A 72089-nucleotide genomic window follows, 5' to 3' on the forward strand; every position below is an offset into this window, starting at 1 on the left:
GTAGGAAGGAAAACAGAATGAGCCTAGTGTTAAGACACTCTCTCAACTTTCCACCGAGTTCTGGGGGTATTGCGGATTCGGTGGCGGAATTCGATTCTGTGCTTTTTAGTCTCGTCATCAGAGCGAACATTTGTAAATATCAAATATTTCATTTCTTCAAATGGGAATCGATCGCACTACCTGTCACGTTTGCAATTTACGTTTGTGTCCAACTTACCTCGAATTGGGTAAATATATACACTTAATGTTAATTTCAGTTTAATACCTACAGCCAGAAATCAAAGTTATCTCATAAGAGTACTTTCCCCCAATTTTAGGGATTAAGGATCCGCCTTAAAAATATCGAATCTGCTTCCATCAGAAAATAAGAAACCCCCTCTTACTTCACATTGTAAAGGCATACCGTGTTAAATAGGCTTAGCCTCGTATTGTCTTATGAGATTAGGGTATTGTCTGTATTTTTAGGAACAATAGCCACTATTAAAATAATCGGACAAAATTCTATTGTAATTTATGTACTTTGTATGTCTTTGATATATTTGGATTAAGTTAGTTAGTAGTTGGTATTGGGTTCATTCTCAATGAAGTTCTATATGTTTTTTTAAGCTTTACTGTATAGATATTTTGTGGGAAGTAGGGAACGGAGTGCGTTGACACTAGTTTTCTATGCTTACTCTTCCATATGAAGCAAATAAAAAGAAAATAGGTACAGGTTTCTCTGAGATAAATCTAATACATAATTACGATGAGCTGCTCGTTGAATATAGGTTTGAACTATAATGTTATCTTCCCCTCTCCTTAGCCTACATGCGGGATAGAGCGTGAATTTGAAAAAAAATGCTCTTGTGAACGTTTACTTTAATTTATTCTGATAAATCGATCAATAAATTTTATTTAAAAAAATCAATATCAGTTGCCCGCTGTATCCTGCACACAGCAGGATAGGCAATAATACTATATTATATTATAAGATCATATTGCGCAAAGGAAATTTGTGTTTAATATATTTTTGAAAATAAGTAACAATCTATTGAATATGACTCTCATATTTAATACGTTAGGCAGAGGCAACCTAGTTCTAAAGCACTTCGTTCTCCACTTTTCGTCCAAATTTTAAGACACTGCGTGTTGAGAGGCGGAACCCAACGCCGTGCTATATGTATGTAGATATCTAAAGAAAATACAATTCTTATTAGAATACACAACATTTTTAATCACTGAGTTATATTACACGGCGAATTACAGTATAAAAAGATATATTACCATTTTTGTTTGTGTGAAAGTTTTAGTTGCTACTTAATTATTAACTTTATATAAGAGTGACTTTACATTACATAGATGTGTGTTCTGCACTTTCTTTAGCTGTCATAATTCATAATATGAATAAGTTATGAAATAACTTAATTTTAAATTTTGAGGCTGTTTTGAAGCAAAGAAAGAGATTCTAGATGCAGTGGTATTTTCATCACTCAAGGGGTAATGTCTTAAATATAGGCGGTGTGAGGACAACGAAATTACCTGATTTTGAAGTCTAGTCAAACCACATGAAGTTTTGCTGAGCCTATGGCTTAGACGAACACGAATCATAAATAAATAACAAATTAATTTAAACTAAATATATTTCTTTCTAACAGAATATTTTTATCAGCTTCACGGTGTATCCCGCATTTAGCAGGATACTCAGAGCAAAACTAGTAATAATACATTCGTTTCCTATTCCCAGTCAACCCCGCGTTACTAGAACGAGCAAATATTTTTTTTTAATATTTCATTACCCCGAGTGAGAATAGAATTTACAACCGTAGTAAAACAGAAAGAAACGTCTATAATTTTCTCTCCTTACGTCACAAGAAACAAATGTTTTTTTTTTAATAAACCCAAAAAAATGATTACGATATCATTAGCAAGATAAACTAGTACTAATTTTTTTTCTCATTAATGACACTTGATCTCGTTCTCTTACAAGTAATATTGACCGTATTATGAAAGTAAATAGAGTTATATACGTTTAGACAGATGCTTTAAGTCTCTTATTGCAATTAAAATTGTAAATTAATTTTTAATTGTGATTATTTAATTGTAGTGTTATGAATAATTTAGAAAGGATAACTTGTTCTAGTATTATATTAATTTTTTTTCAAATTCACGCTGTATTTCCTATACATAGTAGGGTAGGCAGAGACGACTTAGAAACGTAGAATTAAGATACTCTGTTCCCATTACGACACTTCCATTCTTCTTACGCAAAACACAATTGAACAAAATAACAATAATAAATATATGGCCGCGTTGTCTCGTAACTAGACTAGGGAAATAAAAATATTAAGTATTTCACTTCCGTAAAATTTGACAGGTTGTGGTTTCGATCTCCACTCGATAAAATGAAATATTTATTTAAATCTATATTTTCATTTCTTCGTTGAGTTCTGCCACTCAACACGCAATGTCTCCAGAGTTCAGTGAAAATTGGGGTACAGAGTGTTTTAACACTAGGTTCCCTCTGTCCTGCAGTGTGCGGGATACAGCGTGAAGCTGATTACTGTATATCGACGTCATGTCTATAGTTTCTTGGCTCTGTATCTCACGCGTTCCACTTGCTCAGTGATCGGGTGCATCTCGTTACTTGTTACCTCACCCGCATTTGCCAGCATCTCATGCTGACTGCGTAAACTATGGAGTTAGGTAGAGTTTTGAAATTAATATATTGATAATTTTAACTTTTACAAAATAGTGAAAACAATTAGTGTTTATTAATGCAATTCATTTTAATGTACAATTAAATTTTTAAAAGTCTTTTGTCTTTATTTATGAGGCCAGTCGTGGCGCATTTGCACAAAGTGTGACCGCAAAAAGACTACTTGTGGCTTCGATCCCCATTCGAGCAAATTAAATATTTATTTAAATGTACATTTTCTTTGTTATGGTGTCGAGGCAAAGCGCGGCGTTACGTTCCCAATACGTAATGCCTCTAAAATTCGTCGGAAATTATATTTAAAACATTTACTATATTTCTATTTTGTAAAACAAAGTTCTTTAACTTTATTAAGGAACAAAGAAATGTAGTTAAAAAAATGATTTAATTTTTTTTGCTTCACTTTGTATCCCGCATACAGAAGGCATCCGGTATACTGCGTTCCATATTTTCCGCCCAATTTTCGAGACATTCCGTGTTGAACAACGAAACTCAATTCCACACTGCTCTCGTAGCCAGAGCGAGTTTCTAAATAATTGTTTTTATCGGGTATAAACTCCATAATTACCCATTTGAATACATCTAATATGTTATAATTTAACCTAAGTCCACACTGTACAAACAAAAACAGCTAATAACAAAACAAGTGTGACTTAATAAGAACGTGCGTATATAGAAACTTTTTTGTATAAAAACAGGCGGTGAAATTTTTTTTACTCATTCGTGACTCAAACATTTTGCGAATTACATACATACATACAAAATGAAACTGGTACGTTTATATTTATATATAAAAGCTCTAATTAGTTTACTTTCATTTTTAATTATGAATAATGTTTTTTTAATAATAATAATTGATTTAATAATATACCTAATTTTAAACATGAATATTGTATTACAATATGAATATTATTTTCCCGCTCGACTAGATCCAGAATAAAAGAAAATTCATAATAAAATTCTACATTTTTTTTAATTTGAAAGTATCTATATATTATTTATTTATATTTTATTTAAACTTCCAGTTCACATCCTTCACCGCCATCATAGCCGCAGCATCAGCTGGCCAGATCTTCAGCCAACCCCAAGCAGACCATTACGCTAATGCCGCTGATGTCTACCAATCAGCAGTGGAACACCAAGGAGTGTACGCCGGCCAGCCCCATTCCTTCCCTGGAAATGCATATTCCGGACAACTAGTCAAGGAACAGAGACCTTCAGCTGAGAAATCAGCCAAAATTTTGGCTTATCATTCGGAGAGCAACGATCATGGTTATAATTATGCTTATGAAACTGATAACGGTGAGTGTTTTTTTTTTATACTAAATGAATTTTCGTAGAAAAACTAGAACATACAAGTATTTATGATTTACAAGTAAAACATACAATACAAAAATCTTCCAGGTATCAAGGCCCAAGAAGTTGGTCAAGTAATCAAAGGCACTCAGGCCGAAGGTGCGTTCTCCTACAAGGGTGATGATGGACTTACATATACAGTGACATACACTGCTGACGAGCATGGTTTCAGACCCCAGGGAGCTCATCTCCCAACTCCACCCCCAATCCCTGAAGCTATTCTGAAGTCTCTGGAAGAGAATGCAAAGGCTGAAGCCAGTGGGGTTTATGATGATGGTATGTTTAAGCACAAAGTCATATTATATCATTAAAAATAAGTAGTAATTTTTCTATATTAACATATCATAACATATTTCTTTGGTCTGATTGTCATAATGAGTCGTTATGTTCCTCTAGAAAAAATTATAATATTTTGTTATTTTAATTAAACCACGGTCTTTTTTCTATTAGGTCATTACCATGCAGAGCAACAATCAGCTCAAAGCTACCACGCTGAACAACAACCAGCTCAGGTCTACCAGTACGAAGGCTACAAGCAAGAATTTGTTCCAGCTCCAGCATCCAATCCTGGATATCATCATTGAGTTACAAATCTACATAATTTGTTAAATATTTTGTTTTTTTTATTACTTTTGTGTATTTGTTAGTATTTTTTTAAGATGCTTTGCGTTTTGAAGCCTAGTCCAAATGTTAGTTGTTACCGAAATTGTGTTTGTTGTTGTTGCTATGAATAAATGAAATAAGTTGCTATGTATAATGATTTTGGTTCTTTTTCCCTATTATATTAATTTACCTATTATTTCTGCAGAGTACATACGTAAAGTAAAAAAAAACTTGTATAGATCTTTAAAATATGATATTTGATTAAATAAGTAAAAATGATAGTTATGGATTCCCATTCCAGGCGGGGAACTAATTATTTAATTTCTTCGGCCTTGTAGACAAAACAAAGCAATCTAAGTTGAACGAAGTTTAAAAAATAAAAAAGATGGATAACGGAGTGTCTTAACACTAGGTTTTCTCTGCCTATGCTAGAACCTAACATATAACAATTGTATATTATATTAAACCAATAAACCAATTGACATAGAAGGGCCACCACAAAAAGGTAATATAGACATCAATGTCACATTTTAGTTATATCTTAATTTATTTTGTCTTAAATAATTTAAGCTAGCTACCGCCAACCGCCTTCGTATCAAATGTTTACATCCAGACAGTATTGTAATTTAATAATATAAAGGTGTAATATTAGCATCTTCGAAAGAATTTATTTCACTTTGAACTTTCTGTTTTACGACAAATTGGATATTTAATTGTTTTTTATATTGATACTAGTGGGCGCGCGCAGCTTCGCCTGCTTATTTGGACCCTCAGGGGTGAATTCTAATAAACCATGAAACACGTGTTCAATGAAATATTTTTAAGAGTCTCAATTTCAAATTTTATGAAAATCGGTGGCGATTTAAAGATTTTTCCATATAAACTTTCAATCCCTTATTTGCACCCTTAGGGGGATAATTCTAGAAAACCATGAAACATATATTCAATTAAATACTTTTAAGAGTCTAAGTTTCAAATTTTATAAAAATCAGTGGCCATTTAAAGATTTTTCCATACAAATTTTCAACCCCTTATTTGCACCCTTAGGAGAAGAATTCTAGAAAACGATGAAACACGTATTCAATTAAATATTTTTAAAAATCTAAATTTCAAATTTTATAAAAATTGGTGCCGATTTAGATTTTTTCCATACAAACTTTCAACCCCCATTCTACCCCTTCAGGGTTGGAATTTCTCAAAATACCTTCTTAGTGGATGTCCAGATTATAAAAGTAAACATCTGTCCAAATTTCATGTTTCTATCATCAGCGGTTACGGCTGTGCGCGCGTCTTACCTCAGTCAGTGAGGACAAGTTCTTTTATATATATAGATTAGTTTTTCATGCAGATAAAAAAATTAAGCCAGTCGTGATGTAGCGAGTAGGTGTGCGACTGAGTACACGCAATAAGTTATGAGATCAACTGCCACGTGAAAAAATATAACATTTAATATTTTTATTTCCTCGTTCTGGTAACAAGGCAGAGCGCGGCGTTAAGATCTGCCTTTCAACACGCAATGATTCCAGTCAGAAAATGTGCAATGAAACTATCATAATGAAATTTCCAGGTTCCTTCTGCCTACCTTGAGAAAAAGAAAGAAGTGAGAATATAATTTGAGGCTATCGTGATCCATGGACACACCGTCTGACTGTGAACGCGGTGGTTTGCAGGTCCGGATCCCAATTATTTACATTTCCTCGCTTTGTTAACGAGATATGGCATGATGCAGAAAATTGGGATTGGAGTGTCTTAACACTAGGCTCCTCCCTTTTATATGTGGGATGCAAATCTAAAACAAAAAAACAAATACACAAATAACAATTACAAAAGCGCAAGTAGAACATTACTATTAGATCGATTGTATCATACATCACGCCCTTCAAGGACTTTTACTATTCGGCGAAGACTCTAGCCCACATTAGCATGAGAAACATCCGATTAGTCATTGTACAGCTATTTGAACTTCACTAACCTTTCCTTTTGTTCTTTTCGTTTTGTCTTATATGAATAAATCGATTAAAAATCTCTGCTTCACGCTGTATCCCGCACAGAGCAGGGTAGGCAGAGGGAACCTAGTGTATCACTCTGTTCCTCACTTTCTGTCGAATTCAGGAGGCATTGCTTGTTGAGTAGCAGAACTCAACGCCGCGCTTCGATACCAGAGCGAAGAAATGGAAATATAAATTTGATCAGATGTCACTATAGTCCAAATTGTAATAACTACAATCTCTTAAGTATTTTAGTGCAAGGAATGTAAAAATATATGAAGTGAAGTCAATTGTAACAAGTAGGTTAAACATTCACATATTGGCGCCGTATCTCGTGCGAAGGTCACATGTTCGATTCTCACGTAGATCGTATGTTTTTTTACTTTCAATTTGATTATATGAGAGGCACATTGTGCTGCAGTTGAGACATATTTGTGTGCAAGAGATAGTTCTGAGGTTTTTCTCTCTCTACAAACTTTTGTCATCGATGCCATTTATTTTTTTGAGACATTGAGTGTTTATTTGCGGAATTTAACGCCGCATTCTATCTCTCCGGACTCAAATCCTGGAATCGAATGCACTAGCATCGCCTTTATATTCTGAATATTTTTTGTTTAGTATATTAATAATGGGCAAAGCTCCAATGGATAAATGGGTTGGATGAATTCCTCCAGGAGTCGGTTTTACTTTCTGAATGGAGAGCTACCAAGGATTATTCCAATTCGCGCTTATATATTTATATGAAAAAAAAAATAGTTGAAGTTTATAATGATTGTCTTCTGGAAGAACAATAAATCAAACTTTAAACTAGCGAACTTTTGACTTTGACCTAAATATTAGTATAGGAATGTTATTCATCACAATTGATTTTGAACTTTCACGATTTTCTGGCAAATATTCCATCTTTGTTCTAAGTATGATACGTTATCGCTTACGGCTGTATTTGAGCATAATAACAAAAATTTCCGCTTAGGTAAATAAATTATTTTCATTTCCTAATATTTTTAAGACAATATGCGGTGTTTAGTTCCGCAGGATAACGCACAAGATCTCAAAATAGAGGATCTCTCTGCCTTCCTGCCTTCCCAAAAACGGAGTGTTTTAAACTAAAAAAAGACTTCCTAACTGAAAGGAAGCTTTTGAGTAACGACACGAAAAAATAATGTTTTTTTTTTAATCTACATACTTTTTATATGGGATTCGACTACCCTGCGTTCAAATCAACATTAACAAAATAAAAACAAATTAAAAATCACTTAGAGAATACAAATTTAACCTTACAACATACACCTGCCCTGCGGTATCTTATTATATGTATTACATAAAATATTATAAAGTTCAAATGGACTTCTTGAATGCCATCTTTAATTGAATTGAGTGGTTATATTCAATATTGTAAGAACATAAATAAATCTACATATTCCTGGTGTCATAAATAGTGGCCTAATGGGATAGTGTGGGTTCGATCCACACTCGGGGGAATTAATTATTTTTAATATCCCTCGAGTTTTTGCGAGTATTATTTATAATTTAATTAGCTAAATATCTATTATCGATTATAAAATATAAACGCGACAGGCACCACTCAACACGTCAGGAACGGCACTTCCGTTTCTCACGTGTTGTGTCCTATTGGGAACGGAGTGTCTTTACACTAGATTTCCAGATTCCCTCTACCTACCCTGCTATTTGCAGGATACATCGTAAAACAGAAATTAAAGTGAGAAAAAGAAAGAGAAACATATTAAGAAGAATTCTAATACGCTTTTCCACTTTTATTTACAATTCAACCAAACTCTTTCTCTACCTAAACGGAATATAAAGTCACAAGCATAGTGCCCAATAAAATTATCTTTAATTGCGTCACAATAGATTCTTAGAGATCTTTAGTGTTAACCTTCATAAATATATGTATATACAAAAGTATTACTAAACAAACTGACAAAATATCACCTAAGCCGAGCCTAATATGGTGATTAATGATTATTATATGTATATATATGGATTTAAATAATATTTTATTTCTATAATTTCGCAAGTATTTCACTAACTTGCAACAAATTATAATTTTAAGTTCAAGCTTAACTTTTATATCAAAATAGGAATTTAAGTGGAACAGTTGAGAGGTTTCGGGCTCGGCGTTAAGTTCCGCCGTATATGTGGGATATAGCGTGAAGATAAACAAAAATATGAAGCAAAAATAAAAAGATTATTTGTATTTGTTTATGCGAAATTTGGATCTGAACCCATAACCTGAGATTGCATTAAGTATAAAACATATGGCTGAGTGTGTATGAAAAAGAAAAACTCTGCCATGCAGATATTACAGGGTTTTTTTTATTTGCTTACATTTTACTTTTTAATTCTAACTTCATTATTTTCAGTACCTCTAGCTTATATTGGACAAAACCCTACAGTATGTGGATTTGTAGGTAGATATTCAAATGAGCACACTGTACAAATAGTATATATAAATCAAAAATATAATAATTTACCAGATTAGGAAAACTTTATTTTCTAAATCATAATAGTTTTCTCTAGCTCGAACTCAACACTTCCCTCTACTACGAGAGCGAGGAAAGCCAAATGGTTAATTGCACCCCGAATAGGAATCGAACCCTTAACCGCCTCTATTACAATCAAAGCTATCCTCAAAACAATCATTTCTACATACAGAACCACCACTCTCTCAAACAACGATGCAATCGCACCATGACCCCTTACATCTGGTACTAGGTACACTAATAGTAATAAACTATTAAATTATCTTTAACATTTAACTATCATTATATTAAATCATATTAAAACACTTGCTGGACCTGCAACTCTTAGATATATTAGAATTGGAAATGATAATCTTGCTAATCCATTTGAGGTGGAACAGCGTCCGACTATAAAGGCGGTTGTTATAGGTTCAATCACGATTGGAGGGATTGAATATTTATATTAGGTAACTACTTAATTTTTTTTTATTGTTTTGTCAGACATTTCGAGAGGCTGTCATATATTGCACAATGCTATGACATTGTGATTGTCAGTAAAGTTAACGGTTTTGGGTTCGAATTCCATAAGAGGAATTAATACTTTCATTTTCTCGTTCTAGTGTGGCGTTTACTTCGGCATAAAAAAAAAATTCTCAAGAGACAGAAAGTGGAGTACGGAGTGTCTTAACACTAGATTCCCTCTGCCTTCCCTGCTTAATGGGGCATGAGGCGTAAGGTAAAAAAAAAGATTTATGACATTTTGGCTAAAGAAATATAAAGCAAAGCAAAGAATTGATTTCTTTCAGAGAAGAAAGAAATTAAAATAATTTTATATTCTAATCCACATCATTTTTTTTGTTAAGATTACATATTATAGAAATACTAATTTATTCTTCTGATATTGCAAAACAACCAATACGCTAATTACGACAAAATAATAAACTACCTTCTATTTTTGACTTCAGATTGCAATCCACTATCGAAGAAACTGGAATCTAAGCTTATAAAATTTTAAAATCAAGATTTTTGAATAATAATTAGTTTCTTAATGGGGACCTAATTATTTTGAAAAATAATTAATTATTTTCAAAAACAATTAATTATTTCGAAAAATAATTAAATATTTCGAAAAAATTTCATGTAAACATGTTAGACAGTGTTGCGGTCATAGCCTGAAGAGACAATGTGATGAATGTGAAATGCCTTCAAATGCAATAGTCTAATTGACCAATTCAATTAAAAGAAAAAAAATATATTTATGATTTATATATATTTATAATTAAAATATATTTATTATACTTTAATATGAGGCTGTCGTGGCGTAGAGGCACAACCGTGCTATTTTAAATACGGTGGTTGGGGGTTCGATTCCTGGTTTGGTGGTTTTTAATTAAAATATGAATCTACGACCTCTGTCATTATAAACTAAGCAACTAAAATTTCACAAAGCCATAATTATTTAAAGTTAACTAAGGGGTCAGTCTACAATCTACATATAATTGCAATGCTAGTGATGTGTTGCGTGTATGACACGCCTATTGATCTTATTAGCGAATATAAAGTTACATCACTAGTTGTGCAACGTTAACATTATCTAGTTTTGGATGGGTGTTCCAATTTTAATAGCAAATTAATTATAGATTTGAAGTAGAACGATCGGCTTTGACTTAACATATGTCCAAAATTATAATAGAATTATATTTAAATAGTCTAAGCTATAAAAAGCCAAACTAGAAATATTTTTTCAGTTTCTTCCCTTCCATATACTGCATTATTTTCGAGACTTAATTTAGTTTTTTAGTTACTTGTTTATCTATACATTATTATTCTTAGTACATAAATAATTAAAATCTGCTTTTCTGGAGATTCAATGGTAGGTCGGTCTGGATAAATTAAAATTTTCCAGAATTTAACGTTTCCCAGATTTAAGAAATTGTATGTAAAGGCGCTACGTTACACCATCGTTACTTAATGCCACTGAAATGGGCTGAAAGTCGAGTACCATGTTGATGGTAGTAGTAAGTAATTCCTGAGATTAGCTCTATCAACCAAACAAACTCTTTACCTCTTTAATATTAACTCAACAGACGGATCAAATCTACAACCAATGAATCTACAGAAAAGCAGTTTTTAACTATGTAACGATGGCGTCTATCTATAGCACTGTGCAATAGTAACAATTACTATTAAGATATTTAGTCAGAGGTAAATTTAAATAAATGTTTTATTTAAAAACAAACGGCCATTTAAAATCAATTAATGTATCATCCAAATTAGTCATGGAAGTCTTATACTACAGTTACTTTAAAGTAACCTTCAATTTTATAATCTTAGAAACAATTATAAACCATAGGTACAGCTTTTGCTTTATTAGAACCATTTTGTTAGCTAAATGAAAGAACATAATATTTTCAGGGTTAATTCAGGACTAAGGTGTAAAAATGTGGGGGTGGGGGGTGGTCCGGGTTCACCCAAGAATAGCCAAGCCAAGAATGGCCACTCCAGAAATATTACAAGCAATAAATTTCCCTGAAAACTTGAAGAAAAGCTCATCCAAATTATCTGTCCAAAGCCAAAGCGTGGGCTTTAGCTTTGAAGAAATGTGTTCCAAACCCTAGCCAGACCTTTCCCAGAAAATATTTCTAGATATACCCATGGATTAAATACTTAATTTTCCACTTATTTATTGTTTATTTTTGTATAATGCAAATAAATGTATGATCAATACAGTATGCGGATCATCCACTCCTATATTAATCACGCACCAACTTAAATGTTAGTTACCTATTAGTTCTGATTTATACACGTAAAGGGCTCTGGTCAAGGCCAAGATGTCCAGTCGTAATGTGGAACATCCTGTAGAAATAAATTAATTCAAGGTAATATATACTGTGTATTTCCTAGAAGTGTAGTTTAAAAATGTGGATGATACCTAAATTATGTTCGTTTAAAACCGATATCAAAAGTGTATTAAGAACATAAGTTTAAATTTCTATAGTTCATCTCTAGGATACAATCTGTACTAAAAAAACAAGTAGAATTTGAAACCCGCATGTAGCAGGGTAGGCAGAGGGAGCCTAGTGTTAACCCTCTCTTCCTCACTTTCCGACGAATTCTAAGCAAACGCAATGCTGCGTTTTGCCTCGACACTAGAGCAAAAAAGTGAAAATTTTTAAATATTTAATTTCCTCGAGTAGGAATCGAACCCACAACCTGCCGCTTATGCCCATGCGTCACACCTGGCCTTAATGTATTTTGAAAAATTATAATTTGAAATAATGATCAATAATTCATTGTATTCTAAAACAATCAATTAAATTGATAAAATAACCTTTAAAGACTCTAGATGGTCACGTATAGTAATTGAAAATCAATTAATAATAAATACTTTATCTAAAAAAATACGCTACTGTATTTTTTTACTGTAGTTTTTTAGCTTTACGCTGTGTCTAGCACGCAGCACGATAGATAGATGGAACCTAGTGTTGAGACACTCCGTTTCTCTTTTTCTGCTAAATCTCTTGGTCAAGATATTCCGTGTTGAGTGGCGGAACTCAACGCCGCACTTTGCCTTGTTATCTCTGCGTATAATGATGTATGCGGGATTCAGCGTGAAGCTGAAAATAAAAGTTTATAATCAATTTACGTACAATTTGATTACTTAGTTAAAGTACATAAATAAGTTAACTAGGATGACCTTCAATCGCTTAAACGGAAGTGTTATGTAAGTTACCCTAGGACGGGCGGTGCCGATGGACTGAATAGAACGAGAAAGTAAGTAGGCCGTTACGATTCATTGAACTTATACAAACATTTGGTTAATTTTTCTACCTTTAATTCATATAAAGGCTTTAATATAACAATTGCATCTTTCGCTTTTCTATTTCTTCTGTTTTTTCTTTCTTTCCTTCCTGTGTTCTTCGTGTTTTTCATACTATCTGACATTGTTAAAAGATTGCTTATATATACAACCTGACATTTGTAAAAGATTGCTTATATGGCACTTCTGGAACGACATAATCACAAAGAACAGAACACAACATCTTACAGAACTATGTAGTTCTTGTATTTTGTTATCTAGAAACGCGTCTTTCTCCACCTCAAAAACTGGTAACACACCTGTAGCTCCTCTGGTGTTACATGGGTTCGTGGGCGGCGGTGATCACTTACCATCAAGTAACCCGTACGCTCATTTGCCTTATCTTTTTCATAAAAGAAGGGTAACTCCGACCGCAAGTACAGCGGGTTTCATCAAAACGGGCACCGCATTGTAATATATTTTGGTTTTGACATTCAAAACGAAGAAATGAAAATATTAAATATCATCAACTTGGAATGAAACCCAGAACATGTCGCGTTTACAGTCACACTTTGTGCCCCTGCACACTGGCCTCAATAATAACTAGCCTTTATAATCTATATATATAAAAGGACTTGTCCTCACTGACTGAGGTAAGACGCACGCACAGCCGTAACCGCTGTGCGTAGAAACATAGAATTTGGACAGATGTTTTCTTTCGTAATCTGGACATCCACTAAGAAGGGATTTTGAAAAATTTTAACCCTAAAGGGGTGAAATAGGGGTTCAAAGTTTGTATGGAAAAAAATTTAAATAGGCACCGATTTTTATAAAATTTGAAATTTAGATTTTTAAAAGTATTTAATTGAATACGTGTTTCATCGTTTTCTAGAATTCTCCCCCTAAGGGTGCAAATAAGGGGTTGAAACTTTGTATAGATTTTTTTTAAAAACGGCACCAATATTTATAAAATTCGAAATTCAGACTCTTAAAAGTATTTAATTGAACACATGTTTCATGGTTTTCTAGAATTCTTCCCCTAAGGGTGCAAATAAGGGGTTGAAAGTTTGTATGGAAAAATTCTTAAATCGCCACTGATTTTTATAAAATTTGAAATTTAGACTCTTAAAAATATTTAATTGAATATGTGTTTCATGGTTTTCTAGAATTCACCCCCTAAAGATGCAAATAGGGGGTTGAAAGTTTGTATGGAAAAATCTTCAAATCGCCACCGATTTTTATAAAATTTGAAATTTAGACTCTTAAAAATATTTCATTGAACACATGTTTCATGGTTTATTAGAATTCACCCCTAAATACGCAAGCGAAGCTGCGCGCGTCCGCTAGTATGAATATAAATATAGATTTGTATAGAGGTATCCTCTAAGCAGATGCTTATACTTAGTATGATGAGACCTCTAGACATCTAGTGAAAGTCACGATGCCGATTTTAAACTACGCAGGATCTGTATTACTATCGTTAATACACCAACCAAGTAACCGATAATTATACATTTTATATATTTATCACATATTTATACATATATTTAAGTTTCAGCTATATAAAAGTCCATTATTGCTTAGTAGAATTATTGTAAATAAGATGGATGCGAGTTCGTTCCCCACTCGGAATTAATTACGTTAATTTCCTTGCTCTAAGAGGATGAAGTGTGGTGTAGAGACCCACCGTATGTCGAATTCAGGCCAATAGGAGTAACAGCTTTAATCTCAAACTCCTCAAGAAAAAACATATACAAGAATAGCGTGAAGCGGAAGAAAATAATTTCTTAAATAAAAAAATATTGGTGAACAAGGTCAGCTCTCACCATCAGGTCACTCGTCATCATCATCACCACTTCAGTGCTTTCAGCTCTTTTAATATTTTTTTTAATAATCTAGTGTCAAATAAAACTTTGTTAGATTGCTCTCCTATCAAATCCAACACTATGGTTCAATTAATTATAATAATAGTAAAATATTTTATAACGGCAAAGTAATTGAAGTATGCCATAGTCCATAGATGATCATCATTATCTCATAACGAATTGTAAGGAGTCAAGGAATTTTATAATTATATATAATGTGGCTTAATGATGCATATTCTTGTATTTTTCGCTTATTAGATGTGAAATAAGATTATAATTTGCTTAATGTGGTTCTCATCTATATTTGGTTGGCATGCATGGTCATATCTTAACCTTTCACTCTTCAGACTACAACCTGAAAATAGATATTTCTCAGAGACAAATGGACAATGTAGCGCAAGAAAATAAAAATAAGTAATAATTAATTTCTCCGAGTGGGATTCAAACTTAAAACTTTCATGAAGATGTGGGCACTGATGTGGGCACTGCGGCACGACGATCTTAAAATAATTATAAGGCAGCGAATAAAACTCTATAATCTTCTATATGAAAGACAAAACCCCTAGGATGTCCTCTGCCCATCCAGCCCTCCCAAAAAAAAAATACAAGAAGATAAAAATATCAAGAAATCAAGCAGGCTCATTAAGGACTACGTTGAACTCCCGAAAGTAAACTGTATATTTGCGGTGGAAGCTGGGCTCAAAGAAAGGAGTGACGATTCACTAAGTTCTTTTAGACTGAATCGCTAAAATACGTGACCCGTATTGTAAAAGTGTAGACTCGTATTTTTTAGTTGTACACTGTATCCCACATATAGCAGAGATTATAGATAGATAATCGAATAATAAGTTCATCGAGTCCATTAGGAGATAAATTATATTAGAATATCCATCGAGCAATCTTGAACTGTGATTCAAGACTCTTGACCTCCTACAAATATAAATCTAAAATTATCTAGAATTAGAATAATTACATTATTTTTTTTTGTCTTGATTTAGCTTCACACTGTGTTGATTGTGAGTGATTTTTCTTATTTCCTCATTCTAATTTTTTCCAGGGCAAAACATGTCGTTAAAGTCCGCCTTTTAATACACAATATTTTCAAATAATTGAGCAGTACATGAGATCGATCTCAGACTTGAAATCGGTTTACAAAACCTCCATACAAAAAATTGACATAAGAAGATTCCATACAAATCCTTATAGAGAAAGGAAATGGTTCATCCAAAGGTCTATAACATAAAATCTAATGCACTATAATAAAAATTCATATAAGATGGTTAAAAGGAATGTAACCTTTTCTATTTGCCTCGAGTTAGTCATCAGTTATGTTTAAATGTATTGTTTTGTGAAGGTTGAGACAATTTAATGTTTCATAAAGTATTTATGGTGTTAGGGTTATGTTAGAGTTAAATGTATTTGAACTAGAGTTGTGGATTCAATTCTTGTTTGTAAATAAGAAAAGTTATTAAAAAATAATAATTAACTTTGAGTCTCTAGCGGTAAATAGTTGAGATCTACCAGGGTAAAATTCGGCAATATTAAAATATTATTTTATTTGATTAAGCTTCAGTCTTATACAAAATTGCTTGAATGAAAGCACTTTTGAAAAATCAACCTACAAAAAATACCAGGTAGTATTATTTCGAGAGGCGTAACATGGGGGGGGGGGGGAGCGGTGACTGTAACGCAATGGTTGTGGGTTCGATCCCCACTCGAGGAAATGAAATATTTACTTAAATTTATATTTCCGTTTCTTCGCTCTGTTATCGAGGCTCACTCAACACGCAATACCTTCGGAATTTGGCAGAAAGTGGGGAACGGGGTGTGTTAACACTATGACACACACATCCCACAGACAGACAAAGCACAAACGAAAATACTACACTAACAAAGCTGTAACGTAGATTAGGGAACATAGGGAAGTATTGATTGGGATTTTTTATAATTTAGGGAAAAAACAATATTTTCCATATCACACCTTAAAATTCCCTTATCGAGCTATCATCAACAGCAGCAAAATTTTTAGCTTCTTTCCAATCCAAGGCTAACTATAATCTAACATTTAACATACAAATGTTCCTAGGCGTGTGATCATTTCTCAACAGCATGACCTCTCGCGGTCGATATCGATTTGTACGACAGGAAATTTGAACCTGATTTATAAAATAATTAACTAATTTAACTTTTACTAGTTAATTTAATATTCAGTTTTAGTTAGTTAATTAAAAAAATATATATGAGTAATGTCTTCCTATATAAATAAGATTAGTGTGAATGTTGCTTCAGAACGCAGTGGTTGTGGGTTCGATTCCCACCCAGGAAAAGTTATTATTATTAATTAATATTTTGTTTATATAATCTATATATATAAAAGGACTTGTCCTCACTGACTGAGGTAAGACGCACGCACAGCCGTAACCGCTGTGCGTAGAAACGTGGAATTTGGACAGATGTTTACTTTTCTAATCTGGACATCCACTAAGAAGGGATTTTGAAAAATTTTAACCCTAAAGGGGTGAGATAGGGGTTGAAAGTTTGTATGGAAAAAAATTTAAATCGGTACCGATTTTTATAAAATTTGAAATTTAGATTTTTAAAAGTATTTAATTGAATACGTGTTTCATCGTTTTCTAGAATTCTCCCCCTAAGGGTGCAAATAAGGGGTTGAAAGTTTGTATGGAAAAATCTTTAAATCGCCACCGATTTTTATAAAATTTGAAATTTAGACTCTTAAAAATATTTCATTGAACATATGTTTCGTGGTTTTTTATAATTCCCCCTAAATACGCAAGCGAAGCTGCGCGCGTCCGCTAGTATATAATATTACTAAGACAAAAGCGCAGCGTTGAGTTCCAATATTCGACACAATGCCTCGAAAACTCCACTTAATACGGGGAAAATAGGACGTCCTAACACTAGATTTCGTTTACCTACAATCATAATATTGAACATCATCAAAAGTCAGATGATAACAAAACAAACCATGGCGTTCATCTCCGACAACTCTCTCAAGGCATGTACTCAACATGCCTTGAGAATTTGGCGGAGAGTGGGAAACGGAAACGTCTTTAAAGAGAACAGAGTATCTTAACACTAGGTTCTCAGATTTCTCTGCCTATCCTGCTATGTGCGGGCTGAAAAAAAAGAAAAGTGTTTTTTTTTAACTAACAACTACCGTCTGGACCAACTGTTTTAATCTACTACTAGTAGTCTATTCTAGTATAATACATTTTGACTCCATATTAGGTAACCAAAGGACTATCAATTATTATTCGGTAAATTATAGATAGTAAACTTTAACCTATCTTACAATAATTATTATAATGACTAGGATTTATCTATAGCGTCTCTTTAAAATAATTTTTTGTTGGTCTATATAATACATGGTACAGCGCGGCGTTGAGTTCCGCCATTCAACACGCGGCTATATGGCGGATATAATATTCTTGCCTACCCTGATGTATTAAATAAGAAATAAAGCAGGGAAATAAAGAAAAAAAACCTTAATGATTCTAACTGCTAGGCGAAAGATGTGGATTCGATTCGAAGTCCCTTGGTCAATTTATTTATATAACTAATTTAAGTGATAATACATATTATACAAAGAGTAACGCGATCGACTGTAATATGAATTTAAATAAATGTTTAATTTCCTCGAGTGGGGATCGAACCCACAACCGGTCGCGTTCACTGTCACACTTTGAGCCCTTCCGCCACGACAAGCCTTTTTTACGTGGACGAGAAACGGTCTAATTCACGTCATTGATGACGTGAATGTTAAATTAGGCCCTTTCTCGTTCGCACAGGGATTTTATAAAAACCTTGTTTTCATCAATCCTGCTCTCCTAACTTCTCTAGAACTAATGCATCCTCAAACCTGTTTTAGGAATAATAGAAATTTAATTTTTTAGAAACATGTGTACGAGTAAAATTATAACGCCTTGTCGTTGCCTTAAACAACCTAATACATTCTCTAGGGTCCGTGTGACTGTAAAGGACTCAGATTGTGGATTCAATTCTACTCGAGGAAATGAAATCCATAATATTTTCATTTCTTCGTTTTAGTAATAAGGCAAAGAGCGGCTTTAAGTTCCGCCTCTCAACACACAGTGCCTCCAGAATTCAGCCAAAGTTGGGGAATGCAAGTATCTTTATGGGAATGTTAACACTACGGTCTCAAGTTCCTTCTACCTACCTATGTGTGGATATATTCCTTATATTGAAGCTAAAAAAATACACATTTTTTTTAAATACATTCATAATTCCCATATTATAATTTATAAAAAATATATATATTCTAAGCGTGTGTATTTATGTGCAGACACATTAAATATCATTATAATATAAGCTAACCTTTTAAAGGCTATTAGAGTAATTGCTTCTTCCGTTTTTTTTTGTTGCTGAAATATTCAAACTAACTGACTAACAGACAACGCGCAGACAAAATCAACTAAGAAAGTCGAAATATTGTATTATACTTCTTTACTTTTATAAGGGGAGGAATAGGAGAAGTTTTCATGGAAGTCTTACATGAACGGGAAAAAAATGTTTTTTTCTAAAAGGAGGATTTCTTGCAATAACTACGAAAACCTCCCTCTTTTCATCTTAGCGACCATACAGACAAATTTGTAGGTGACAACTAGTATACTATATTATACATCCTCTCCAAGTCCAAAATTAGTACAAACAACAAAAAAATAATACTAGTTATGCCTTCGGAAATAAAAAAATTATATAAAATATTTTTTTCCAATTTGTCTTACTTAATACGCAATGCTTCCAGAATACGGAGGGGAGTAGGAAGGAAGTGTTTTGACACTAGGTTCCCAGGTTTCCAGTCAGGCTACATCGTGAAGCTAATAAAATACTTTTCTCAAAACTAGAAAAACAATTTTAAAATATCTTTCATTTATATATCCTTGAAGTCTGTAAAAACCTAAAACTTCATCACTTCCTATCGAATAATCAAAGCACAGACAAAACCCAGGTATAAATCTAGATTCTCACACTTTACAAGAAAAAAAAATCTAATCAAAATCTAAATTTTAGTCCCATCTTCTAAAAAACTTACGCAAAAAAGTTTCTAAAGTTCAATTTATTTATTAGGAAAAGTTACATTATAATGTTGAATGAATTTTGTAATCGTCGAACGTATATAAAAGTGACTAGTTTGTAAGGTCCTAACACTTGTGATCTTACCTCCGACCTGAACTAACATATAGAAAACATGCAACTGGTGAGTTAGATTTAATATTATAATATAAAATAATAATAGATGAACCGATTTTGATAAAACTTTTTCAAAAGTTCATATTATATTTTGAAAATTGTGAGAAGTTTTTTTTAAATAATTTCACTCAGGCAGTATATTGATCATATTATTATGTGGTATTTTTTAAATTTATTATAATAATAGATGAATCGATTTTAATAAAACTTTTATTACTTGTACTAGAATTAAAATTAACTGTGAAGGTTGATATACAATCTAGTTACGGGAGTTGTTTTTCTATAGACTGTATTTAACACAATGTGTTATATTAATATTGTTTTACAATAATTAATGGACCATTTCGATATTAAATTATGGACCAGCCTTAAAAAAATATTAATATTTTAATAATAATTGTCGTAGGAATTTTGTAGACTTGTCGCATAAAACTTATGATTTTGTAAAAGGCGTTATATTTAAAAAAAGTGAAAAAAAAAATTCAAAGATTTATTTATTTCATATTAAGAAGTAAGCTCGATTAAAATATCTGTTTTTTTCTAAAACTATTCCAGTATTCCATTAGACTTTATAGTATTTTTATTTATTTTAAGAGTTGTCAGAATACAAAATTGAAATAACCGATATTTATTAATTTCTTTCTTTATGAAAAAATATTTATGTGAAATAAACATAAGTGATTTATTACTTATTTTTGTAGTATATACAATAATCTAAAAAGATTATACTGATATTACATACACAAAAAATCCTCTGGGAAAAAAATAATAATTTGCATATGTCAGTGTCGTATTTCCTAAGTATAATCAAATAGTATTAAATATGGTTTATATATTAATTTCAAATTCAACTTAATACCATAGTAGTTAACGTCAAAAATCGTTCGTTGAAGTCTTTTATATGAGTTTTCAGGGTTGAAATTAACAATGAATATTGCACTCGAGATAAAGCGAGATGTTGATAAATTGTGGGAACGGTAGCAGGTTTTTTCATTAATTATGCTTTTTTTATACCATTACGGCTCAGTTGTGATGTAGCCGATTGCGATTGCGAGGGGTTCAAATTTAAAATTTCAAATAATTTTTAATTTAATTTTCTCAAGTGGGAATCGAACTCACATTATGCCGAAATTATTATTTTTATCTATTATTAAGTAAACTTCGTCTGTTAATTGACTTAGTTACACAGTTAATTTTGAAACGTAACGTAAAGTTTAAGAAACTTCGAAAGATAATCACATTCTCACACATAAACATAATATAAATTGTTATTTATGTTTGTTTCTCAAATACAATTTTAGAATTTGAAATATTTATCACTTCAACTAAATCAAAGTTGGCAATGGTGGACTAATGTAATATGGGTGTACGTATAATTGCGCTATTTTAATTAATTGCATACATATAAGGATAGACAGTAGAAAGCTGTCCTTAAAACAATCCGTTGCCGATTCTCCGTCCAATTTTAAAGACATTGATTGGCGGAGCTCAACGCCGTGTTTTTTTTAAGAAAAGCAATTAAATTTGTTGACCCAAATATAAAAATATATATAAAAAACATAGTATAAAGAACAACGAGTACCTTAACGCTTAAAACGAGACATATCTGAAATTAATTTTTAAAAACCTGATGTTTTACCTGAATTCCAATATAATTTTCCAGTTCATCGTAGCCACCGCTCTCTTCGGCCTCGCCGCCGCCGCCTTCTCTCCCTACCCGGAACAGTCGAATCGTCCCCAAGCGGCCTACGAGAGGAACGCGCGTATCCTGGCATACGACTCTGATGTGAAAGAAGATTCCTACAGATTTAACTATGAAACTGAAAATGGTATCAAAGCTCAAGAAGAAGGACGCGAGGTAAGCTTTTTGGTAGAGATATAAAATAAGTTTTTTTTTTTTTTAATTCCGTCATAATGAATCAATTATTAAGGTATTTATATTTGTTTTTTATTATTCATTCACTCTGTATCACGCATATAGCAGAATAAGCAGGCACTTAGTGTTAAGACACTCCTTTCACTTCTTTTCTATCAATTTTCGAAGAATTGCGTGCGTGCTATGTGCAGGATGCAGCGTGAAAGTATAATAAAACCAAATTGCTACAGCCAAGTTCAAATTTTCAAATTAAACATTCATTTTCACAATTTTACATTAATTATTTCTCAGTACATGACAAAGTAGGAGAAATGCCAAAAAATATGATAAAATAAAATATACACATAGACTTATGTATGTTTGTATGAGGTGTACGTTCACCTAAAGGGCATCGGTCATTTCAAAGGTTGATGTAAATATTTTTAGATAAAGCTCCATCCCAGTGTTGCTTCATATACCACACTGTCTCGTTTGATAAATTGATGGGTTGATTGATGTATAGGAAATTAAATGTTAAATACATTATTAAGATTTACAAATTTAGTTTGTTATTTTTTATTTATATAAATATGTAATTCGCTCTGGTAACGAGGCAAAGCGCAGGGGAGAGTTCCGTCATTCAACACGTAACGCCTTCAGAATTTGGCGGATAGTGGGGAAACAAAGTGTTTTAACACTTGGTTCCCAGGTTCCCGTTCAGGATACAACATGAAGCAACACACTCCATTTCTCACGCTTCGGTCAATTTTCAGGCTCTTGACTATTGAGCAACGGATCTTAACGCCGTATTTCTAAATCTAAAAAAAACAAACTCAGACAGCTTTTCTTATTTAAGATTCTTAATTATAAATTACTAAATTAAATATTCATTTATATTAAAGATCATCTATCCATCTAATCTTAAAATATTTCGAATTAATATTTACATAAAAATGCAGGTCAAATACATCAATATATCGCAACTTGTTTGACACGTGTGGCTAATTATAGTGAAGATGTAAACTAAATTACTTATTATATGTTAAATATCATTATAAAGGCCAGTAGTGGCACAGGGGTCTAAGGGTGAGGCTGTAGACGTAAGGTTTTGGATTCGATTCCCACTCGAGGAAATGAAATATTTACCTACTATTTTAATTTTATCGCTCTGGTGATCAAGCAGAGGCTTTTAATACAATATATATTATCTCAGGAAGTACTAGTTTTATTTTGTTTAATTGAAGAAATATTTTTATTTTGGACAGTTCATCAGGTAGCCTACCAGGAACCTTTTATAGGGTCTAAAAAAATAAAAACATAATATAAACGATAATGCCAAATTTAGTACTAAATCATATATAAAGTATTACTCAAAATACTAATATATAGTAAAATACTAATATACAGTAAAAAAACATATTTAACATATTTTGTAATATGTGTCTTCTGTGTGTGATTCAAATGAATCATTTCACCACTTCTTTTTATATGGAAGTTTTATAGGCAATAAATTATTACTTTATAATAATTTATGATGACAGTAATTCCTTAGAGTGACTGTTAGAGATGTGTTTTATTGTGAAATTAACTCTTCACAATTTCATTTCTTCGTACTTTGACACCACGGTTGGAGGTTCGATTCCCACTCGAGGGCATAAACTATTTTCATTTCTAAACTCTGATAACAAGATATAGAGCGGTGATGAGTTCCCCACCACTCAATAGGCAACATTTCGAAAATTAAACGGAAAGTAAGGAACGGCCTACCCTCTGCCTATCCTGCTAAATACGGGATACAGCGTGAAGCTAAGAAAGTTATTACTGTACAAAATAATAATATACCATTTTTCACCAAAATTTGTATGAAACTAGTCTTACAAAGATCCTTTATATTGAATTCCAGGTTGACGGTATAGAAGCTCAAGGCGGTTTCCAATACACCGGTGACGATGGTCAGATCTACTCAGTCAGCTACACTGCCGGCCAGGCTGGAGTCCAGGCCCAGGGTGCTCACTTCCCAACCCCACCACCAACTCCTGAAGCTATCCTGAAGGCTTTGGAACAGAACGCACGTGATGAAGCTGCTGGTATCATTGATGACGGTAAGTTTTTGTTGTGAAAATTAACTTATTAATTAAATTGTCAATCAAATCTAATTGAAGGTTGTGAATTCGATTTCCACTGGAGGAAATGAATGATTTTCCTTTTATTGTACTAGTAATAAATACGCAGTATCTCGCTAAAAAAAAATACCAGGAATTTGATCGTTCAGTCAAGACCATGGTTCTCGAAAGTAGGGAGCGGCTTTAGGTTGAGATTAATGAAGATAAGCAAACATTACAACGAGAGGTCGTGGGTTCGATTCCCACTTGGGTAAATGAAACTTTTAGCTTTGCCTATCCCATCCATCCATCCATCCCATAAATTACGAAACATTCAAAAAGGAATACACAAACAAATCTATCTATCAAATTGGTAGTTGGTTTACAAAAAAAAAATATAAAATACCTTAAAAGCCTTTCGCAGAAATCAATTTAGAGACTAACATTTAGGCGAAGATTACAAACCAAAACTACACGTTGACCTTAATACTTGATAGATGATTCTAAAACACCTGTTAGCAAGATTGCACCATATAACTCCTATGGCCGCACCTAGAAAGGTTAATTAAGGTTTAATTTAGTTTAATATTATTTATTTAATGTTGTAATTTTATTTGGTGTAGGTTCGATTCTCATTCAGAAAATGAAATTAAAATATATTCATAGTTTTTTAGTTTGATAAAATGAGTGGAAATTTTGAATTAGAAATTTTCTGATAGGGAATCGAATCCACAACTCTTGCGTTTACAGTCACACGCACCACAACGGCCACGAAAATATGATTTCATGTAAATTTTCATTACTTTAATTACAATTAAGAGTTAATTGATGTTTTTGAGTGCCGTTTAGAGACTTTTAAATTCAGATTTTGTTCAGTAATCGTTTGTTTCTTGCGTAATATTTTCATACATGTGAATTTAGCTTTGAGTCTTTGATCGAAGATTGCGCAATATTTGACCTCACGTGAATCATTCAATTTACTATGAAATGCACTTCTATTATCTCGGTGATTACAGGTTCAATTACCTGTTCTTGCATATAATTGCACAAAAACATACGTTTTTATTAAATTGTTAGGACATATTTGTTTATATTCTACTTTATTTGTTTATTTTCTTAATTTTTTTAGTTTCCAGTGAAGAATTTAAAATTTTCGGGACTCACTAAAAGGTCTAAAAATAAAAGTATTTGAATTTAAAATATTTCATATTTTTATAGCAAAAACTCAGTTCCCTGCATATACATAGTATAATATTTATTTCCCCCGAATGGGAATCGAACCGACAATCGTTGTTTGTAGTCTTACAGACTTCTTACAGACAAAAAAAAACATGTTTAAATTTAAGCTTCTTGCATCTTCAACATAAAAAGCTGACAACATTAATAAATCAATGTCAAACGTCAAATATTATCAAATATAATATATTGCTAATATATCTCAGAGAAATGAATACTTTAGGTTGAATACCAAGCTAGATAGCTGTACGGCGTAACATATGACCTTTCCTGTTTTACACAAGCGCTAGAGTCTGGGAAAGGTTTAGTTTAGACGATTTCGTTTACTATACATACATACATTAATGTATATGCATGAGAAAGTTTGTTCGTACATAATAGAGACATTTTAGTTTCACATTGTATCCGTAGTGTTAACACACTTAGTTCTCCGTTTTTTGTCCAATTTTAAAGATCTGGAGGTCGTTATGGCGCAGTGCCACAATTGCACCACGATGTACGCAATGGTTTTGGATTCGATTCCCACTCTAGAAAATGAACTGCTTATTATGTTCATATTCTCGTTTTGCAATAAGGCAAAACGCAGCGTTTAACTTCGTCAGTCAACATGCAATGTTTAGATTGAATGTGGAAAATGGGGAATAGAAGTTTCTTACCACAGTTTCTTACCAAGTTCCTTCTTCGTACCATGAGATGATCTCAATTTAGATGCCTACTTAAAAAATATTCCAACCTACAGACAAGCTATTAGCTCATTTGTATGTAAATAATAATCTATGAATAAAAAAGAACGTGTGAATAAAACACAGCGAATGAATGACTAAATAATGGATAAAGTAAAAAAGTTTTTACAGCTTTTTGTAAATTGCAATCGCTGGTAGCGTGAGATATTTTTTTGCTTAACCTTTTTCACTGTTTCCTTTACATTTCTTTATTTAGACGTTATTATAGGTATTTTATGCTCAATCGTGGTGCAGGGGCACTGTAAATAAAATAGGTCGTAGATTCGTTTCGCATTAAAGAAAATGAAATATTTAATATTTTCATTTCCTCTCTCACACGAAATGCCTCCATAGTACGGTGGAAACTAAGGAACGGAAGTGTCTTAATGGGAACAGAGTAGCTTAGCATTAGGTTCTCAAGTTCCCTCTGCCTGTCTTGCTATGTGCAAAGAATAAAAACAAGTTTTTATTGTGTGTGTGCTATTTATAATGCACTCGGATCTATGAATTATATGATCCTTAGCTTAGCCTTAAAGTGCTGGATTAGGAACCACTGAAAAATTCCTCTATTCAGGTCCTGGCTCCCATCATCAGAAAGAATAATAACACTATTCTTTACTTTTATTTCCAGGTTCATACAACCCAGGCAAGTACGGTGGCGGCGCTGCATTCGTACCACAACCAAACTTCGCGCGTCCCCAAGCTGGATTCCGTCCTTACAAATTCTAAAAAGCATATCTGATGACTTGTTTACACGTGAAAAACTATCTTTTATCTTATCTTATCTTTAATAAGAGGCTAATCTTTTTATATTGGTTTATAAGTGTTTTTACTTAGGCTAAATTAGGCTTTCTATCTATTTTCTAGGAATATCTTGATGTGAACAAGTGTTTAGATACTAGCTTACTCTTATGTTCAACAAAATGTAAATGTGATAATAATCCGTACTTAGTTTTACGATTCCAGTGAATGGATATATTATTTATTCTATGAATAAAAAATGAATTTTTATATGTAATTTGATGTTTTATATTTTTTTTTATTAAATCCTTTTGTGTATTGCCTAAAGAGCTTAAAAAGCTGTCTTAAAATATTGGAAACAAAAATATTGAAACGCTATACCAATTATACATTTAGTTTTAAAGTATCTATGAATTATGAAAAAGTTTGAGAGTCCATTGCAAGAAAGAAAAATATTATAGACGTAGATATAAAGATGAGAAATATTACACAAAATATAGAATTTCGATTAATTCGATTTTAGATAGTTTGTTTTTATTTTATGGAAAGTTGTTTAGTACATTTTGAGAAAATCAACAAAAATCAATATGTTTACTTTTAGATTTGTTCTTCAGTTAATATTGATTCGGTGGCAAAAAATGACCGAAAATTTAAAATCATTCACATTCACTTAAATTGCAAGAAAATGAAATTGATATTGAAATTTTTCAAAGAATTAAAATTCTTAATAACGTAGAATCGCCACGAGATGTCAAAATTAAGTGTAAATAAGATTAGGAGAAAGGGAAGATTAGGATATTTATATGCAGAAATTAAAACAAAAAATTGGCACAAGAATTTTATTAGTAAGAATACAGAATATTAATGAAGATTTACACTAAAAAGATTTTTATAGATTACATAATTATGGCACGATGACTATAATTAATAAGAATATCCGGAGCTAGGATTGTAGCTGCCTGAACCGAAACCTCCAGATCCTGGTTTTCCTTGACTTCCCAAGCTTCCTGAGCTTCCTTGGCTGCCTTGGTTGTCATTTTCTGGGTGGTATTTACCTATTTGTATTGAGACATACAATATTATATTTGATTTTATTATTATTTTTCGTTTGTTTGAATTTGTTACTAATTTTTTTTTTCATTATGGACTTTCAGTTTGGAAAATTGAAAAATAGACGAAACTTACCATCATCGAATATACCAGCGGCTTCATCACGTTCATTTTGCTTCAAAGCCAAGAGGATTTCCTCAGGAGTTGGAGGTGGCACGGGAAGGTGATCACCTTGAGGTCTGTATCCATCTTCTCCTGCGGTAAAGGTGATGGAGTAGATCTTGCCGTCATCACCCTTGTAGGCAAATCCACCACGAGTTTGGCTCACGTCCCCAGATTCTTCACCTTGGATGCCGTTTGATGTCTCATATGAGTAATGGAAGCCTGGAATATTTGTCAATATTTTGAATGATGTAAAGTTAAATTAAGTAGGCCATCGTTGCGCAAAAGCACAAAAGTACGGTGTTAAGTTTCGCTATTTACCATGCAATTTCCCGAATATTAGGCGGAGAAAGGAGTATCTTTAAATTTGATATTTTAAAATACAACGTATAAAATATCAATCTACATAATTTAAAATATATTTTTATTAGAGAGGAAAGTTTTAAATGTACTATAAAATATTTTAAAAGTAGTATTGATGTTATAGGAAAAACAAAAAAATATATTATATATATAACTTTAAAATAAAATAATTATCTTAAAATAGATAAGTCATACAAATTGTATAATCATTTTTATTTAGCTAAAGAGAAAATTCATTAAGTATTTCTTAAATTATCAATATCAGCTATCGAAGTAACTCACCATTATCTTGTATGTCCTGATCTAATTTCAGAATTTCTGCGTGCTTCTCCACTTCTTGCTGTTGTCTCGTGTTGCCTGACCCACCTAGGGCTCCACCGGCACTAGCGCCTCCAGCTCCAAGACTTCCACCTCCAAAGCCACCAGATCCAGACCCTGAGCTGCCTTGGGGAAGATATGTAGCAGAAGGAAGTTGAGCTGCTGATGATACAGCAAGGATTGTGGATGCGATTATCTAGAATTAAGTATTGTAATATTAGGAATAATATTAGAATCCGACGTGGTGCAGTCTGTCACAATGTCTAAATACGGTTGTGGGTTCTATTCCTACTTGGAATTATTTTTTTAATATTCCCATTTGCTCGCTCTGTTATCAAAATAAAGTGCGATGTTGAGTTCTACCGTCCAACACGCAATGTCCTGAAAATACGACAGAAAGTGGGAAAACCGAGAGACTCAACACTAGCTTCCTTCTGCCTACCGTGCTATATAAGAAATACAACGAGAACCTAATAAAATGAAAACACTATTATATAAAAAAAAATAAAAATATGAACTCTCTACTGGGATCGGTCTATTATTACTGACAGGTATATTGTTGCCAATAGACCTGATATAGTATTAGTAGACCGAGTGGCGCGCCGCGCAGTGATTGTTGACGTTACTATCCCACATGATGACAATCTCGTGAAGGCCGAAAAAGAAAAACAATCTAAATATTTGGACCTAGCCCATGAGATTACCGCCATGTGGGATGTCAATGCGACTATCATTGTGCCGATAGTGGTTTCGGTTAACGGTCTAATAGCGAAAAGCCTCGACCAACACCTTAAGAGGCTATCGCTTAGCTGTTGGATCAAGAACCGGATACAGAAGGCAGTGTTACTTGAGACGGCACGTATTGTGCGGAGGTTCCTCTCTCTGGAGCCCTAGCCACCGATGGCTTGGACCCTTGTCCCGCCCTCGGAAGAGTGGTTTTTTATATTTTTAAATGTATCTTTTTTATAATAATTTATATTTAAAAATGTAAAATTTATTCACATATTTAATAAAAGTATATTCAGTGAACTATGTAAGTACTAACTACTATTGCCTATTATTGGCTAGATTTAATTTTAGACCCTAGCTGATTTAAATAAAAAATATCTAAAAAGATATACTAGAAATACTCACCAATAAATGCATTTTGATTAAACTTTTCTCACTGTTCACTGATTTCAATGAATGCAATCGAACTGTACGTAATTTGGAATTCGTATACGTTTTTATATGAAACACAAATATGTAATAGTATAATTAAGAGACGGTTAACACCGATGTCACTGGATCCTTGAGCTTGAAGGTGCGAATGCTTTCTATAAAAATGTTAATATGTAGATTTCATTTTCATAAGGTAAATCTAAATAATATAGAAATAAGTTTTATTAGGGCTTTGTTATTTTTATTTTTTTCAAAGGAAAGATATGAAACTTTTGTACGTTTAACATAGCGCCATCTATTGAATCCTTACCTATTTCCATACAGCCATTAGATATCGCCATCTGTTTAGAATCGTTTGAAGATAACAGATAATCCAAAGTAACTTATAATAAACAAATAATTTGTAATATAATAATATTATAGTAATTATTATAAATTGGGATTTAAGCTATATTATCTTTCAAGTTGGGTCAACTGCACGTAGTGTGCAAATTTGATTAAAATCGGTTCAGTGGTTTAGGAGTCCATCGAGGACAAACAACGTGACGCGTAACTTATATATAATAGTAATCTATCATCATCAGCTCGAGTGAAAGCTTTTTTATATATAAAATTTCCCACGAATGGGATTTGAACCTGGCAAATATTAGTTTTCCCAAAGACGCCTAAACTACAACTCAGTGAAATATTGAAAATATTTTTCATTATAATTTTCACAGGATTGGAAATACTTATAAGGCAAAACGCGGAGTTCAGTTCTGCCAAACAACATTCAATCTTGACACTAAGTTGTCACTGCTGAGAAATAAGAAATAATAAAAACTAATACAGACATCGTCACAAGTCAAAACAAGTGTATACAAATTATTAAGAAATGTCTCTACATAAGATGCTCACGTACGTAATGATATCAAGGTGATGTTAAGGTCATAGAACGTGCGATGCCACTGCTGGTGCTTGTTTCGTGTGACCGAGGAAATTCGACAATTATAATATGTATATTCTTACATCATTTTGAAATTTTTGGCGTTCTAGAACTAGTTGTTTTTAACTTTACGCTTTAGTGACCCCTTTCTCTCCTCCTGGTTTAAAGGTGTAGTATATAAGTAGTGCAAACCTTTGCATAAAGAGATAAGAAGAGATGAGAAAACTAGAAAACATAGTGTTTTGAAAAATAGATACTCTGCTGCTAAAGCTTTTTTTTATGTAAGGAAAATGTTTAATATAAATTAAATAAATTTTAACCATATTATCTATATATATAAAAGGACTTGTCCTCACTGACTGAGGTAAGACGCACGCACAGCCAAAACCGCTGATGGTAGAAACGTGAAATTCGGACAGATATTTACTTTCGTAATCTGGACATCCACTAAGAAGGGATCGAAAAATTTTAACCCTAAAGGAATAAAATAGGGGTTGAAAGTTTGTATGGAAAAATTTTTAAATCGGCACCGATTTTAATAAAATTTGAAATTTAGATTTTTAAAAGTATTTAATTGAATACGTGTTTTATGGTTTTCTAGAATTCTTCCCCCAAGGGTGCAAATAAGGGGTTGAAAGTTTGTATGGAAAAATCTTTAAATCGCCACCGATTTTTATAAAATTTGAAATTCAGACTCTTAAAAATATTTCATTGAACACATGTTTCATGGTTTTCTAGAATTCACCCCCATAAGGGTGCAAACAAGGGGTTGAAAGTTTGTATGGAAAAATCTTTAAATCGCCACCGATTTTTATAAAATTTGAAATTTAGACTCTTAAAAATATATCATTGAACATGTATTTCATGGTTTTCTAGAATTCACCCCCCTAAGAGTGCAAATAAGGGGTTGAAAGTTTGTATGGAAAAATCTATAAATCGCCACCGATTTTTATAAAATTTTAAATTTAGACTCTTAAAAATATTTAATTGAACACATGTTTCATGGTTTATTAGAATTCACCCCTAAATACGCAAGCGAAGCTGCGCGCGTCCGCTAGTTACTTATAATAATAAAATTAAATTAACACATTTATTTTGTTTTACATAAAATATGTTAACGACTTCAACATGACACACATTCACTCGACCGTACTTCCGCTGGAACCCTCGCACAAAGCTCCCCTAGCAAAAAACCCAAGCTGCACCCCCATAGAGCGAACGAACTCCTTTGTTTTTATGCATACCTGGTACTTTTACACCATAAGGGTAGATATTCTATTGTTAGGGCTTTGTCGGTTGGTGCGCGTGCTCACGTTACTAATTTTTCTATGAAATAGGTAGGTATATTGATTTTTTTTACGTCTCATAAAAGTTTTTATGAATGTTTTTGTTAAAATTTGAATAATTTTTTATGGTATTATTATTTGTTTGATTTAAAAAAAACTTTATGTTTTTTAACATAGTATATATTTAAAATATCAATTTTTCTATATAAGAAAAGGTCAGAATTGAATCTTTGCCGACTAAAATTTTTATATAAATTGTACAGTAAAGAAGTAAATAATTTAATTATAACTGTAACCGTAGCGGTCCAAACGAACCTATGGTTCCCACAAGGGGGAATGTGCTATTTTCATTTCCTCGCTCTCATAAGAGACAAAACCCAGCGTTGAGTTCCGTCACTTAACATGCTATATCTGGAAAATTGAGCCTAGAGTGGAGAACAGAGTATATTAATACTACTCTACAGTATGCGGGATCAAGCGTGAAACTAAAAAAATATATAAATATAAAAAATATGAAATTTAGGTAACCTGCATAATAATAATTAATAAATGTTTCTAGCTCCCGGAATACCGAAATTGGGAACCCTTATTCACATGTAGAATTACATACTGGAGTGCTGGGTGGCTGGTTTGTCCTCGATAGATTCCTAAACTACCATATTGATATCCCATATATATAAATCAATTGACCCCGTCGTCCCACAGCGGCACAAGGGTGTGACTGTAACACGACGGTAGTGGGTTCGATCCTCACTCCAGGAAGTGATATATTTATTTACGTTTATATTTTCATTTTTTCGCTCCGGCGTCGACGCAAAGCGCGGCGTTGAGTTCTGCCTCTCAACACACAATGCATCTAGAATTTGGCAGAATAGTGGATAACGGAGTGTCTCATCACTAGGTTTCCTCTGCCTACTTGTTTAATATTACAATGACGTATTCAATCAACTCATTTTTTTTGCCCAATCAACAAAAGAAGCTTTAATTAGTAATAACTATCACAAAAAAGCTTTATAAAAATTAAAAAAAAACGTAACAGGTGCCTTGTCTTCCTCAATTCGAAACCAGTTTGAACAATGAACTGGAACAAAATTATAATTGCCGCCGCCAATTGTGATGAGAGCGTGATGGGAAACATCGTTATCGTTTCTATTTATATTACTTGTTTTGTAAAAAAACTATGTTAACATTTTTGAAATGAAGTCATTTTTATTTCTTGCTAGTTGGTTGATAATGTAGGGTTTCATGTAGTTCGTGGGTAGATTGAAGGTGTGAGTTCATAATTCTTATGAGAAAATCTTATAAATTTTTATAAAAGTAACGGAGTAATTAAATGGCAATAATTTAAATGGAGAATCGGATTATAAAAGCGATGGTTGTTTGTTCGAGTATCATTCGTGGGGATGAATAATTCTCTTCTCTCTGCTTTAATGAGATAGTATGTCATTCAGTAATACCATTCAACACGCATCGTCTCGATTTCGATTTGAATAGTGTTTGACTTTAGTTATCTTTGCCTCCTCTTTAGTATGTGGCGTGAACCTAAAAAAATAATCCTATATTTTAGAACATTGTAAAAAATACAATATTTTTCATAACTATAGATAAAATACGATGACACCTCTCCTTTGAGGTTAATCTTTAATTAATTTAGATTTAATGGTAATATGTTGCATATGAATTTTAAAAGTTAAATTTAAAAAACCTATTTTTATATGAGCAGCATTGGGTTCTACCACTCAACAGTATTGTTTTGGCAAAATTCGTCGAAAAAAATAGAAGGTTCTCTATCTTTATAAACTAGGGAAACTGTGTAATAAATAATTTTATACGTATTTTGTAACAAAAAATACAAGCAATTCACACTCAATTCGTTTTTGCTCATATATTGAATGCAGGCAAATATAATATCGTACAGGTTTTGCCATGCTACAGCAGTACAGTGTCTGACTGTAATCTCGATGGTTGCGGGTTCGGTTCCCACTTTGGGTAATTAATTATTTTCATTTCCGTCCTCGATCGATGTGTTGAGTGCTGGATCTCAAGCTTATAATTATTCTTCTTGCCTTATATTTATTCTATTTATATTCTTTTTGTATTTTTATTGTTTGAATCTAATGAAGTTGAATATTGATTAAGAAAAACACTTGTTAAAGATCACCTTGAATAATTGTTAATTGTAGTTAAAATACTTCCTGGTGAAGAATATCACAATTTGAGCAAAAAAAAATTTAGTAGATTTTAATAGTATTTTAATTACTTTTAAAGCAATAGTAAGTAATATTAAATTAATTATATTGGAATTTCCAGCATAGTTAATATAGTGTAAAAAGTAACAGTGGTACAGTTTATAATTGAAATTGATACAAAAGTTCTGATATAAATGAGCTTTAAACTAAAAATAGCTTAAAGCTCATTTACCATTTATCATCATTAGCTTGTATTGATCCACTGCTGGTTTGATTATAGCACTCAGCACTATTTTATTTCTTTTTTTTAGGGTTTAGGTCAGGTCATTCAGGCCTGTAGGGGCGCATATGCGTGTGACTGTAAACGCAACAGGTTATAGGTTCGATTCCCACTCGAGGAAATATTAAATATTTCCATTTCTTTGCTCAGGTGTCGAGGCAAAGCGCGGCATTGAGTTCCGGCACTCAACATAACTATTCGTAGATATTAAAGTGAAACAAAATATTAGATTAAAATCTTTTATTTGTTATTTTATATATGAACACATTTACAAATTGAGTAAAATTGTTGGCTTATTAATAATGGTAGCCAGTTTGCTCATCAAAAGGTTGTTGAGGGATGTTTTGGGAAGATGAGGACTTGGGGGCCAAGTATTGACGGCTGGCAGCTCCTTGAGGTTGGCCGAAAGACCCTTGGTGACCAAGAGACGCTTGTTGGCCAAGAGAAGCTTGCTGGCCAAAGGCTGGAGAACCGAAAGATGATCCACTGGAGGCTCCAGGGGACAATGGACCAGCGGGAACACCGTAGTTGCTGCTGGGTACAGAGTATTGAGAACCCTGGCTGTATTGTTGACTAGCTCCAACTGTAAAAGGGATTAAGTTTAATTAATATCAGTTTGTTTTTTTTTTGTAATATTTCATTCTATTTTTTTATATACCTTATTTTATTTCAAAAAGTAAGTTTATGCGAAGGAAATATAGTGTTACAACAAGTATATATTGTAAGCTAGACTAAATATATTTAAAAATGATTTTTAGTGGAGCTTATTAAAATTCTAATCATTAACAATGAAATATTAGTTATTTAACTTACATTGGCTAGAAGATCCAGGGAATCCACTAGAGGCACCAGCAGAAGATCTTTGGAAAGGAGGCAGATATTGGTTGGAGAGAGAACCAGAGCTACTCAAGCCATTTGAGCCTTGAGAAGAGCCGATAGAATTGTGACCATTGGCACCGTTTCCATTGGAACCAAATCCGTTAGAGCTATGCCCGCTTGAGCCAAATCCATTGGAACTAAGATCGTTAGATCCAAGTCCGTTGGAACTGTGTCCACTGGAACCAAATCCATTGGAACTGCCTCCATTTGATCCAAATCCATTGGAACTATGCCCGTTAGCACCGAATCCATTTGATCCCAGGCCACTGGACCCAAAAGAGCTTTGGCCGTTTAATCCAGAGCTTCCAGAGTTAAGACCTCCATTGGCACCAAAGCTCTTAGAAGCAGCTCCATTAAAACCACCATGGGCGCTGTTGTCAGGAGGAAGATAAGATCGCTCAAGATGTTCAAGACGACCAGCAGACGCAGCAGCGATTAAAGCAGCAACAACAAACTGAAACACATATTCGTTTTCATTAAATAAGATAATAATTTCTGAAAGAACACTATATATTACTGAGTAAATTAAAAAAGGAGCTTAAACGATAAATCTCTATTAAAAAGAATTCACAGAAATCAAATTACTGTACTAGACTAAAACAAATGGTACCAAATATATTACCAATTTCATTTTTAGGTCGGTGGAGGTACTTCCAAATGTGAAGCTCAAGTTGAACTGTGCTTAGAGGAGGCAGACTGACCTAATATATACAAGACCAGATCGTAATCCTGAACATCGTTCGTGACGTAATAAAAAGATAATAAACCTCAAGATATGATAGGACGAATAATTAGCCGGCGCTTTTTTTTAACCGACCTCGTCTGTCAAGCATCATTCAAGGATGTTTAATTAATTTCAGTAAGTAATTGAAAATGATATAATGAAAGCTCTATTAGGCCTTAGTTGTGGATCGTGATTATAATTGTGAATTCGTGATTAGAGAAGCATTATGAATTAACTTAATTTCATTTTGCAATCGTATGGTATTTTTTTTGGAGTATGCGATGCGGGTTTTGGAGTCACGTATCTAGTGTTTTGCTCTTTGCTAATGCTGAATTTCGTTGGATTTATTTAGGTTTGTTTAATTGTATGATGTAAGTGAAGGTAGAGTGAAATATCAATGGATATCCTCTTAACATTTCACGAAAGATAATTAATAATTTAGATATGTATAAGATTGTCGGTCTTAAAATTGTGGCAGCGATATATGTGACTGTTAACGCGTATTTCGATTCCCACTGGGATAATTAATGGGAGATTATTTTCATTTATTACTAATTAGGTCAAATAAAAATTATTGAATCTATCCTACCCTATTACCTATAATGTAGTAATATCCTGTGAATATATAATAAAATAAAATTGTAGAAAAATAATATTTTTTTAACGTTAACCTTTGTTACACAAAATGACTAACACTTTGAATACTTTTTTTGCATAGAATATAAAATTTGAGGATCCAGATCAGGTTGAAGAAAATATATAAATATATAAATAATTAAATATTGCACGAGCTTTAAAGTTAACTGATAAACTAACATTAGCATTATTTTTCCCTCATAGCCGGGCAGGCCGAGGTAATGTAGAGTACCTACCGCCCAACTATCGAGGCACTTCGTGTTGAATAGTGAAACTCAACACTACACTTTATCTATCTAAAATAAAATGAAAATAGCTTTATCTCTAATTTTTATTTATTTATAATGGACATAATTTTAGGTATACGACAAAGGTACACATGTGTGACAGGTTGTGAGCTCTATTCCTACTCGAAGAAATTAAATATTTAATATTTTCAGCGTGGCGTTAAGTTCTGCCTTCTCCAGAATTCGGCATAAAGTGTAGAGCGGAGTGCCTTAACACTAGTCTTCCTCTCCCAACCCTACTTTCGGGAAACCCTACAGCGTGAAGCTGAAAAAAAAAATTCATTCCCCCGAGTGGAAATGTAACCCACGGCCTTTATGTTTACTGTCAGTCGCTGATCCACTGTGCCATGGTAACCTTAACTGAAAATAATTTTAAATTATCTTTTTTTATTTCTTTTATTGATATATTTTTTTATAAAACGTACTAAATTTAAAAATCTAAAGGTAAATCGATTAAGTAAAATGTATTATTAAAGTAAACGGATATTCTGTATGTTATTGTTATAATCCACTCAACATTGACTTATAAGAATTAGCCATATGACATTTGTTGAACCAAATTTGATGCAATTCTAAGAAAAATATATATTTATTTTTTATGTTTACGGATTTCTTGTATTTTTAGAATGTAGTGACATATTTTATATAAAATAACGGAACCGGTAGGTTTATTAAGGTAGGCGGTGATACCGCCACTCAACACGCAATGCCACTATAATTTAGGCAAAAGTGGGAAACGGAAGTGTCTTAATGGGAACGAAGTGTCTTAACACTAGGTTCCCAGGTTCCCTCTGCGTATTCTTCTATGTGCGTGTACAGCGTGAAGCTAAACAATACAGTGGCTTTGATGGACGAACAAAGAAAACCTATAAAGTAAATAATATCTGTCTGTAAAGTTTCAGTTTTTTTTTTCGCTTTTCTACGGAACCTATTAAAATATAGTATTATAGTTATATTCTTTAATTACTTTTAAATGTGTTGTATATATAGAATAAAAACGATAATTAAATAACGCGTTTTATTTTAAATATTTAAAAAATGCCGTAGCAACAAAGCTTTTAAGTTTTTATGATAAGTACAATAGACTAAAAGGTTACTTTAATGTAATAAAAAATCTGAAATTAAATCATCTTCACGCTGTATTCTGCACACCTACCCTACAGGTAGAGGGAATCTAGTCTTAAGAATTATCTGAGGCATTGCGTGTAGAGTGGCGGAACTAAACGCCGGGTTTTTGCCTTGGTGCCAGAGAGAAGTGGAAATATAAATTTAAATAAATATTCAGCGGAAAGTGGGAGCGGAGTGTCTAGGTTCACTCTGCCTACTGATATATTTTTAACAATTTTATTAAGAAAGTACATTAAACTTTTTCATCGGTTGCTTTTCATTTTTGCTTTAATTTTTTTTTTTGAATTCAATTTTCACTTCCATTCAATTATCTTTTGACAATATCGTACTTCGATAATCGCGGCGAAACGTAATTCAACCAATCGATAAAATATACGTGCGGTTTCAATAAAAAAAATTTGTATGTCCCGGACCTGATTTCGGAACACCGGGGTACAGAGGCAAAAAAGGAGACAGTCTCACGTTATGTATACCTAAAATTAAAAAAAGTTACTTTTGAATTGTATACTAAAACGCTTATTTCCGAACGGCAAAGTTGTCGAAGTAGACGCTCTGTGTCTCAATTTTTGCATAATTTATTTTGAGGATATTACGAGATTAGTGGCGGAACTCTACGTCGCACTTTGTCTACCAAAGCGGGCAACAATAAAAGATAATAATCATTATTAAAGTTGTATGCGGCCATCGTAACACACTCGAGAAATTAAATATTTAATAACATTTATCTCTTGCCTCTGGTGTCAAAGCCAAGTGCGACATGGTGGAAAGTGGAGAACGGAAGGATCTTAATGGGAACGAAGTGTTTTAACACTACGATCTCAAGTTCCTTCTGTCTAGCCTATTATGTCAAGTCGGACTCGCCCACCGAAGCTTCCGTACCATTTGTAAAAATTAACACATAACAGTAGTAAGAACTTAAGAACTAAGTGTATGAACTCTAGGTTCCCGGGTTCCCTCTACCCCGCTATGTCCAAAATATAGCGTGCAGCTAAGAGAATACGAGTACCAACCACAGCTAAAGATTATAAAACAATATTTCATTCAAATATTCACATATTATATTTGATGATGGGCATCATCATACAAATTAAAGTGATCCATCAATAAATGTAAATAAAAAAATAACTTTTCAAACATCTTCAATACAATATCTTAACACTATAAGTTTAGGTATTTTTGTTAAAAGTATAAAAAAAATTGGAAAAAAATCATTCAATGAATCCACTTAAGCAATTACCGTCTGATTCAAGAGTCTCTTAGTAACATATAAAATAATAATAAGAAGTATTTATGGCTACCTCGTTTTTATTGATTATATTATATTTAATAATGTTATTTATATATTTCTGTTTGTACGCAATGACAGACAGACAGCAGAACTAATAACTTATTCGGAGAAATGATGTGATTTCTACCACTATATATCCTTTGTCTAGAATTCTGGTGAAAACTGTAGAATATAATTTTTTGATTCTAGGTTTTCCTGCCTTGCTATGGGGAATTGAGTTTGCAGTCTAAAATTAAGTCCAAGTGTGAGTCGGACTCATGCAGAAAGTGTTCCGTACTATTATCTATACAAACGGCAAAAAAACACGTTTTTAGTGTGAGAGTCCGCTTGAATATTTATTTCATTCTGCTTTTTAGAATTTGTTGTCAAAAAGCGGCAACAGAAATATTTCATCTGTGAAAATTTCAATTTTTAAACTATCACGGCTAATAAGGTAAAGCTTGGAGACAGACGGACGGATAGACAAACAGACAGACGGATGCCCATTGGAGTGTTTAAGGTCCAGTTTTACGATTTGAGTAGGGAACTCTAAAAAGTATACATATTTTTATTATCAACATAAGTGCATCTATGGTCTAAATAAATCAGCTTCCCGCTGTATCCCACGTACAGCAGGGTAGGCAGAGGGAACCTATTGTTAAGACACTCCGTTCTCCACTTTCCGCCGAGTTCTGGAGGCATTGCGTGTTGAGTGGCAGATCTCAAAACCACGCTTTGCATAGTTACCAGAGCGAGGAGATGAAAATGTTAAATATTTCATTTCCTCGAGTGGGAGTCGAACCCACAACCTTTCCCATGCTTGGTTTTAAATAATACTACTGTATAATTATTTTAATAGCTTTGTTTAAACCAAGAAGTAAGCATCTGCTCCGTGGTTTAAAGTACTTGTGTACGTCCGATTAGTTTTCGTGTTAAAATAATTGATGTTGCCGGTACAAATCAATTACGCCTTGATGTTTTTTTTTCTTTTTTATAGTAAGGTTGTCTTTATACTAGAAATACATGTAATAGTAATTATTACTGATACATTTTTAAAATGTAAAAAAAACTTTTTTTAGAAATATATAAAAATTTTGGACGAGTTCCTAGAGATGTGGGTTAGAGTCCTGCTACGTTCAATTTTTTACTTATAGAGGCCAATCGTGGCGCAGGGGCACAAAATATGCTATGAAATCGACTGAATGTGGGTTTGATCCTCACTTGAGGACAAGATATATTTATTAAAATTTATATTTTGATTTCTTTGGTCTGGTGTCGAGGCAAAGAGCGGCGTTGAATTCCGCCACTCAACAAGCAATGCCTTCAGAATTCGGCGAAAAGTGTTATTCCACAAAATGGGATTGAATCGACAACAACTATAAAGTAAAATATTTCATACCTCAACCATGATGGCGTTTAAATAATAACTAAATATGTTATACGTTTGTAGGTAGCCTTATTTGTATGGATATTCTATTTAATATGACCTTTTCGTTAGATTTGTGAGAAACGGAACTTGTTGTGTTTAAGACACGAATGATTAGAGCTATTTGATTACTGTTGGTATACTGTTTTTATCAGAACCTATGACGTCATCAGAACGGCGTCTGCCTGTAATAATTATGTGTTCTATTCTAACTCAGGGTATTGTTCATACCTCTAAGGAGATTATTTATTTAAGAAAGAATGTGGAGAGCGGAATGAAAGCCTAAATAAGAGTGAAATTTTAAAAATAACCTTAAAGAATAAACGCTCCGGTGGCACGGCGTCTGATTGTAAACGTGACGACTGTGGGTTCGATGCTCATTCAGGGGAATGTTTTTGTTCATTATCTCGCTATGATGTTTTTGTTCATTATCTCTCTCGCAATATCTGATGTCGAGGCAAAGAGCGGCGTTGAGTTCCGCCACTTAACATGCAATGACTCCAGAATTCGGCAAAAAGTGGAGAACAAAGGGGCTTAACACTAGGTTCCCTCTGCCTACTCTGCTGTGTACGGGATACAGCGTGAAGCTATTTTGCAGCGTGAAATGATTTTGCGGGACCATTTTGTGCTCCGTGCTACGACGGTCCCAATTATATACCTATAACATAAAAAATACACAAAAGATCATAAACCTTAATTTACAACCTTAGTCAATCCTATAAGTAGACTATAGTAGGTAGTTGTTGTTATAAATAATGTATTTGCAATTAAAAGTGCCGCCATACGTACTTCTCTCAGCTTCTCAAGATTTACGCGCGAGCGTGATGGCTCGCAGCATCCATGTAATGTACCATTAAGTTATGTTAGGGGAGTCAATACATTTGTTCGCATATGTTATAAGTACAAATTCAAATAGTGTGGTGTTTGAACTTATGGTTTTCTACAACCTTGTAGGGATATTATACAAAACTGATCGTAAACATGTTTATTATGTTGTTTGAACGGTAGTGTTTATTGAAATTTAAGCTGTAGTAGTTCCGAAGGAAAGAAAGAAATAATATAATAAGAATAAATATATTTTATATTAACAAACAGCAGCAGGCAGCAGAGTAGGCAGGGGGAACCTAATATTAAAACACTCCATTCTCCATTATCCGCCGAATTCTAGAGACATTGCGTGCTGAGTGGTGGAACTCAACGCCGCGCTTTGCCTAGACACCAAAGCAAAGAAAATGGAAATATTAAATATTTCATTACTCAAGCGACTGAATCTACAACCTGTCGCGTTTACAGTCACATATTGTACCTTTGCGTATAAGAAATGTTTACATAGCACTTGGAGTATACTGTACAAAGTAGAATTCTACGATAACAAGCTTCGTAAATGTATCAAATATACACTTACTGAAATGCTGTATAATAAACAATATTTATTTAAATAAATCACAGGAAAATTTGTTCTCACAACATAGCACATTGAATGAATGTAGATAAAGCCAGTAAATATCCTGCCTGAGACATAAGAAGAACCAGGGTAAGAAAGTCACTGCTTCACTTAACCTACAAATACAAGCAAAGGGAATCTAATATTAAAACATTCGGTCTCCTACTCACTAAGTATTGATGATTGATAAAACTCATCTACGTATTCTATCTTGTTACCAGAGCGAAAAAATACAAATAATTCATTACCCCGATGGGGATTCGAATCTACAATTGTTGCGCTTACAATGAGAGTCCAATCTACAAAATCTGTAATACAAATAAAACCAATACTTCTAATTTATTGAAAGAAAAATATTTAAATATTTTCTATTACGAACGAATGTATATACTCCCCATATTCTATAGAGTCATGGCAACACATTACATTACTAACCTAATATGGACACTCTGGTTACGAGTGAGTTGAGGTCGAATCTTCTTCAGATCATCGTTTGAACTAAATAGATAATTTGTTTATATATTTGAATCTTTTTATGGCATTATAGGTTAATACTTATATAGAAACAGGCGTATAAGATTTTTTTTAAGGCCAGCCGTGGCATAGAGGCATACGGGCACTGTAAACACATCTGGTTGTGGGTTCGATACCTCTAGAGGAAATTAAATATTTTTATTTCTTTGCTCTGGATCCACAGATCAACACCTCCAGAATTTGGCGGAACATGGGGAACGGAGAACGAGCACACTAGGTTCCCTCTGCCTACAGTAAATAGGTAAGCTGTGTGTATAAGAATTTTGACCGTATGGTTTAATGGTCCGAGCGTGCGGACGTTTTGCAAGAAGCACGGGTTCAAATACCGGTTCAAATTCCGCTACGTTCAAATTTTCTAAAAAAATCTTTCTTTTTTTTTCCTAAATTTAAACGGAATATTGCTTTAAAATGATGGGCCTAATTTTGGAGACAATGCAAAACATATGTCATATGGAACTTATCGCCACAATTTGTCTTGTCACCAGAATTGAGGAAATTAAACAATAATTCATGTCTATAAGTGAAAATCGAACCCATAACCGTCGTGCTTACCATCAGATACAGTCCCGCCCTGATGGCCTCCTTTGCTAACTTATACAACTGAGATCTGAATTAAATTATCAAAACAAGCATATTCTCAAGTGGTATTCGAATCTAAGCCCACGTTTAGTTGAAGTCTTAATTGCGAATTATTATTATAAATAACATACAGCTCATCTATACATATAATAAAATTGTAACTGGTCGTTGTTTGTACGTGGGAGATATATAAGAAAAAATGTATTCATTAAATTAGAGCATTTATTAATGTAATGGAATCCAAAACAATTTGTTTTGTCTGTTGGTCTCTGCGTTTGTTCACGCTAATCATAGAAACGACTTAACTAATTTTAATGCAGTTTCCATTGTTTGACAAACAAAATTTTTGATAAACTTCCTTCAACAATTAGTGTTTATTTTATTTCAGTCGGTTCATAAATGAAAAAGTTATGTCAATACAAGGAAAATTGCATGCGACAATAATGCTACAAAATATCTATTTTATTTAATTACATGATTCTTTAGCCATCGATTGGGTATTGTCATTAAAATGATAAATGATTAATAGTCATTAGATCATGAAAATAATTGATGATACTTAAATAAAGATGATACAATAAACAATTGTGTAGTACAAGCGGGCGAAGCCGCAAGAGGGTGGCTAGTTCAATATAATGCGTCAATATAGGACGTTTATCATTATATTGAATAAATAACATAATTTACGGATATAAGACATAAATAATAATCAGAACTTTATTATGTACTTTATAATTTTAATTGTGATTGTTGCCATTACAATTACGTCAGGCGTTTATGATTTAATACCTTGACTAATGTACGATGTTCTTAGTCGTTTTGTTTTTAATTCACATATATATTACTGTATCGACTGTATTTGTTGTTTAGAGAACGGTTGTGGGTCTAGTAAGACAAAAAGAGGTATTTAGTTCCCCCGCTCAAATCATAGTGTCTTAAATTCAGACCGAAAACAGAGAGTGGAGAAATTGTCTTGATATTAGATTATCTTTACATAACCTAGCCTTAAGCGGAGTAAAATTTTAAGCTGAAATAATAATAATTAAAAAATAAAAATTATAATAATTAATAATTAAGCTTCACGCTATTATATTCTCCATATATTCTTCTTCGTTATGTCAAAATATATTTTACGTCTTTGTTAAGTCATAAAATATTTTAATTCTTAACCGCCGACGAGAAACGAAAAACAGGGGTGTTATAAATTTGACCCCTTTATGTGTCTGTCTATGGCATCGTAACTCCAGAACGGAAAGACCGAAAAACACTAATGCGAAAATAATGAAAATATTAAATATTTCACTTCCTCGAGTGGTAATCGAACCGACAACCAATCCCCACGACTAGCCTCTACATTATATCTACATATATATACAACTAAAAAAACATAATAAACAAATAATAAAATTGATTGATGCGTTCACATTACAAAACATTAAGATTATATCCTTTCAAATCCAGGCCAAAGCGAAATAAGTATTATGTTGGACGTGTCTGAATGCTAAGTAGTGTTTAAGATGTTCGCTTAAATATTGCAAAAGATGATCTCTTTGTGTCCTTTTTAGGTGCAGTGGTGGATTTGAAGTTCTGGGTTCGATATTTTTAAGTAGGCTATTGTTGTAGAGGTCAGTCGTGGTGTATGTGAGATTCCAACTCGAGGACCTTGAATATTTAGTCTCTCTCTCTCTCTCTCTCTCTCTTTCTTTGGTAACTACACAAAGCACGGCGTCGAGTGCTGCTACTCAATTTCTTTCTTAGTAGGGCATCTTCATACTAGGTTTCCAGGATCCCTCTGCCTACTCTGGCACGTGTGAGATACAAGCGAGAACAGCTAAACAAAAAAAGGGATACTCATAATCAAACTTGTAAAGCTAAGAATATAGTTCATTTAGACACTATATTTAACTTCACGCTGTATTCCTCATTTAGCAGGGTAAGTAAAAGTAGTGTTAAGGCAATATGTTCCCAAGTTTCCTTTCAATTTTCGAGACATTCATTACATGTAGAGTACGGTACTCAACGCCGCACTTAAAAATATTTAGATACTATTCTGCTTAATGAGTTTTAAATTTAAAAAACATATTTCAAAACCCAAAAAGTTAAGTTAAATCCAATAAGCCAATTGTGCTAGATAATATAGATTACATCCAAGAAATATAATAATTTACAGTAATTACGGTAATTTTGCATAAGCTAAGCCTAATTTGTTTAAATCTAGACTCGGACATGACTGATATAAGGAGTCGAGGTCTATCATTAATAATTTTGACTGTACTAATGATTGAGAAGTGAGGTTGTTTGGTGATTTAATAAAAGATATGTTTTGTTTCCTTCTTACATATATATCCTATATCTTATAAAACAAAGTCGCTTTTCGTGTCTGTCTGTTGTTTCTAACTCTTCTTTTTCTAAACCACCCAACGGATTTTGATGCGGTTTTCACCATTAGGTCGAATATTTTCCGTAGAAGGTTTATATATAGTTTATTATTTGTACATTCTTATGTAAATTAACATAAATACGATAAATGTGTATAAAGTCCTACCCGTTGAGACACTTTCGCGCATGCGCTGCTTTAATGGTAAGTACTACATGAAAAAATGTACTGGAGTATTGTTCCTCTTAATAAGATCTACAAAAAAGTCCGCGACAGCATATTCGTATCTTTTAAGAATAACGTGTAGTGATCATTTTTCTGTCTAAAGATAACAATTTCAATATATTTTTTATTGTGAGTCATATTTTTCCATAATGGTAATCCTTATCCTTTAAAATAATTTATTAATTTGCTACGTTAAACGACAATAAAATTTGCTTTTACACTATTTCGAAATTGCGAATAGTTTTACAGAAAAAAGCATTTAAATGTTAACACATCCCGCCGTTGACACATCAGCTGTATGTTACTCAAGTTTCACTTATCCCTTACTCTCAGCATATAAATAAATATATTAGTTACGTTGGCCATTTAATATAGATCAAAACTGTCTTTTACTGTTTTTCATTTTAATAAGTACTTTAGAAGTTGTTACAATATCAAAAAATCCTTGCTGCGAAACGGCTCGCCACTCGCCATGCGTCCGACGCGCCCGCCTGCCTTACACGCATCAGTGATTCAGTGGTAGAATGCTCGCCTGCCACGCGGGCGGCCCGGGTTCGATTCCCGGCCGATGCACGTAGTGCTTGCTTTTCATCAGGGACAGAATACTCTCTTCAGCATTAGCCACAAGCTCGAAAAAAAAACCCGCCTGCCTTTATGGCAACGAAGATTTAGATGCGTTTGCACGTGGATTTGGATAATTGGAGTTGAATGTATTATTTCAGCGCGATATATTTGGTTTCATATTTTTTGTAGTAGTTATTAGTAGGTAGGTTTTTGTTTATAATTTCTTCCGTTTAAAAATAGTCATTTAACCATCTAAAAATATTCATTTAAATATATTTTAATAAGTACTTAGAAAAGATTAGTAGCACAGATTTAAAATTACGGTACCTACTAAAAAATCCTTGCTGTGTTTCCAATGTGAAACTACGAAAATGCGGATTGCATTAGGGTTTAATTAATGTTCACATTATCTTAAGTGCTTTGCAAACATACATTATATGAATAATCCAGTAGTAAAAGCGGGCGAAGCCGCAAGAGGGTCGCTAGTATAAATATATCAATGTAATAATTAAAGATATAAAAAAATCAAGGCTGTCCAGGTGCAGCACCAATCGTGATGGAGATGGGTTCAATTCCTTTACTATTTACCTATACCAACTCGAAAATGCAAAAAAAAGAAAATGACACTGCTACAAATTCTACTCTGCTAGTGATACTGAAATGAATGTGATCTGTGATGAATGGCGTCAATTATAATTTTATTTAAGCAAATATTATTTTACAGCTTGTGTGACTGGTAAACGCGATAGGTTGTGGGTGCGACTGCCGCTCGTGGAAATGAAATATTTAATATTTTCATTTCTTCACTCTGGTTGGTTCACATACCTTGGCATAGCAAGGTCAATCATCACAAAATGCCTCCAGAATTCAACGGAAAATCTGGAACGAAGTATCATAGCACTGGGTACCATCTACCTACCCAGCTGTTCCAGCTCTATACAGGATAGAGCGTGAAGCTAAAAAAGAATATAATAGGGTCTGGCTCATGTCTTTCTTTATCGTGAATTGCATAAAGAGATTTGAAAAAAGAAAATTGATGATTTTTGGGATTATATACAAAAGAGTGAATGGAAAAACCACTGTCATCATTTTGGTTGCGGTTTACATTCAAAAGTCATACATGTACATTACAACTTCGTCAAAATTTGTATGGTAAAGTAGTGTGTACTAAGTAAATTTTTCTCAATCTATTTAGAGGCTTTTTAAGCAGTGAAAGATTTTTTTCTGATTATGCCATTCCATTATATCGATAAACCTGATACTAGCAACAAGGTACTGTCAAATTCAAAATGCATAATTAGCATGCAATTATTTTTAAAAAACAAAAAAAAATTAAATAAATTCATAACACTTAAGAAAACTCTTCTTAGAAACGTATTATTCAGTAGGATTACGTATTTCTGGTGTTGCCAAACAAAATCTGTTTCTATAATTATAATATTAGATTAGAAAACAATATTTTTAAGCATTTTGGGTTCATAGTGTAATGTAAGAAGAAAGTAAAGAAGAAAAGATTAAGAAAATATTTTTATAATTCCATCTTGTCGCATTATATTGGCATTTGCCAAGAAATGAGCGATATTTGGTGCAAATGACGTATCAGAAGCCACTTAGTTTTGATGAAATCAAGAAAATGTAAAAAGCACTTGATTTCTGTAATTTAAACATAATTTTAAAAAATATAATCTCAATTTACAATATTTACAATTTTTTGGATATTTTTAAAATTAACCATTGTTTTGGGAGTATTGGGATTATAGACAGAGTAATATAAAAAAAATAACCACAAGGCATTATTTACGCATTATTTAAAAAAAAATAGGAAAAAACAAATAAAAAAATATATTGCTATACAATATTTATTCATTATCATATTTACAATAATATAATAGACTATTTTTTATATTTTTTAATACATTTTCACTTAAACCTAGTACTGTCCATTTACATAGTCTTGCAAACTAGGGCTTAGATCTAACAAGAAAATGAAAAGAAATAAGGGAATGATGTTATGAGATCATTAATGAAGAATAGAGGCAAGAAAGACTTTGTAAATAGACGTGAGTATTAAAGTCAGCGCCTGGTGGTACCAAAACCACTTTGGTAGTACCACCCAGCATATTTATACAAATCACAAATCGGTTCACAGCATATTTCGTCGATCCCACAGAAAGATCTATAAATATAACAACAAAATCGTTTAAGAAAAATATTAGCCAAACATTTTTGAGGAAAATTCGGTGGTTGATCCATGATGTCATTTTCTATTTATATCGTAATGAAGCTAATATCTTAAGATCGTTATTTAGTAGCGGTAGCCGGATTGGGCGTTGAAGTTGCCGTTGCCTGAGCCTCGAGGACCAGCGTTGGGGGCGAGGTATTGGCGAGAGGCAGCTCCTGCGAAGTTGGAACTGCCCGATCCGCTTGATCCACCGAAACCGTTACCAGAGCTGCCGCGGTATCCAGCACCGGATCCGGCACCAGCACCGGATCCGGCACCAGCACCTGAAAATCCTCGGGCGGGAGCACCATATTGGTTGGAAGGTCCAGAGTATGCTCCTTGGCCAGAATATCCACCTTGGCCAGAGTATGCGCCAGCGCCCGCACCTGCACCTTCTCCGCGGTATGTGCCTGGAATAAATATTTCAAGTTAATGATGATGAGATGATTTTTTTATTCCATTTCCTAATTTCAGTTCTAACTGTGCGTTGTCTATCAAACATTAAGTAACCCAATACAACTCAAAAAATACTTAAGAGAAGAATATTTTAAACATATTTCTTCAAGTGAGAATCGAACCCACTATCGTATTCCACAGTCCTCAGCTACATACAGATAAATAATAGCTCTTATTAAAATTCTAGTGTAAGTTAAACGTACAAACGACCTTTGGTGAACAATTGAATAATAAGCGCCGTCAGAAGTGGGGCGGTAATCTCATACAATTTTCACTTGCATCATATTCTGTATGTATGAAACACGCATATACATACAAATTCTTATGATTACTATGTGGCTTTGAAATTTCAAATTAAATATAATTATAATTATGTTTACAACATATATTTAAATATTTGAATAATATTTATTTTAACTACTATCGAGGGAACCTGAGAAATTAGTGTTAAAACATTTTCGTTTCCCACTTTGTGAATAATTTTGATTGAATTTATTTTCGCCGAATATGAAATATTTAATATTTACATTTCCACGGTTTGTTAACTAGACAAATCGCGGCGTTGAGTTACGACAAAATTCGACGATGAAGTGGGAAACAGAAGTGTCTTAATGGGAACGGAGTATCATAACTAGAATTAAAAATATATGAAAGTAGCGTCTTTACTGGCCACACGAAACAGTCTCTTCCGAAAGCTTTTCAAGGCTGCGATAGGAAACGAATTCGCTTTAACTGACCTTTAGTTTGAAGTCGAACCTTTTACACGCACTTTATATAGAGTAAGATTTATATTCTCTAAGGATTTGTATAATTAATTTGTATGTATTAATATAATTGTATATAGTTTAAAGTTAAAAAATCTTTTATTTCATTGTTTTAAAAATAAGACAGAACCCAAAGCAACGTTTTCCCTTGCTACGAGAGCGAGGGAATGAAAGTATTAAATATTTCATTCCCTCGAGTGAGAATTGAACCCACAATCGTCGCGATTACAGTCACACATAATTAGAAGAACATTTAAAGAGCAACCCGTAAAAAGTTCTATAAGCAATCAACTTTCACATTAACACATTGCAAATTTCAAATTATGTTTAACCCATAATTTAGTCCGCGAGCTTAATTTCATTACTCAAGTCAGCTTAAAACAGTTTTTGTTAAGTTTCAAAATGGTTTCGCTACCGAGATGAACTAACGCGTTCAATTAAATATTATACAATCTTAATGATGTATTTGCGGAAGGTTACATTGGGTTCTTACATAAAAGGACTTGACCCGCTTTGGAGAATCTAAGACGCGCTCGTACTTTGTAATTAAAATCGATTTAGTACTACATTTGAATTTTTATTTGAAAATTTTCTTCGAATTATTGTATGGTAATGCTGCTAATTTTGGTTAAATGTGTATTCTTGTAATTTTTCAATAGTTAATGAAATAAGTTAAATGTCTTTCCATCGATTTTCTACACAAACCTGTCCAATGATAATTCATTATAGAAGGGTAAGCAGAGGGAACCTGGGATCTTATTGGTAAGAAACACTGTTCTCATTAAGACACTTCCTTTTTCCACTTTCCCCCGAATTCTGGAGGTGTTCAAAATTAAATGGCCAATTCAAAATATTAAATAATTAATTCCGTCGAGTGTTAATCGAACCCAATGTCAGTGAAGAAAATTTGCAATCGCACCTAACATTTACATATTAGTTTCAGAAAGCTCTTCACAATGAACCCGCAATGACCAGATGCTTACACAAATGTGGGAATATACCCTAAGTGGTTATTTAGTTCGAGATAACCTAATGTTGTCTTTGTTGGTATTTCTCATACGTTACAGTAACGCGAAGTAATTTTCCCATCAATGGTTTCGTCGCAGGACTAAACGGATGTGTTGAAATTAGCATTTAATTTCCATTTATTGTTGTGAGGTTTGACTGTAAATGTGTAGTGGGTTCGATTCGTACTTGAGGCTATAATTATTTTTTTCATTTGGCAGTTGAGTTCCTCTCTTGTGTGATTTTGTACTATATACGAGTATGTTTAGGCGGTGAAATAAAAATTATGAAAATCATAAAATTTTTGGTTAAAGTATTCAAACTAATATATATAAAATCCAATAAAAAGTTTTGCTCATTATATATAACTATGTACTGTTATTATTAGATAATTTTTTACTGTGTCTAAAAACGTTGCATCTTAAGAACGATCTGTCTGTCTGTCGATCGACGCGACGAGTAAGATGCAAATAAATTATGTCACACTTTTTTTCGATGTATCCCTAGTTTTCAAAATATTACGTAATAATTAGCAGAACTCATCGCCGCGCTTTATCTCTCTAAGAAAAAGACAAAGGAAGAGCTAGCGGAGACGAAAGTAATTGCTTTCCCCGGAGTGGGAATCGAACCCACAACCGAGGCGTTGATAGAGTTAAACGCTGTGCCGGTGTACCAGAATAATCTAAGCATAATAATAGTAACCATTTTAAGCTAAGAACCTAGAGTTTTACTACTAAAGTTTATTGACAGCTCCACTAATTGACATAAATATAACAAAAGATACAAACGAAGCCGCGTGAATCTACTAGCACAACACTAATTTGAATGAGCACTAAGTAAAGTCATTATGATTTATACGAGTACGTCTATAGTATGAAATAATTTACAATTTCTCAAGACGGTAGCATCATAATATTATGGTTACTTCACGTCTGTTCAATCTAAAGTGAGACCAAAGTATATACAGCATCTAACGTTCACTTTCAGGAATAACCTTTTAAAGGATATGCCACGCCTCACCAGAACGGTCACGAAGTTCGAGTCAGTGATATATTTTTTTAAGTCATTCACAAAAAAAATTGCATCACGCTCTATCCCGCATATAGCAGGGCAGGCAGATGGAATCTAGTGTTGAGACACTCTGTTCTCCACGGACCGCCCAATTTTCGAGATATCGATTGTTAATTGACGAAACTATTTCTATGTGCCGATTGTCTAATTAAAATATTATTGGTGACTTAACTCTCTTTCACCTGGCGTCGATTGGCTCTAGCTGTTGTTATATTATGTTCAAATAAGATCGTCATGTAAATAATGTAATTATTTAAAACATGTAATTATGGAAAATATGTTTCCTTATTATTAAATTATAGAGATGCTTATAATTATCACTTCGTTCCTACATACGACTAAGGTAGTGAAAAAAGAATCGCGAATAAAGAATAGATAGAGTCAAATCTTTGTTCTTTATATTTTGAAGCTTTTTTGATAAAAAAAAGAAATGAATTCAATCGATATTTTATTAGAAAGATATCAGATGTCAAAATGACTCTTAGATTCTAATGAGCATCACTAATCGCCATATCAAGGCTGTACCGTGGTCATTTACCATGTTCAGTTCCATGATTATCGTATTTAGTGGTTTAGAATATAAACAGATGGTTATTCTCATTAAAAGTAATGCCTCGTTTCTATGTTTTAGTGCCTTTAAAAACTTAAGTGCCCCACAAATATTGTGTTAGAGGATGGTACTTAATGATATTGTATTAGTTTTATATATTTTTTGTAAGTGAAATCCATCCATATGTAAAAAGTAATTCATATTTTTTTTCTTTGTTTATAAGCTATAATGTTAATTTTGAATTCATGAAAAAACAACGTTGAAATGTTACTATAAAAACTTATCAAATCTTCTAATATTTAGACTTTAATTGCTTTTCCAATTTTTTTTCTTACTTAGGAATTTGGTTTTATATGGCGTAGAAATACTCGAAACCCAGAAATAGGTCTTTCGGTGTATATTTGAGGCGTCTTCAATCATCTTGGTATGATTTATGACTGTCGATATTACATAACTATTACAAAATCAATATGCATCATATGTATGTCAGGTTATAAGGAATATAATATCGTGATGTAAAGTTATACAAGCAATTAAACTCACCATCATCAATGATGCCAGCGGCCTCATCACGGGCATTTTGTTCCAAGGATTTCAAGATAGCTTCAGGGATTGGGGGAGGAGTGGGCAAATGAGCACCACGAGGTTGGTAACCATTTTCGTCAGCCGTGTACTGGATGCTGTAGTCTTGGCCATCATCACCCTTGTAAGAGAAGCTGCCTTGAGATTGAACGCCATTGGTAGCAACACCAGATGCATCAGCCCTAATTCCGTTGGAGGTTTCGAAATCATAAGAGAAACCTTCTGCGGTAACGTCGCTGTTCAGTCTGAGGATTTGAGCATTGGCGTCAGCTGAGTTGCTTCTGCCTCCGAAACTGCCTTGATAGTTTCCAGCTCCTGCACCGGCAGCAGCTCCTCCAAAACCTGACCCACTTCCAAAGGCAGATCCTGATCCTGATCCGCTGTAAGCTCCACTGCCTCCAAAACCTGCAACTGCTCCTCTTCCTAAACCAGATCCGAAGCCTGAAGGTCCGGAACCAGCGCCGTAGCCTGCACCAGCTCCTCCTCTAGGAGGGAGGTAGGCATTGTCAAGACGGGCTGCAGAGCAGACACCAAGTACAGCGGCTACTATGAACTGATAAAAAATAGAAAATTTTATATTGTACTATCCATTAGGAAACTTATAATGTTTTTTTATAATAAAGCTGAACAAACCACCATGTTTCCTTCAAAATGTCGACACTTAGAATGTTAGTACCGATAAGTGTTATTTAAATGTTAGAGAATAGAGCGTATTGTTCTTACGTTGTAACTTGCTAGGGGGTACAATATATATCTTGGTTTTAGATCTTGTAAATGACCTGTCTCTATTAAATAATATGCTAAATGTTAAGCTTAGAATAGAAATGACTATGCATAAATAAGTGAAATTATAGAACTTTCAAAATAAGCTTTTAATAATAAAATATAATGCCAGTATAATGTAATGTGATGACAAAATTATATACAGAGACCAAAAAAAACATTACTCAAACAGCGAGATGGGTACCGAAGTATCTTAACACTAGGTTTCTCTGCCTTCCCTATTATATGCGGGATCCAGTGAAAAGCTAGATTATAGAGTATTTTGTGTAGTTGTCAATTAAACGTAATGAACAATTAATATTGCTCAATTATTTGAATTGCTATTAATAATATGATAAATAAAAAAATATATGCTAATGATATCTACATATAATTATAAGTAGAAACTTTAAATTAGTTATCACAACCCATATGTGCAAATTTTTGCCTATAAAGGGTTGGCACGAATTTCTCAAAGGGCGTCTCTACCATAGCTAATTTTCCATAAAATTTACTTGAAAATCCAAATACTCACCAATTTCATGTTTTCTATATTAACTGATGCGCCTTGGATGGTTTGAGATGAACTGTGCTCTGCAATGATGTTCTGGTGGTTATATACCCCTTACTTAGAACGCTTAGCTCACTGAAAAGGTATCACGGCCACCGCGATGCATCTTAAGGTCTCGCAAATCTATGTATGTAGTATGTATAAGGGATCAACGCGCGTCGTCTCTATATATTTTTCTGTTATTTCCTAATTTTGTATTAATTAATTTTTAATTATTGTTTTTCTTTTTGTTTTAATTATAATTTTTGTTTTAAGATTTAAATAAATGTAGAGTCGTTTAGTTTTTTGGTCAATAATTTTTGAATTGTCATCGGTTAGCGGCATGTAGTGTGACTGTAAATGCAACGGTTGATTGAATGAATGAATGAATTCGATTCTCACTCGGGGTAGTGATTTATTTCGCTGATGAGTTTCACCACTCATTACGCAATATCTTGAAAATTGAGTTGAAAGTGACGGAAATGTATATACTATTGCTAAAATTAATAATCTTATCGATGTGATATGAATGTACGAGTATATCTTAATTGACCAAAGTCCTAGGAGGTACCTAAAATATATGGGTTCGATTCCTGCTAAGCTTCAATATCAGACAAGGTTTTAAGTAGTTTGATAATCCTGTACATTATTTAAAAATATTTTACATATATAAAATGATAGTTTCTTTCGTATTGTTATATTAGTATGTCAATAACACGATCATGCATTAAGTAAGCCTATCTATTTTACTGCTAGTTTCAAATTTCGTAGCATTATGTATAATGATTGCTATAATATTGTATTTTGTATAGAATTATATTTATATTCAAATTTATTTTATTGTAATATTTTTTTTTTGTATTTCTTAATCTATTGTTTGACTAGCGTTCTATTTTTATTATATGAGACAATATTATAATGAGAAAAAAATAAGCTTAATATATATTTTTAACATTTTTAAATAATTATATTGTTTTAGTAATTGTTTTTTTTAAATTATTATAATTTACTAGCAAAGAAAAATAATTTTAAAAACTCAAAAATGTCCCTAACCTCTTGGAAATCTTGGAAGCTCTTGAAGACCTCCAAGAAATGCGGATTCGGGCATCGCTACGTTCAATTTTTTATACATTTCTTTGTGCACATTACGTAAAAAGCCAGCTCATGTGCATACTCGTAAATTATGATATTATTTTCAGCTTTACGGGTAGAAGAGTTGGTAACCGAAAACTTACTTCAGCAAGAAAAAAAATCACTTTTCCGTATATTAGTGTCTACTAACTCTAAAACAACTCAATTTTGCACTATATTATGTAATATAATTAATATAAAATACTAATATAGGTAGGTATGTAAAAATTCGTATATATTTATTTATAAGATTTGAACTAGCTACCATTACAAATACTAATATATGCGCCAATTAGCAACTACAGCCAACCCTGTACTATTTAATTAAGCAAAACTTTAAGATTAAATCGCGCTATTAGATTTATTGTGATTATTCTAATTCACACCTTCTGTGAGAGTGCTTTTAAAATGTACAAACGTTTGTATTATTAATTTTATGAATACTATTTATCTTATGAAAATAGTACTATCTTCATTAAATATAATTTTAGCGTCATTTTCTCACTTTCGTGAATGGGGCGCGGCGTTGTGTTCCGCCACTCAAAAACCCCTTTTGCCTACCGTGTTATATGCGTGGTGCGTTAAGCATTTTTTTTTTCTATTAAGTGGCTCTGTTATTTATATAGTGCATATTCTAGTGTTATGCGTAGGGGAACCCATGGTGACTTACTAAAGCCATTTTTTTTTCAAAATAAATATAATTTAATTATTAAAAATATATCACTGTATAAAAAAAATACTTTCATTTTTTTTTCATTTCATTTTTTTCAAGTCATATTGAGTGACTGCCATTCAACACACAATGCTTCGAGAATTGAATGGAAAGAGGGGAGTATTTTAACTATAGGTTTCCTCTGTCTATCCCGCTATCTACGGGATACAATGTGAAAGTGAAAAAAAATAATCTAAATATTCATCAAGCCTACGTTTTACAAATCAATAAACGTTTTCCGTTACGTCGGACGTTTTTCTTAATCTTTTAGCTTCATGTATCTTTAATTAAACTTAAAACTCTTTTATACGGAACCATTATAAATAATCTTATCTTCACTTTGCTAAACATAATATCTACATTGTTAACGCATCGAACCCCTGCGGGAGTAGACCTCTTGACCCGTGTATTTCAGATTTAAATTATAGAAATACACCATAGAGTTTGTTTGACTAGTTTCGCTTCTTAAGGAATGTATTTAAGAGTCGTGTATTGGAGGGGGAGCCTAGTGTTAAGACACTCTGTTTCTAATCTACGGCCGAATTCTAGTGAAACTGTGTGTTGACTGGCGAAAATCTACGCCATGTTTTGCCTCGACACCAGAATGAAGAAATGAAAATATAAATTTACATAAATATTTCACTTTTTGTGGGGATCGAACCCACTACCAGTCGCGTTTGTAGTCATACTTTATGCCACTGCACCACAACACATGGAATTATTCAGTTAGAAATAATGCATAAAATTAAGATTTTTATGTGTTGAGCCTTATCTGGAGCATGAAGATTACACAGAAGTTGTGATGAGTGCCGCCACTCAACACGCAATGCCTCCGGATTTCGGCAGAAAGTGGAAAACGGAGTGGAGTAGCACTAGGTTCCCTCTGCCTACCCTGCTGCGTGCGGAATACAGCGTTAAGCTCATTTAATTTTTATTTAATTTAGATAACTCTATATAATATAACGAGCAATATTTTGTGACGAATTTCTCCGTTCTCCACTCAATATTATTAGCAGTAACGTATCTTTAGTTATTTTATCATAAAATAAGCAATAGTTCACGTTAAGAAAGAAGAGATGCGACTTTATAGCATCTATTATGTTACTGTGATGACAATAATTACTAACATTCTTACTGTTGAACTACTGAAAACACACGGGATGGAATATATTCCAACTGAATTTTTCTAGATGATTTTTATATTGTTATGTCATTCATTTATATTTTTTTTCTTTTAGTTAGGTTTTTCAAAATATCTGCCACGATTGCGCAATTGACGTAAAGATGGCGCAGCAGCACAGTATCTGACTGTAAATTCGAAGATTATGGGTTCGATTTCCACTCGGGGGAATGAATTAATTTAATTTTCTTACTCTGGCAACAAGACTAAGCCTCGTCTAGTTACGCCATGCAACAAGAAAAATCACTAAAAATGGTCCGAAAGTCGGAAATCTATTGTTTACAAGATTCTTCCTCTCTACCCAGCTATATAAGAAGTATACAGCGTGAATTTAAAAAAATAATAGTTTACATATATTCTTATACAGGCCGGATCACTACAAAATTTAAGATATATTTTTTCGCAATGTTGTTTGTTTTTATCACATTCATATGTTACCCGTCATAAAAGAGCAGTCAAAACACTCCGTTACTTTTTCAAATATGTCAAATCTACAAAATGAAGGACGGACTCATAATCTTTGCTATAAATATAATATTAGGTTTATCAGAAAAATTAAGTAATTTGTTTTTTTTTAATTTTGGAAAAATATATTATATACAAAAAAAAATCATCCAGCTCGACAAATTTTCAAACAGTACATTCCACACTTAACGTGAGAATCTCAAGGAGTTTTGAAATTTTATACACCATCTTATATAGAAGTAATTCGTGAATGATTTCATTTCGTTAATTTAAAAACGTATAATTTAGAAGTGAATTTACTGATGTTATTATTATGATAACACTTCTTGTAACTACTCAATTTAAATTTTAACTCGTCTAGAGGTTAGAGTTTAGTTCCTACTGTACATAGCACAATAGGCGAATTAGAAAATTATTTTTAATTAATTATTTAAATTATTACACCGTGAAATAATTAAAATATAAGGTGCATACAGCTTCAAGTGGGTTCAATTCCCATTGAAAACAATTATAAATAATAAGAATGAATAACTTATTATATAATAGTATATACTGTATGTATAGCTTATCACTTATCTGGTCGCCATAATATATGTTTTGCATACTTATATAAAAGATAATAGTTGTATGTAGTATCTTAATGGGAAAGGAGTAGCTTAACACTGGGTTCCCAAGTTTCCACTTCCTACCTTGTTACGCGCGAGTTCATGCTGTTTCCAGAGCTGAGTAAGAAAGGGGAGCTAAAGAAAAATATAATTTCGATTTAATTATTTCTAAGAGTGGGTACTGAACCCATAACTTTTGTATTTATAGTCTGACGTTCTCCTACTGCGCCACATTAGCCTAAATATATAAAATGATTTAATATAATTTAATTTTCTTTTAGTTGTGATGTGCTCCGTTCCCATTAAGAGTACCTCCTAATTATTTACATGTCCCGGTTCTAGTAAGATAAATCACGGCGTTGAGCTTCATCATTAATTATAAACTTCGACTTCATGTGAAATTCCTAAAATGGAGTATCTCTCCTCGTTCTGTTTAAGGAAAGCCTCTTGCAATTCTCTATTTGAACAAATTTTAAGCTTTGCTATATTATAATATCTATCATCCATTTGATGTCCACTTCTGGACATAAGGCACTGCTAAGGGTCTTCACGATGGTCCTTCACTTCCCGCTTCTAACGGTATTCCGCTTTCTATAGAATATTTAAAAAAAAATACTATATTAAATACATATATTTTACAATAATATTAGATCGTATATCAAAATAATAAGAAATTATGAGTAATCTAAGGCGATGATGACATAACACGTGCCGGAGCGATCATACATTTACATCCACTCCTTGTTTCTAAGTCACTGTTTCAAAACTAACTATAAATAATTGTACTATATTCATAATTTTACTGGCATTCCGCTTCGCCTGTGGACTACATATAATATGCAATGCATAGTGTCTAACCCAAAATAAAAACAGAGAAAAAGTAAAAAAAAAAGAGGCCGTCTTGGCGCAAGGGCACAAGCTTGCGACTGTAACGCGGCGGATTCTGGGTTCGATTCTCAGTCGAGAAAATGAAATATTTAATATTTTTATTTTATCCTTCTGGTAAAGAGGCCAAAAAATATAATAATTACTCTGCCTTCTGGGGATCGATCTAGTGAGAGGCGACCTACTGTCTGTCAACAATTCAATTTGGGACTATTGGAAATGCGGACGTCCGACAGTCTCATCCTATAACTTTCCCAAGTTTAGATTGCCATATTTTCCATGGCTTATACGCATTAAGTGGCAATGGCTGGTTGGCTCTAAGCGAGAAAACGTACCCGCCGATCGAATCAAACCCACACTCACATTTTCAGTAATACTGCACTGCACCACGAGGAATATCCTCGTGGTGCAGTGGTGCAGAGTAAAGAAAATAATCATAATATTTTGCTGTTAGTCATATTCACTCACTCATCTGTGCGTTAATTATAATTTTTTCTCAAGCTCTTTAAGTGCAGTAAATTATTTAAAAAATGTTTTAATTAAATACTTTATTGTCACTTATGAAGTTATAAATCATTTTATAATTAATAATATTAATATTCATGTTGAATAATCCGGACGTGTTTATTTGCGACATGTGGTCGTGAGTTCAAAGCTCATTCTAGAAAAAGTTGATGTTCACAATATATTCGTTTTTCAGATTTTGTTACTATAAGAAGTTGATTTAAATTTTTTTTTGTAGCTATACGCTGTATCCACAAATAGCAGGCAGAGAATGTCTATTTGTCACTTTTTTACTTAACTTTCTAGATAAAGAAAAGAAAGGAAAATAAATAATTTCCTCAACTGGGGATCAAACCCACGACTGTAGTGTTTACACTTTGTCTAACGTTCTGCTCCTGCTTCAAGACGTCCTCACGATTTTATTGTAGATTCTACGATTCTTACTTTGGAGTGGGAATCGAACTTACAATCGTCTCTTATATAGTCGATTACTGAATCGCATCGCAATGATACCTATTTAGAAAATCATTATATTCCTTGTTACTTAAGTTTCAACTAAGAACGTGAACGGTATTACAATTTACGTAAAGCATTATATTTTAACACCTAATAAGTCTTCCTCTTACAAAGCTGTCGTAATTTTCCTAAAAGAGATTTCCCAGAGATAGACAGCGAAGAGCAGTTTACTTTAGACAGTACGATACGACTACTATACGATAAGTATCTGTATTATTAAATGGAGTGTCTTAACACTAGGCACTAGGTTTCTTCTGCCTACCTGTCTGTGTGCAGGATAGAGCGTGAAGCCAAATTTAATTTAATTTTTTTTTAATACTTTCAATGTAATCCAGTGATCTGAGTTAGCTCGGAATGTGTCATGTGTCCCACACATATTCTTTGCTAGTGATCAAGCAGCTTCACGCAAGTAGAGATAACCTAGTGTTAAGACACTCCATCCTCCAATTTCTGCCCAATTCTCGAGACAGAGCGGCCATCGTCCGCTGAGTTGAGTTCCTCAAAGCACTGGAGGAACCTGACCATTGATCAATTATGAAGATTGATCGTCGACTGTAAAAATCATAATGATAGAGTGAGTTCGAACTAAGAAACACTAAACTATTCTGATATTTATTTACCATACAATATTGGATATTCGCGTAAAAGCTATTTAAATATATAATACTAAAACAGTAATATGTGTAGCCGTCTTTATCTCTGCAAAGTTAATTAAAAATTTTATAATCTTAAATAACTTGGCTGTACTTGACTCTTAGTCATCATTAAAATATCACAGATTACATGTAGAATTGTAAAAAAAGAATATTTAAAATTCACATATTTTTTTTAAATTTCACGCTATATCCCGCATATAGCGGGATAGGTAGAACAGAACCTGGAAACCTATCATTAAGACACTTCGTTTCATAAAGACACTTTCGTTCCCTCGTCTTCATTTAGGAACAAACTTTGCTCTATGTTTCTATGCAATGTATTTTATTTGTATTGTAAGTCACTTTTTGCTAAATTTCAAAAATATAGGTCCACGAGAAGTAACCTATAAGGAAGCTTGATACTTCCACGCGAAGGACAAGGTGATCCTATAAGAATTTCATTTTCACCTTTTTAGGTACGGAACCCTAAAAAGATATATAATACATATTTCGATAAATAAGATTGTTTTTGCAAAGCATCGATATATAAACCTTGGTATTATTACAAGCTTAATCTCTTTGAAATGGTTTCGAACGATTATATAAATGTCAGAGGGGAAATTAGTATTTTTCAAAGTATAATGCGATCATTTTTTATTTTTATGTACATTTATATGTATTTTTTAATCCTTTTATGTTATTTATGAAGTTAAAGTCATACTAAAAAGATATGTTAAATATTTTTAGTTTTAAATTTAGTTTCACGACATATCCTGCATATAGCAGGATACGCAAGGGGTATCTAGTGTTAAGACACTCCGTCTCCATTTAATATTTTCATCTTAAAATAGACTAAAAACTTCTATAGCCATCAATTCTATTCTATAGTATAATAAATAATTGCAACATGCCAGTAATAGCGGGCATCACGCCTCCGTGCCTCAATAAAATCACATTGGTTGCCGCAAGCGACTACTGCTCTACAGTGCGGTCAAATTTAAAGTTCAAACTACAAAGTTAATGTAAACATATATATATTTATTTATATACACAAGTACTTAGAAATTGCAATTTTAAGGATGGAGGCACAAGCGACGGGTTGCGGGTTCGATTTCCGCCAAACAACTCGCAATACCTTCGACGGAAAGTAGGTAACAGAAGTGTCTTTATCGGAGTGTCTTAACTCCGGGTTGCTGCTGCCGCCATTCCACTCTATTTTTGGTAAATTTCATCGTATTTCGCGAGGAGTGGTGGAACTCAACGCTGCAGTATGTCTTGTCATCAGAGTGATGCAATAATTTACTCGACTTAATGAGATTTGAACCGGCAACCGTCCCAATTACAACCAGACGCTCGTTTAATGATAATTATAATAATATAGTACACCTAATTACGGTTAAAGAGGAGTCGAAGGTAATACCGCTCTCGTAACAAGGGCGGGTCAATCGATCGAATTCTTTGTACGTGAAGAAATGTGGTCGAGGTTATCTATACTTAATATTATAAAGTTAACGTGTTTGTTTGTTTGTACGCGCTAATCTCATGAATGATTGTATCGAATTGGCAAGTCAAAAAATCGTTATATGCCCGCTCTCCATCCAATTGTCGAGATTGTCTGCTAGCAAGCAGCGGAGCTTAACACCGTTCTTTATCTTGAAAGATAAAGAAAGATAATTCCTCGAATAGGATCGAACCCACAACCATCGCCATTGCGCCACGGCGGAGGAGAAATGAAAATATTGAAAATTTATTTTTCCTCAAGTGGGAGTCGAACCTGTCTATAGCCACACTTTGTGCCTGAGCCACGACTGGCCTCATTATACTATTCATAAGTTTAATCTATTTACATAATCGCTTATTAGTATTATGGTACTTTTAGTTCGAACACTTACATGAAGTGGGATTAAATGTCAGAATTTATGACGCTATAGATGAGTCATGTTTGAAATAGATCATATATTTTTTATGATTTTTTTATAAAAGCAAAGCATTTTTTTATAAAAATTAAAATCTTAAATATATTTTTTATTGTGAGTTCGATTCGGTGTTCTCTATTCGGTGGAATTAATTATTATAATTTCCTTGTGCTGGTAACAGGTAAAACCCAAAGTCGCGATTTGTCTTATCTTATTTGAAATTTGAACACAACTTTGACTACAGATCGAACCTACTGTCATCGCCTATATAGTATTATCTTTCTAAAAGCCATCATGGCGCTGCGGGACAGTACTGTAAGCGTGACGGTTGTAGGTTCAATTTCCATTCACTGGAATTAACTTAAAAATAGTGTAGAACATAGAGAATAGAGTGTCTTAAAACAAGCTTTTCTCTACCTATCCCTGATATATGCGAGCTATAGCGTGAAGCCGAAAGAGATATACAATATAACTAAAATTGCGTGGAAAGTAGGAAACAGAGTGTACGATCTCTCTGCCTATCCTGATACTGTGAGAAGCTGTTTTTAAAAAAGAATAATGGGAAAAAATAGCATCATGTTTTAGCAATATCTTATGGTATCGAAACGACCTTGCTCTTTATATTGAAAAAAAATTACATTTGACATTCATTTATTTTGGAATGATCCTCACGATTGTTATATTATGAGAATCGCTTTAAAAAGGTTAGTGCATTCGTGGTAAGCCTTTCTCTGTGTTATCCTAATATATTTTTGTCATTTATTATTATATTTGGAGACAGTGACTGTAACGCGACGGTTGCGGGTTCGATCCCCACTCGGGGGAATTAATTATTATTTATTAATGTTTTCATTTCTTCACTGTGCACCAAGGCAAGATCAAAATGTGGGAGAAAGTGGGGAACGGAGGATTTTAACACTTGGTTCCTTCTGTGCTGAAGCTGATTTATTATTTATATAATTTTCATTTATTATAGATGCTGTGGTGGCTTAGTTGGTAGTTTTAGATAATTGGGCCGATTTCCACTAAGGGATTTTTTTGGAGTCTGGTAACAAAAGATTTAAAACCATTTTCCTTCATTTATTGTTATAATGCTGAATATAAGTAATCATTTAAATTTAAATGTGTTTGTACATTTGTAATTAATTTGTTCTTTGTTTTGGAACGTGATTCACGATTTTGAATGATTAATGAAAGTATACAATTTTGTTAGTATCATAAATTAGGCTTTAAGTCCGTTTTCCTTTGCTTGAATAGTTCTCATCACATTCTTAAATATAAGAACCTATATATAAGGCTATACATAAGTACTATGAATGAATAGCGGAAATCTTTACAGGCTTTAGATCGAGAAAAATAAATATTTCATATTTTCATTTCTTCTCTTTTTGTCTTCTTTCTTTCTTTCGCTCTGATTTCGCTTGGGACAAAGCGCAGCGTCCGCCACTTAACACTAGGTTCCTTCTGCCTACTCTGCTGTATGCGGGATACAGCATGATACTGAAAAAAAAGTTATTTAAGTAACTAATTTATTTAGTTAATTAAGTGTTGCAAGTAACATAATATACGAATACAAACGTACAAAGAAAATATAAATTAAGAAATGTAAGCAATGTATTTAACTTAATTATACCTCATAAGGCTTTACAATAGCAGCGCTGGCTTTTGTCCAAGTTTCTGACATCTTGTGGAAATTACTTAGAACTTATGTAGAATCCTAATTATTAGTGGATATCCCCGCTGTAGTTCTTACTCAGTAACACTCTCTTACTTACTCTCTCTCTCTTAACTGTCGTTAAAAATTTTGTTATACAACATACGGCGTTAGGTTCCGTAGGCGAAATTTTTATAAAATGTAAACATCGTTTTAACATATTATATTTATAAATAAAAGTTATTATAGGTAGTAAAATAAATATTTTTAAAAGAATCTTATGTCGTACTATGAATTATTTATTTGTTGATATGAATATCTTCGGCATTTTTAAATCTCTATGCATATCTCACAATATAATGACAACTTGCAAAGTAAACTAACTGTAATAACGATGATTGTGGGTTCGATTTTCGTTCCCCCTGTCTATCGTGCTACGTGGAAAAAGCGGAAAGCTGTTCTAAATTTATGGAACTGGAGAATGAAGAGTCTAATTCAATTATACATGTTCATATTATTATTTCCTTCAGTTTTGTATAACAAAGAGCAATTTTTCTAATTTAGGTAAATATTAAAAGCAGAGTGTTTTAACTCTTTTCCTGCGCTGTATGAAGGATATATCACGCTTGAAAAAAACAAATTAAAATTCTCATTTCCGCATTTTCTTTTAGCATCTCACTGTAATTTCGTTTTCCACACACTGTCCAATCTTTTCCCATGATATTTTCGGCGGAGTTTAACGTCACAATACGTAGGTATATTGTATTATTATTATTTGTATTATGATCGGTAGTGGGTTCAATCAAAATTTTGTTAGAATATTTAAAGATTAGTATATGCGCGTGCGCAACTTTTGAAACAAACAAGCATAAAATAATAAGAGAAAGGAATTTGCCTATACTCATATTTAAAGCAACGCACATATTTGAAATTATTGCTCTCGGTCTTATATTACTGGTACAGTAGAGGCGGCAGAGGCGCACTGAGACAGCCAAATGACTATTGACGCGACAGTTGGGAATTCGATTCCCACTCCGGTATTTTTTTTCTGTCTCTGGTTATTACCGCTTTATTAAGCGCAGCGTTGAGTTCCGCAATACAGCACGCAAATTATGCTTATGCGCCTGCGCCACGGAAGCCACGAATAATTTGATATTTAGAAACAAAAACAAACTTTTTCTTTATTACTTCATTAGCTACAAATATAATAGTGCTTTTTGCTACAACCAATATATAGTTAGTTAAGTTCTTTGACTATTTCATTCATGACTGTGCAATAGTGACCTGAGACAACGTAAAAGGTCAACAGTTGTTAATAATACGAAGAAATTAGTTTGTTCGCTTGTATCCTTTATTATATCCGCTTAAAATGAACTAGGATGGCCTATAAGAGGTACATGAAATATGACGTCATTGGGCATTTAGAAAACATTTTTTTATTTGTAAGCTTTCAAGTTTTGTATCTCAAAAGGAAAAGAGGGCACCCTTATAGAATCATTTTGGTGTCCGTCGCCTGTCTGTTGGTCTTTTCGATTTTCGATATTTGCTTAGTGAGTGATGGAATTCAGGGTTTTGCTACAGGAGGGAGGAAATAAAAACACTAAATTCCCGCGAATGGCATCGAACTCCGAACCATTGCCTTTATAATCAGAAGCTGTACCACAACGCCACGATGGTCTCAATAAATGTATTTTTTTACTTTTACTCTGTAGGTATATCTCATATAACTACATGAGTCAAAGAAGCTAATGTCGATACTCTCCGTTCCCTATAAACCGCCCGATTTTTGAGACATTGAGTATTAAGTGACAGAATTTAACGCCGCGTTTTTCTTATCAGAAGGAGGAAATTAAAATATTATTAATTCCATTCTCCAAGCAACATCGAACCCACGACCATCATTCACAGTCAGGTGGTCTCAATGAACCCAATGTACGCATATTACCATACGTTAAGTAAATCCAATATTCAAATGAGAGCAATTACCGCGACGCAAGAACATAAAATGCAAACAATTTTAATTATATTCGTGATCGTTAAATATTGTTATCTATTTTAATGAGGCCTTCCTTTCATCTTTGCTGTATTGGTAATTAAAGTTGTAAATATTTAATATGATATCTTCTTTTGTATGAGGAACTACCTGCTATATGCTATATGGAAAAAGGACAAGTCAAACGAGCGTTCGGGTGATGATGGGTCCTGATGGTGATCACCGCTGCCCACGACCCCGTGCAACACCAGAGAAGCTACATGTTGCCGGCCTTTGAGGGTTTTTGCTATATGCGTTATACAGGCTGAATCTGTATCCTGCATATATGAGAGTAGGCAGTGGGAACTTAGTCTTGAGAGTCCGTTCCCCTACACTAATTTATGAGGTGTTTGTTAAGTGATGGAACTTAACGCTGTGTTTTGTCTTGTTATAATAGCGTTTTTATAGTCAAACGTTTCTGTCTCTGTGCTAGGAAGGCCTGAAATTTAAAATATTGAGGTTTCATTTTATTTCTGCGTATTGGTAATTGAGGTTGAGGTTTATATTATCTATTTTTTAGAGTTCATTTTAAAAATAGTATTTTTCTACATCATCCATTAGCCTTTGGAAACAAATATGACTAAAAATTATAAATTAAAATAAACAATTATTTCGAATATACCTACCTTCTTTCAATATAATTTTTTTAAGATCACATGGAAGTATTAAGCTGAAGTTAATATTAAATATGCCCATACCATGCATGGTTTATAGCCCCTTCTTAGCATTCTTCTTTTTTTATGAAGCTTTTCTACGTAATCAAACCAAAAAAAAAATATTAGTTGTAGTTCATTCCATACAAAATGTGTACATACGCTCGCAAAGTTAGCTTTGTAAACCTTTTTAACCTATCTTGACCTACAATCCTGAAATCTGATGACTCGCTCATTGATGTTTCTATGAAAAGAGAATCCGACTCGCACTTGACCGGTTCTTTTCTTCATTTTTATTTGTCTAGACATCAGCTCGTGTATACTCATCCTAACACAAGTGGACATTCAAGGATGTGTATCAATATTCAGTAATTACCGCATCACAAACTAATAATGTATGTTTACGACTGCAACTCGGCAACCTTAATTAAATCGATTATCTGGAACTCTAAGAAAGTAAAGGTATGGAAGTGTCTTCAATTTTACTTTCAGGGGAATTAAATATTTTTTATTTTCAGTTTTTTTGCGAAAACTCTAGAAGAGTACGTTGGTGAGTTCTGCCACTCAAGACGCAATGCCTCTACAATTCGGCGGAAATAGAGATAGGAAGTGGGAACGGAGTTTTAAAGCTAGGTTCCTTCTGCCTTCTCTTCATGAAAAAAAAAACATTGTTACTATCCGAAACTAGAAAGAAGGAAACAAATATGTACCATTTTCAATCAAGTCCATTCTCAGTATGGTGATGGAAAGTTGTATAAAAGGTCACGGGGTTACAAGAATTGCACATTTCCCAAGCGATCGGCCAGCGCTAATGCATCTATATATCAATGCTATAATTCTTGCATTCCATGTAGGTATTATAAATGAGAAATTCGTTTCTTAAGTAAATAAACACAAGCTAATTTATGGAGGATGCGTCGTTTTAGTGTTAATTATTCATTAATTTTGTTATTTATTTGGATAATAAAAGATATTTAGAGAAATGGTATGTGACGTTTTAAGTTAAATTCATCGGATGTTTTTTTACCTTAAACTAGTGTTAAGACACTCCGTTCCCACTAAGAAACTTCCGTTCCACACTCTCCGCCGAATTCTGAAGGCGTTGCGTGTTGATTAGGGGATCTTAATGCCGCGTTTTAACTCGGTAAGAGAGTATAAAAATAATTAATATTTAATGTCCTCGAGTAAGAATCGAACCAGCAACCTGTTGTGTTTAGGTACTTTGTTATTCTCTATTTTTGCAAACCAGACGTTCCATGACGGTTAGCCTAATATAGATACCTACTTATCTAAAAGTTTGCTACAGAGAAACACTAACTTCTTCCTAAAAGGAAGAAGTACGTGTGGAAGAATATGAAAAACATTTTACATATTTTAAAAATACAAAAGATTGCGGAAAGTGCTGTCATTGCTATAAAATAAATTGATTAGTTCAAGAATGTTCAAGAAATAGAAGAAGAATCTTTTAAAATATTATTTTTAGAAGAAGCTCCAAAAATATAGACTTAATTTCTTTATATGGGTTCTCTCTGTATGTTCATATTTAGCCTACAAAAGATATTTAATCCAAATATGCGAAGGATCTTTACAAATTATATTTCCTTCATATAGCAGAATGGTCATAGGGTATGCAGTGTTAAGACATTCTGTCCTCTACTTTCGGGTCAATTTTCGAAACACTGTGGCGGAACTCAACGCCGCCGTTTGTATTGTTACCTGAGCGAGGCGAGCAAATATTATGATATATACTCCGTTCAGCCTACAAGATATTTTGAATCCAAATATGCGTAGGATAATAGTAAAATATTATTTGGTCACAAAATTGTTATGCTTTTATTAAAATCAATATTTATTTTAAAGTCTATTTTATAGTAACGATGTGGTTGTTAAATAATAAATATTACTTGTAAAGTATAAATAAATTAGTTTAGGTTGACTGCCCCATTTCAAAATCTACTAAGGGCTCTAAACGAAATTTTATAGGAGAATGCGTCAAAATTCAGTTTATGTATTAATTTTTTTTCAGACTCACGCAATATCTCACATACAGGAGGGTAGACAAAGGGAACCTAGTCAACCTAGTGCTACATCACTCCGTTCACATATTGCTGAGTTTTCGAGGCATTGCGTATGAAGAAATTAAAATATTAGTAAATAATAACTAATTTCTCCGAGTGAAAATATTAAACAATTGACTTTCTCTATGGGAGTCGAACCCAGAACCTGACGCCTTAACAGTTCCCATTCTAACTATTCAAATATACTTAACTAAAATTCAAATACATACAAGGTATTTAAAGGAAAAAAGTCATAATGAAGACACAATCATCACTTATAGAGCATAATAGGGCATAAAAGAATACTTCGCACGACATTCTTCGATCTTCAATTATTTTAATTGCATCCACTCATCGGATAACCTTTGCCTAGTAAAACGAGAGCGAGAGGCATCATCATCATTGAACAGGTATTTCGCTATATGTTTAAGAATTCTAGGTTCTAGCTAATTTTATTATGACAGTTTGAGTTTAACGTAAAATAGATTTAGTATAACATAAAATTAATTTTGGTTGGGAATTGGTTGTCGGTTTTAATGGACGTGTTTAGGGAAAATAGTATTAAATCACTAGGTTCCTTACTTTTCGTTCAATTATCGAGAAATTGTGTGTTTAATGGCAAAATTTCAAAAGAACGGCAATAAAGAACAAGGAAGTATGAATCGAACCCACAGTTATTGCGTTTTCAGTCATACGCTATCCACTGAGCCAGGACGGCTTCAATTTTTTTGTATTAACAAATTTTTCAATCACAGTTAATTAATTTAATTCTGATATACCCACAAAATCTCTATCAAAAACAATAAAATAATTCAATATAAATGAAATATTTGAAGTATCCGGTTACCTTAAGAAAATAATGATGCCTAATAAAATGTTATACATTATTGTTCGTGAAAAAATCCACGAACTGATTTTGTTCAATTGTTGGTTATGACGTGTCTCTAAATATAAATATTATATTAAAGTTCAAGTTTTAAATATCTTCATAAAGTAGGTACCTGAGCCTTCGTCATGGCACAGCGGCAGCGGCTTAACAGATAAACCTTTACAAAAACGCGATGGTTCTAGGTTCGTTCCCTACTCGGGAGAGTGAATTACTTAAAAGCACACATATAGAAAACATAGATAAACAGACAGACTGACACGTGAAATTAGAACCACCCCTCTTTTTGTGTCTGGGATTAAAAAAAAATATCAGATTTCTGCATAAAAATGAATAAATATTGAATTATTCTTATAAACGCATCCAAAACGTATTCGAACCGGCAACCCATATATTTAAAGCCTTCACTACTAAGCTATATTAGTTTGAAATAGAGCATATAATACTGAAATATAACCTTCATCTATACTTCTATACTAATATAATAAAGCGGGAGAGTTTGTTTGTTTGTTTGTTTGTTTGTTTGTTTGTTTGTTTGAACGCTAAGATCTCTGGATCTACTGGTCCGATTTTCATTGTTTTTGTTTTATATGAAAGCTGCATTCTTCAGAAGTGCTATAGGCTATATAACATTACATTACACATATAAACTAATATATTTTAAAGTACTTTCTAATTTGACATGCAATTTATTCTGCCATGTTAATAACAACCGTCGCGTCGCTACGCAACCGTTACCGCGACATTTTGATATTCATCCTTATGAAAATAAATATAATAGTCACTATTAACATTTTATCTAGATTGAAATTATAGTTTACTGTACAACATTCTAATAAATAATTAAGGAGATGTCACTGATTCCAAATGACCTAGCCACCTAGAGGGCGGCACAGTATGACCGACGCGAACGGGCAGACTTTTAATCCTTTTGTTGGTTAATTTCAGTAACTCAGATAATTTTTTCTAATAATGTGTATCTGCTTATTATTCTTTTTGATTATTTAAGCTTATATTTTCTTACTAATTCTATTGAAAATTGAAAATAATTTAATGAATATATTTAATAAATATTCTTATAGTTGAAGCAGGCGTAGCCGCGTCCGGGTCCACTAGTAATAATATATAAGTAAATCGTACGTCAGACATCAAAGCTATCATTTCTTAATACAAGATGATGAGTTAAGTAAAAAATGATAGATAACTAGTTTCAAGATGCCTTCTATACTGACATTTAGTTATTTATATAACTATTTAGTATTTATTTATATAAGTGCTATGTATATACTTTTTTTTGTATTGTTTTATTTTTTCAGTTTCACGCTGTATCCCGCACGTAGCAGGTGTAGAGGGAACCCATTTAAATCACTTTAATTCCCCACTTTCTGCCGGGAATGGGGGAACTTAACCCCGCGTTTTGGCTCGTCCTCAGAGCAAGGAAATGAAATTATTAAATATTTTATACTCCCAAATAGCAATCGAACCGACAATCATCGCATTTGTTTGTTTGTGTGTGTGTAACAATATTTCGAATTTAGGCAGAAAATGGAAAACAGAATTTCTTTGCACTTAGTTCTCTTTATGACCTCGTTAAATTCGATAATGCAAAAAATAAAATAAAAAGTGTATTTTATTTCTATGTAATAGCAAACCATGTATTATATATATCAAAACCAACCAATTCTGTAGATTAGGCAACATTAACCGACATCCACTCAAACAATTACTATATATACATACGTTCAAATTGTAATCATATTGAAATTTGTATATCATTTCAACGTCCGTCAATCTAACAATACACGAACTGATTTTTATC

At 33.0% G+C, this 72089-nt stretch overlaps 5 protein-coding genes across 5 annotated transcripts; 2 read left to right on the forward strand and 3 right to left on the reverse strand.

Moving 5' to 3' along the window:
* Positions 1-3353: 3353 nt before the first annotated feature.
* Positions 3354-4792, forward strand: LOC146532277 (cuticle protein 3-like). The gene is made up of 4 exons (XM_085197241.1): positions 3354-3464; positions 3718-3994; positions 4097-4324; positions 4499-4792. Exons 1-4 carry the CDS (start codon positions 3456-3458, stop codon positions 4630-4632), a joined length of 648 nt encoding a protein of 215 aa, XP_085053367.1. The 5' UTR covers positions 3354-3455; the 3' UTR covers positions 4633-4792.
* Positions 4793-19914: 15122 nt separating this feature from the next.
* LOC146532278 (cuticle protein 3-like) lies at positions 19915-26951 on the forward strand. Its single transcript, XM_085197404.1, has 4 exons — positions 19915-20025; positions 21682-21876; positions 23777-23975; positions 26565-26951. Exons 1-4 carry the CDS (start codon positions 20017-20019, stop codon positions 26660-26662), a joined length of 501 nt encoding a protein of 166 aa, XP_085053530.1. The 5' UTR covers positions 19915-20016; the 3' UTR covers positions 26663-26951.
* Positions 26952-27598: 647 nt separating this feature from the next.
* Positions 27599-29713, reverse strand: LOC146532279 (pupal cuticle protein 27-like). Its single transcript, XM_085197768.1, has 4 exons — positions 29702-29713; positions 28532-28763; positions 27860-28108; positions 27599-27729 (listed from the first exon to the last, which is right to left on the reverse strand). Exons 1-4 carry the CDS (start codon positions 29711-29713, stop codon positions 27599-27601), a joined length of 624 nt encoding a protein of 207 aa, XP_085053894.1.
* A 4920-nt stretch (positions 29714-34633) lies between these two features.
* LOC146532280 (uncharacterized) lies at positions 34634-36045 on the reverse strand. The gene is made up of 3 exons (XM_085197583.1): positions 35910-36045; positions 35222-35741; positions 34634-34991 (listed from the first exon to the last, which is right to left on the reverse strand). Exons 1-3 carry the CDS (start codon positions 35916-35918, stop codon positions 34705-34707), a joined length of 816 nt encoding a protein of 271 aa, XP_085053709.1. The 5' UTR covers positions 35919-36045; the 3' UTR covers positions 34634-34704.
* Positions 36046-48323: 12278 nt separating this feature from the next.
* Positions 48324-54507, reverse strand: LOC146532281 (pupal cuticle protein 36a-like). Its single transcript, XM_085197396.1, has 3 exons — positions 54425-54507; positions 53089-53680; positions 48324-49109 (listed from the first exon to the last, which is right to left on the reverse strand). The coding sequence occupies exons 1-3, from the start codon at positions 54431-54433 to the stop codon at positions 48784-48786; spliced, it is 927 nt and encodes a 308-aa protein (XP_085053522.1). The 5' UTR covers positions 54434-54507; the 3' UTR covers positions 48324-48783.
* Positions 54508-72089: the final 17582 nt, after the last annotated feature.

The sequence above is a fragment of the Heliconius melpomene genome, chromosome 14 (assembly GCF_056956725.1).
Source record: "Heliconius melpomene rosina isolate 202511_hmr_F chromosome 14, ASM5695672v1, whole genome shotgun sequence".
NCBI classification, from domain to species: Eukaryota; Metazoa; Arthropoda; class Insecta; order Lepidoptera; family Nymphalidae; genus Heliconius; species Heliconius melpomene.

Coding starts and splice junctions, on each gene's coding strand:
- LOC146532277 (XM_085197241.1), top strand. Junction 3,995..4,096: donor TGCTTATGAAACTGATAACG/GTGAGTGTTTTT, acceptor AAAATCTTCCAG/GTATCAAGGCCCAAGAAGTT. Junction 4,325..4,498: donor CAGTGGGGTTTATGATGATG/GTATGTTTAAGC, acceptor TTTTTCTATTAG/GTCATTACCATGCAGAGCAA.
- LOC146532278 (XM_085197404.1), top strand. Junction 21,877..23,776: donor CTCAAGAAGAAGGACGCGAG/GTAAGCTTTTTG, acceptor ATTGAATTCCAG/GTTGACGGTATAGAAGCTCA. Junction 23,976..26,564: donor TGCTGGTATCATTGATGACG/GTAAGTTTTTGT, acceptor TTTTATTTCCAG/GTTCATACAACCCAGGCAAG.
- LOC146532279 (XM_085197768.1), bottom strand. Junction 28,109..28,531: donor TCAGGACATACAAGATAATG/GTGAGTTACTTC, acceptor CAAATATTCCAG/GCTTCCATTACTCATATGAG. Junction 27,730..27,859: donor CGCTGGTATATTCGATGATG/GTAAGTTTCGTC, acceptor CAATACAAATAG/GTAAATACCACCCAGAAAAT.
- LOC146532280 (XM_085197583.1), bottom strand. Junction 34,992..35,221: donor CCCTGGATCTTCTAGCCAAT/GTAAGTTAAATA, acceptor TCCCTTTTACAG/TTGGAGCTAGTCAACAATAC.
- LOC146532281 (XM_085197396.1), bottom strand. Junction 49,110..53,088: donor CGCTGGCATCATTGATGATG/GTGAGTTTAATT, acceptor TATTTATTCCAG/GCACATACCGCGGAGAAGGT.